The sequence below is a fragment of the Hyaena hyaena genome, unplaced genomic scaffold, assembly GCF_003009895.1.
Source record: "Hyaena hyaena isolate Hyena2069 unplaced genomic scaffold, ASM300989v1 scaffold_159, whole genome shotgun sequence".
Lineage (NCBI taxonomy): Eukaryota > Metazoa > Chordata > Mammalia > Carnivora > Hyaenidae > Hyaena > Hyaena hyaena.
Window position 1 is genome coordinate 1,685,667 of NW_024080791.1, and position 72,089 is coordinate 1,757,755.

Consider the following 72,089-nt stretch of genomic DNA (forward strand, 5'->3'; position numbering starts at 1 on the left):
ATGATTACCACCTATAGTGTTAGCTAACATCTCTAACACATCATATAATAACCATTTCCTTTTTGTGCTGAAAACATTCAAGATTTACTCAGCAGTTTTCAAGTATAATACAGAATTATAAGCTGTACTCACCACACTATATAATAGAGTTTATCCATCTTTAATTGGAGGTTTGACCAATACTTCTAGTTTTTTTTTTTTGTTTTTTTTTTTTTTATTTCTAGCAGAGAGAGAGAGACAGCTTGAGCAGGGGAGGGTCAGAGAGAGAGGGAGATACAGATTTCGAAACAGGCTCCAGGCTCTGAGCTGGCAGTCAGCACAGAGCCCGACGTGGGGCTCAAACCCACGAACCGCGAGATCATGACCTGAGCAAAAGTTGGACGCTTAACCGACTAAGCCACCCAGGTGCCCCATCCAATACTTCTAGTTTTTAAAGTGCTTTCCCATGTGTTTGATCTTCAAAAATCTCATTATATAAACATATTATTTATAAGATATAACATATGTATTAACAAATATATAACATAAATAATGTGTAATAACATATACACATAAAATACATAACAACTAGAGAGAGTGAGAAATGTGGTTCAAAATCATCTTTTTTTTAATTTTTATTTTTTGAGAGAGTATATGCAAAGGCAAGTGGGGGATGATAGAGGGAGAGGGAGGGGATCTTTTTATTTACTTTTATTTTAGAGAGAGAGGGAGAGAGAAAGAAAGAGAGAGAGAGAGAGAGAGAGAGAATCTCAAGCAGGTTCTATGCTCAGTGAGGAGCCTGATGTCAGGCTTGATCCCATGACCCTGGGATCATGACCTGAGCCAATATCAAGAGTGTGACGCCCAACTGACTGAGCCACCCAGGTGCCCTAAAAACCATCTTTGTTAGACAGAGAAAATGTAAAAAGTTTTAATCATCTACAGCCGGCCAGCAAACTATGGCCAAAACCACCTGTTTTTGAAAATAAAGTTTTATTAGGAGACAGCGCTACATATTTTACATATTTACAATTTACAATATTTACATATTTCCTATGGCTGCTTTTGAGATACATGGCAGAATTGAATAATGACAGAGACCATTAGGCTCACAAAGCCTAAAACATTTACTACCTGGCCTCTTAACAACAAATCTGACTGTGTTCTATAGAAATTTGTTCTTAAAAACCATATTTAAATAACTACTTTAAAACTGTTTTTCTTACGGATTATTTCAAATTAAATAGTATGTGGTACATTTTACATGAGAAATCTGCATAGCATGAGAGATGAAATCTAGAATTTCACAGCATTTAATGTTAATATCTTATTTTACAATATAGGAAGGAGCATTATCAAAATATTCATGCTGACAGTAAAATAATTAGGGAAGTTTTAATTTATTAATAATGATGTGACTACCGTGTATGCAGAGATGTACAAAAATGTCTCCTCTTAAAATGGAACTGAGACAGGTCTAATTTAGTATAGCATACAATTCCATTCCTGCCAACAATAGGATTAGCTTGTACTTAGCTAGCTCTTAAAAGAAGCAAATACTAAATAATTCTTACAGCCTTAAAATCTGTAGAAAGGCTTATTTAACCTTTTGAACATTATTTCCTATTAGGGAGTTTAGCTAACTTGAATTTAGCTCTTTCCTTTAAATGGTTTTTCAATGTTTTATTTATTTCTGAGAGAGAGAGAGACAGAGAGACAGAGAGAGAGACAGCGTGAGCAGGGGAAGGTCAGAGAGAGAGGGAGATACAGAATCTGAAACAGGCTCCAGGCTTTGAGCTGTCAGCACAGAGCCTGATGCGGGGCTCGAACCCACAAACCTGAGATCATTACCTGAGCCTAAGTCAGACGCTTAACCAACTGAGCCACCCAGGTGCCCCAGCTCTTTTCTTTAGAAACATCTTCAGACAAGATGTGCTATAATTCTATCATTTGTAATATAAAATTGTATCAATGATGGTAGATTCTCACCAACTGAACATACAAATGAATTAAATATAGATTTTTCTGGAAGGCATTCATAACTTCAAACTATTGCCTTCCCTTTGTTTTCTACTCTTAAGATACTTAACTTTAGAGAAACTAAAATCCAGAATCCCCTTAATTATTGCTAGAAATTTTAGGGAAATTTAATTTGGAGAATAAAATAAAGAACTGATGTGGATAAATGAAACACAAATATAAAGTTAGAGATTTGTTTTTAAATAAAGCTACATTTTAACTGTCAAGATGCTAGGCGTTTCACTTTTATTTTGATATATTTGAGCTATTGAAAAATGAGATCTTTTCCTCAAAGAACCCAAACTCAACATTCTTCTAAAAAGACATATGCGATGTTCAGTGTCTTTTGATGGCCATGTTATACTTCTTGTGGGCCTTAACCACAGTAACTTGTGGGTGGCATCCAGGCTCAAAACAGATTCCTGTACCTTCTGAGCATTACTTTTATTTATTTATTTATTTTTGTATTTCAGATGTTTACTCATTTTTCCTTGTATCTTACAGTTTTATTAAACCAAATTAAAATACTGATGATTTCCTAAATCAAGGCATGAATACAGTTTGAAAGAAAATCTTACTTGACTTTCTTTAGTTTGGTGCTATTTTTCCTTCAAAGATTAGTCAATAGGGACAAAGTTGAATAGAGCCAAGTTAAAAAATCCTTGTGTATTTATCCAATTTCTTCTCCTGCTTGAACCTCAGTGATTTCAATTGCTTTCTAGTGAGTTCCCTTTAAGAAGAAACACAATGTCTTAATAGATATAAAAGGTCAATTGCTAAGTATTCCATACGTGTTAGATTTTTTTTTCTTATCTTACTTTTTTAGCCTTTCCTTCTACTTCAGGCTACCTCAAATCTCAAAATCACTATTCTCACCATTTCCAGACTTTTTATGCCTCCAATAATAGTGCTTTTAAAGCTGATTGATGTTGGTTCTGTAGCACGAGGGAAAGAAAATATGACTAGGAATCTCTCACAGCTTCTCCAGGCAAAAAAGTTCTCCTTTGATTTGTTTCAGAGCTTATTTAGTTTTTGATATTTTTTTAAGTGGTATGTTAAAGCACTTGCCTGTACCACTAAAATGATAATTACCTTAAGCTGCAGTTCCACATTATAGCCCTCGTTAGTATGCAAGTTCCTGGGTATCAAAAGCAAAATCTTAGCGCTCAATTCCTATCTGGGTCAAGTAAATCTTGTGTAAAAGCACAACACAATTATTTATTGAATGAATAAAAATGTATGTGGACTGAGTGGCTCTTAAGTTAAATGTATTTAAATTTTTATGTAAGCTTTTAGTAATCAGGGTACTATGGTAAAAAACAAATTTTCAGTTAGTCGTCTAAAAATCCTACTTTTTTTTTGGCAAAGTTTAATTCACTAGAAATAACTTTATTTAACTTTATTTATTTATTTATTTAACTTTAATAACTTTAATTAACTTTATTAATTAAATATTTAATAAATATTTCTAAAATTTTATGTGTATACACATATATACATACACATATACACATAGGTTAATTGGTTTTTTAATTGAAATTTTCATGTTACAAACCTCTTTTGTAAAATAAAACATTTTGGTAGAAGATAAGTGGCATCCAAAATTGTTTTGATTAAGCCAAACTGATAGGTAAGGGATTTTTATATTGATAGCTGAGTCAAGCTTATCTGATGGGGAAACCAGGAATTCTAAAAATATATATATACGGACAGCAGTTACATTTAAGTACTTCGCATTTAAAAGCAGCAACAGTTTATTAACAGGTTGCTGGGAACCAAGTAATACTTACTCTTTTGGTATTTTGTCTGACCTTTTCCATTTACAAATGGATCAGTCCCCAATAGAAATAGTTTTAAAATGTACTTAAAATGAAAATTTCCAAGTTCACTAATATATTTTATTAGCTAGAATGATAGTACTCTTTAATGGTATTTGCCTGATACGGGTTTGTGTATTTCTTCACATATTCTGTAAATGAACACCCACCAAAACAAATATTTTAATGATATTTATACCAAACTGTTTCTATGTAAGAACATTGTATTACACTGCTTGCTTCCTCGAAGGAATACAAAAGATTAGAAGTTGTGAATGTTGAATACAAACTTTGGTTTCTTTTTTTGAAATGCCACCTCAAACTAGAGTTTTCCATCTGAAATTTACTGATAATACAAGGTACTCACAAACCAGAAACCTAGATAAACCAAAGGAAAAAAATTGCTCAAATCTATAATCAACCCTCAATACTAAGTTTTACCAAACATCAACCAATTTTTTTTCCTAAGAAAGTGTCTAAAAATAATGACCCAATACAACAATAGAACACCAAAATAGGCATGAATTCATTTTCATTGGTTTTGAATGCTGCTTATATTATGAAGCTTTGTAATTTCTATGAATGCTCTCTGAAGATCAAGTTTATTGTTTTTACACTTGAGCAAAGAGACTTGCTCCAGTCTGAACAAAGAGAAGACAGCAGAGCCAAGGCCAGGGTTTCTGTAGTTTCTATAAAGGGCCTCCAGAATTCCTCCAAGAAGCCACAGGAACCATGGCGGGGACAGAAGGGGGGGGGGGGCTGTGGAAAGTCTAGGTGGAGGGACACTTCATTCCCCTCACACACTGCACTGTCTTTAACAAGAGTTGTTCAGTTTGCATCTCATTGATATATTTGAAATTCTGGGTTAGAATGAGTTTGAAAAGAAAAAAATGAATTCTGTTCCTGAAAAATAAATTTGAAAACCACTGCATTACCCCATGCAGGCTGGGAAGAAAACAGGGGGAATATCATGAGGACTCAAATTTGAAATGATATCACTGTTAGTACCTACCATGAGAAACACCTAGAAATTGTTATTTCAAAATAAGGCAAAAGAGGTCCCGAATGTAGATTTTGTACAAGTAAAACCCTTTTTATTTTTTTCTTTTAATTTTTTGTTAATGTTTGTTTTTGAGAGAAAGGGAGACAGAATGTGAGCAGGCAAGGGGCAGAGAGAGAGAGAGACAGAGAGAGAGAGAGAGAGAGAGAGAGAGACTGAGAATCTGAAGTAGGCTCCAGGCTCTGAGCTGTCAGAGCAGAGCCTGATGTGGGGCTTGGACCATGTGAGATCATGACCTGAGGTGAAGTCAGACGCTTAACCAACTGAGCCGGCCAGGTGCCCTTGTTTATTCTTTTTTCTTATACTTTGGTTATTGACCCAGTGTTTCTAGAAATTTGAATCACACAGATGAAAAGTGAATAAACAAAGTTTGGTAGAGGAACTTGAAATGTTTCAGAATAGAAGGACAGGTGGAGCATACAGAAAAGCACAATACTAAACTAACAGAAAGCAGAACAATGGAATGCTAAATGAACATATTGAGAGTAAGAGAACCATTTGGGCAAAACAGTCAGGAAAAGCTTTCTGGAAACGAGGTGCTCAAGTAAGAGTAGAAGTAAAGGAAACTACATTTCTGGTAGAGTGACCAGAGCTGAAGGAGTGGGGTGGAAGCATGTTTATTGAAGAGGAAGATAGATCTAAATGGAGAGGAGTGTTTATATCAGTGATACATAAGCTTGAGTTGGTAAAACGAGGTTATACTGAGAAGCCCTTTCAAGACAATAGAGGAAGACATTGGATTTAAGGTATGCATGAGGGGCAATATGGTACTACCTTTGGTACTCAACAACAGAAGTGCTTTAGTGCTAGTAAGCTGGCAATGCGTTCTGAATTATTGAGGCACTTTTCTTTTATTATCCTAAATTACTGGTGGTAGAAAAAATTTAGGTGGTACTTCAAAAGATGCTAGATCGTTTTCATAGATTTAAAATTACATATGCAATAATGGATACACACATTTTAAACTCTTTTGCACTTGTGCTGGCTGGCAAAAAAAAAGCTTCAGAGGCATACACCATTACTTAATCTATCTCCTTCACATCAGATTTATATATTACATATCATTTTTAATTTTTATCATCCCCTTTTAAAGCATTTGAAAAATAAGACATTTTGTTTGATAATAAGTACTCTGAGTTTGAGAAACACTTGAAATAAAATAGTCTCTCCTAGGGTGGTGTAGAAATATATGGATACATTAGAAAAATAATGGACATTATTAGACAATTAAAATTGTAGGGTGGCTCAGTCGGTTGAGCGTCTGACTTTGGCTCAGGTCATGATATCATAGTTCATGGGTACAAGCCCCTCATTGGTCTCTGTGTTGACAGCTAACCCAGAGCTTGGAGCCTGTTTTGGATTTTGTGTCTCCCTCTCTCTCTGACCCTCCCCTATTCATGCTCTCTCTCTCTCTTTCTCTCTCTCAGAAATAAATAAAAAACTGGGGCACCTGGGTGGCTCAGTCGGTTAACCGTCCGACTTTGGCTCAGGTCATGATCTCATGGTTCGTGGGTTCGAGCCCTGCATCGGGATCCGTGTTGACTGCCAGCTCAGAGCCTGGAGCCTGTTTCGGATTCTGTGTTTCCCTCTCTCTCTGACCCTCCCCTGTTCACGCTGTCTCTATCTCTCAAAAAATAAATAAAACATTACAAAAAATTTTAAAAAAAGAAATAAAAAACTTTAAGAAAAGTAAAATAAAATAGAGAAAAAAACTTTAAGAAAATTTGAATTAAATGACCCTGGAGAAGTGTTTTTCTCAATTTATAGTTTTTATTTCTGTCTCTTCACTATGCAAGACATGAAGACAAAATTTTACCTAGTATAAAAAGTAAGCAATATAAAAAAGTAATCAATGGACTCAAAATATCCTTCCAAGTTCAAATCAATGAATGGTCTTTAGAAAGAGTGTATCATATGATTATTAGTTTTTGCCTAGAAAATATTAACCATTTGTTTTAAAAGTAATACATCCTGTATATACATAAAATAGGTCTCAAATGAAAATTATCTCACAAAAAAGAGTTTTAAACTCCTAAATATACTTTTTCAATCTCCAATGTCTTCAGACCACCCAACTAAAAATGTTACATGTTTCCTCCCCTCCTGTCTTTTTTCTTTTCCCAAGCTCATTGTGGAGGTTTGTGGCTATGGGTGCATGCACATGCCATGGTTCTCCTTTCTTTTTTTTTTTTAAAAGTTTCTGTTTTCTTTTTTTTTTTTTTTAATGTTTTATTTATTTCTAGGAGAGAGAGAGAGACAGCGTGAGCAGGAGAGGGTCAGAGAGAGAGGGAGTCACAGATTGAAACAGGCTCCAGGCTCTGAGCTGGCAGTCAGCACGGAGCCCGACGCGGGGCCTGAACCCACGAACCGCGAGATCATGACCTAAGCGAAAGTCGGACGCTTAACCGACTAAGCCACCCAGGCGCCCCATGCACATGCCATGGTTCTCCTTTCTAAAATCTGGTACAGGGGCGCCTGGGTAGCTCAGTGGGCTAAGTGTCTGCCTTCTGCTCAGGTTATGGTTTCAAGGTTCATGAGTTCAAGCCCCACATCAGCCCTCTGCTGTCAGTGTAGAGGATACCCTGTGCTTTGGATACCCTGTACCCCCCGGTCTCTCTCTCTCTCTCAAAAAAAGGAAAAAAAAAAACGTTTAAAATCTGTTACAGAGAAGATTACTTTTTAAGGAGCAAATTTTTTCCCTTTTGGGAGTTACCTGGTGTTGCTGGATAAATGCTGTGATATGCTTGTTTAGGGGTGTGCACGGAAATTTGTCAAAATGTGTGCTTGAGGGAGAATAGTGGTAATTGGGCAGTATTTTTTAATGAATGGCTTTTATAACTGTAGTATTTTTGTTTTTCTTAGAATGCAAGCTGGAAAAAGAGCTGAATTGCATTTAAATAAGACTGTTAGGAAAGGAAGGAGAGAAGAGTAGCGAGAAGGATAGTTTCAGATCAGAACATAATTCTGAAGAGTACTGGTATACCAGATAATCTCGATTATAAACTTCGGCTAAACTCACGCCATTTCTCAGCTCTGAAAACTGACTTCACCTGCTCTGGTTTTCTGTGGCTAGATCTGTGCTGACCAGGGACATGGGGGAAAAAGCAAAGGCTTCTTGATCTAGTAATCTCTGGATTACTCGCAAGCATAAGTGTGCATATACTTATAGACATGTGCACACATTTGCAGACCTGTGGACACATGCACACAAATATATATCATCATGTAAAAATGTTCCTGTTAGCTTAAGCCATTTTTCCATTGACCAGGGGAGGCCAGTTCATGTAAAGATTACTTGAATCACTGTGGTTATACTAATAGTAAAAAATAGAATTTTAAGAACATTCACAAACTGATTTGGCCCTCTGATAAAGCCGTCAAAAACAGATGGAAAATGCTAACTTTTGGTGCTTCCAGCACCACACAGCCTGTGAATATAATCATTTAGAAGATTTCCATCATTTATTTTGCTTTCTTTTGCCTAACATTACTTTGTTCTTTGAGGATATTAAGCATAAAAGCTACATATTTATACGGATGAAGAACTCATTCTAATTTCTATTCGTAACTCAAGAAACATCACATCAAAGTTATTGTATTACTGTTTTTCATAGTGGTGTTATTATAAATATAATTCTGCTAATTCTTAAAACAAAGCCTGGGGTGCCTGGGTAGCTCAGTCGTTGAGCGTCTGACTTCAGCTTAGGTCAAGATCTCACAGTTTGTGGGTTTGAGCCCTGCATCTCCCTCTCTCTCTCTCTCTCTGCCCCTCCCCCACTCATGCTTTTTCTCTCTCTCTCTCAAAGATAAACATTAAAAAAACAAACAGCTACTGTCTAAAGAAGCCCTTTGTGACATAATTAATTTTAACACTGAATAATTTCTGTTATATGGCTTTATTGTTAGGTGTTTTACCAAGTAAGAAAATATCTGCCTATCTTTATTTCATATCTACATGTGTTCTATAATAACTAATATTTTCTAAACTAGAATAGATCTTAGAGATCATTTAATCCAGCTAAGCTGCTGGATTAAACATCACATGTTACACATTTCATGAAAGTAATTTTTATTCAGTACTACATAAAGATGTAAAACTATGAATTCTGAAAACATAGACATATTTCATACTAAGGAATTTTCACAAAGAAACCTTTTGAAAATATCAATTAGAATTTGCAGGTTGATACTTAGGGATGAACAATACACGTACTGACTTGCTCAAAGACAAGGTTAACAAAACTGCATTAGTTAGGATGCCTTTGGCTGTAAATAACAGAAAATGCAATAAGAACTGGATTAACATTAAAGAAGATTTACTTGATACTAAAATGTTTTCAGTAAAGGTGGTCCCAGAGGTGGCTAATTCAGCAGCTCAATTACTTCATCAATGACTTTTCCATTTGTCATCCTGAGAATCTAGGGTTGCAGATTAAATATAGGACATCAAGGTTAATTTGAATTTTAGTTAAATGATACAAGTCTCTTGTGATATTACTCATTATTTGAAATTTCAAATTTAACTAGATCCCTGCATTACTGTTTCCTAAATCTGGGACGCTTACCAGCATCTTGGTTTTTCTTTCTAGGCTAGTTCCATTAATGGTCCTAAACTGGCTGCCTTATCTTTTAGTGTCATATGTAGATTCCAACATCTGGTGGCATAGTATGTTAGTAAGGGAGAAGGTGGAGGAGTGATGCTTTGGTAGGTAACTAACAATAGGTCTCCAAGGCAAATCTGAATTTTTGTTGATCAAAACATAATTTCCTCTAATATTAAGTAGTTAATTATATCATAGTATGTAATTCAGCCTGCCTTCTGATTCAGGGATATAATTTTTTTTCTGTTAATTTTTTTTTGTTTTTGAGTTTCTTTGTTGGAACTGGGAAAGCCCCTATCACCGCATGTAAAATAACAAATAATATTTATTGAGTATCCTGAACCAAAGGAAAAATATGGCTCATTTGCACATTTCCCCTTCCCATGTTATTCCTAGGGCACATATAGGAGCTTCTCCATGGTCACAGTTGCTGGTTCTTTCCTCCTCCTTTATGTTAGTTGTTCACATTATGCATGGCTAAATTACACCTCAATTTCCTACGTTTTCTTCCTCTTTCCACTCTCCCACCTTTGAAAACTTAGAATATCCATGAGGCCATATTTGTCCTTAAGTGATAATGGTTTTATGTGGGCTAGATAAACTAATCTGTGTTAATATTTACTTTACTAATGTGTAGGACCTCTGAGGTAATTTAAGTCCTTAATCATTTCAACAGTTCAACCTCTTTAAAAAAAAGCTCCTCAGGAATGCTGCCAGTTTAGGCAACCTAGTGACATGGCACTTTTGGCTTCCCTATCACACTCCCAGAGGCAGGTGGCTACAAGAAAGTTTGGCCTATATGACTCTGCCGCTTGGGATATTATGTCTGTCTGGTCTCACTTATGCCATCTTCCATTCCCACATCACACTCACATTGCAATCCACTGGTTTCTGCAGCCGTTTTCTCCATCCCATTTCCTGTCTCATCTTGAATGATTCATAAGTGACTTCAGTATTTATAGATGTGCTCCACCCAACACCCTAGACTCATCATTCCTTGACCTCTCCTTCTGCACAGGCCTTTAACTCCTTTGGACTTCAGTGATCTACTACCAATGTCATCCCCCAGTGCTACCTAGTCATCCCCAGCAACCATTTACCCCCTTTAATTGTGCTTTACAATTTTACTGTCTTAGAGTTCCTGCTCTTTTCAATGATTCCTCTTTCTTATTTCTATCTAATTATTTGGCTTCAAAGGAACCTAAATGTTAAGAAGAAAGCAAAGATTCAGTCTCAGAACTCCTATATGACCTTACTTCTTTCCCTTCTGCCCTATGTGTTCCATCTAATCCTGTATCCTATGGCTCCTCTCATCAAATAATCCCTCAACTTCCATCACCCACAACCTCTGAGCTCCTATTCTAGATGGGTCTAAAATTTAGTCTTTTGAAAATTAACACCTATGTACCTAAACCTGATAAGAAAAATCATGCCATTGCCATTAATCAGCATTGTAAAGTGGTTAAGAGCATGGACCCTGGAGCTAGACCATGGATATTCAGTTCAAGGCTCCTCTACTTACTAGCTGGGTACCCTTAGAAAAACAGCATAACCAGTCTAAGTCTATGCCTCATTTTCTTCATCTGAAAAAAAGGAAATAGTAATCAAGCATATCTCATAGACATATTATGATAAATAAATGAGCTGATATTTATAAGGTGCTTAGAGGGGTATTTAATGGTTAAATACATATTTTACTTCTCCCCTAGACTCTTGTTTCCATTTTTAATAATAGCTATTCCAAACCTTTGCTCTTTTAAATTTTCCAAGTAGCTCATGATCCATTACTTCAGCAGATGACCTGGCCTAATTCTCTGAGTACAAATAGGACATTAGGTGTGAACTCCTTTAAATTATCTTCCCCTGAAAATGTAACTATATTGGTACATTGTATTTCTTTCCCATATAAAAAAAGAAATGACCTTTTAAAATAAATTTCCTTCCTTTCTCAAGATCATACCCCTTCAAATATCTAACCTTTTTTTATACATATTTAACCTTTCTCTACTTGTTATTTTCTTTAATCAACACACATGATTTATTCCTCAAAAGAATAACCAGAAATCCTTCTTCAACTCTGTATTTCCTTTTAGCTATTTCATATTTTCAGCTTTTTCTTCATCAGATGTCTACATATACTCTTTCTATCTTTACATCTCTCATGACTATTCTTGAGAAATGACAGTAATTGTAAGAAGGTCTAATACTAAAATTAAGTAGAAATAAACTCAGGGGGGTCAAAACTTTTGAACTTGGCTTTTCCCCAACTAAGCCCAGACATAATTATGATTTGAAAAGGCCATGTGTTTATATGATGGTTTTCTTGCTCTTTTGTTCTATATTAACCAATTTATTGTTATAGTTTGACTACCCCTGCTATTTCCTGTTTCTATCTCCTGAAAAGAATGAGCCCCACACAGTCCCACTACAATCAGGTTTCACTCTCTGCCATTCCACCACAGTTATTGTCAAGGGCAGCAATAACATGTATACTGCAAGATCCAGAGGTCAATTCTCAGTTTTCATCTTAATCAACTTCTCAGAAAGTTGGTAGGCTTGATCATTTCCTCCTTTTTAAATCCTTTTTGTTTCAGTGGACTTCAGGATACCACTTCTCTTATTTCTTTTCCTACTTTGCTAGTCATGGTAGATGATCTTTCTTAGCTTCCTTTGCTGGATTCTTCTTCTTTATCTGCCTTGAAAATGTGGAGTACCCCAAGCACTATCCTTGGACATCTCTTCTAACAATTCTCCACCAATTCCCCCCTGGTGGCCCCAACTAGTTTTTTAGTTTAAGATGCTATTTATAGGCTGAGGACTCTTAAATTCATATTTCAGTCCAGATTTTTCCTCTATATTCATATATCTAAATGCCTACTTAACATACTCCCTTGGAAGTCTAACAGGCCTTTCAAACAATATATTCAGCAAACTTTCATTTGTCCCTAAACTCCTCCACTCTTAGAGTTCTCCATCTCAGTCAGGGAGAGTGTGTAAACTTAATAAAGGGGAATTCTCAAGAACACAACAATAAAGCTGGTAAAAGAATAAAACCCAGTGAAGGAGACTGAGAAGTAGGAGAATAGGAAAATATAAGATCAAGAAAGAAATGAGAGGAATAGTCAATCCTGCAAAAGCTGTAAGGATAACTATAAAATGAGAGCTGAAAAGGATCTAGCAGATTTGGCATTTTTGAAGTCACTGATGACTACTGCTTTGGTAGGTTTGGAATATTTGACTGGGAAATAGAAAGATGGCTGTCTAGTATTAGGGATTCAATACACACACACACACACACACACACACACACACACACACACACGCCCTACAATATTTAAGCCAAACTTTCATCCAGAGTTCCAGTTCTGTACTGTATTTCTATATGCTTGGGGCTACATCTCCATCAGTATGAATTGGAAGTACCTTATATCTAACATGTCCTATAATGAACTCATGTCCTTTCCTCTTGTTTTCCTTACTTCCGAACAAATTAGTACCAAATACCCAATTCTCCTAAATTTTCTATTATGTTGAATGACACCAATACCTACCCATGCAACTACAGTAGAAAACAAACCTTGAAGATCATTCTATTTCTTCCTTCCCACCCATTTCTAGTTTATCAAATCTGATTGCAGCCCCTATTTCCACCAGTCTAACTTGAATTTTTATTAACTTCCCTGTACCTAGGCCCCATATGAATAAGCCTCCTAATTGGCTTCCTTGCCTAACAACTTCTATGCCTGACTTTCTGCTATATAGTTACTAGTTATCTTTCAATAAAGCACTTTAGTTAAAAACTGAAAGTTGATTTCAACTTCTATTCTAAGATTGCAATAATATAGTCTTAAAATAGCACACCAAGGCCTTTGAAATTTGGCTCTCATCATTCCAACCTCACTTTATGATACTTTCTCACTTGCCTTAACATAATAAAATTGAAGTACACATTGTGAGGGGTCATGCAAATATTTCCCATACTTCTCCTATCTCTGGAATAAATAGCGAGAGTTTTCGAAGTTCATATAATTTTTTTCTCCCTCAATTGTAAATACAATTTCAAAAAGTTTGGAAAATAAAAGAAAAAAGCCTTAATACTGTCATGGTAATAGAACATCTTTGTTTCCTTCCTAGCATCCCTCTATGGATATACATATTTGTATAATAAATAAAATTTTGCCAAAATATTCTTATACATTTAGCTATACCTTGTCATGGTGCAGAACAGGGATATCAAAAGTTATAAGATGTTATTTCGAGAAAAAAATGGAAGAAAAGAAGAAAAAGGGTGGGGACAAATTAGAGCTATGAATAAGGTTTAGGATGCATACCATGATGACCTACTCATCCACCATGGGTGAGCCACACATTTGGCTCTCAGTTTTTTACTAACCAATGTTAAAAACAGAAACTTTGTTAGTTATCCAAGTTCCAGTGCCCATGAGATTAAAATAAAATGTCCCAGTAATTTCAACTCATCTTCGAACAAATATAAAAAGATTTCTTCTGAGGTTTTCCTAAAGAGAATGCAGGGTGATGTACTTAACAAATTCTAGGAAGACTCCTTTTTAGAAGGAGCACATCTCATTTCACATCATCGCATATATTGAGAATTAATATAGGCAGATGTTACTTTACAAATCAGAGTGATTTTTGTAAAAATCATCTTTTTAGAAATCATTTGATAATATCAAAGCACTCAGCTCTTTGCTGGTCTGCTTTAAATCATAGCTAAATATTACTATATTGAAATGCTCATATATAGTATATATTAGTCACAGTAATGGTTGGATTTTTTAATGTTTATTTATTTTTGAGAGAGAGAAAGTGTATACATTCAGGCACATAGGGGCAAGGTGGAATGAGGAACAGAGGATCTGAAGGAGGGTCCCTGCTGACAGCAGCCAGCCCAATGTGGGGCTTGAACTCACAAACTCACTGTGAGATCATGACCTGAGCAGAAGTCAGATGCTCAACACACTGAGCCACCCACGTGCCCCAATAATGGTTGAATTTTACCCTTCACAAAATCTTTCTGAATATTGTTTCTCTTCAAAATAGAATTTTTAATAGTTCTAAGGTGAAAAGTGAAATCTTAAAAACTTGAGGTCTCCTATTGGGCAATTAAGGCTTACTTGGAAGACCAGAGTTTAGGTTGAGAAGCAAAAATTCTTCTTGATCGTGTGTATGATTCCTCTTGAGAAAGTTCTCTGAGTACAAGAATGTGGCTGGACCAGGGATGCTATAATTTTGGGCTTTTGTATGTAACAGGGAATATGATGTTATCCCAGAAGGACTCAAAAATTTACTGATACTTTAAGAAGCCTAGATACTAAAGTCTTTGTTCTTATATTCTCTGAGTTTTTCAGAACATTTGATAAGATAAAAGCAGTTTTTCTACCTTTGCCGTTATCAATGTTTGTAGGGCTTTTGAGATATGGATTCTTGTCCCTAATTAATTCTGTCACTAACTAAATGGCTGACCATGAACAGTCTAATAAAATTTCCAAGCTCTTTTTCACTCCCTTTGTAAAATGAGGGAGTTGTTGTAGGTAACTGCCTCTGTAGGATTCCTTCCAGTTATGAGTCACACTGACCCTCTGCCCACTTCTGTAAGTGAAGAATTTCCTTAGTCTGAGGGGAATAAGTGATTTCTAACGTTTCTTTAACAGTGGACCTGGAGTACCAGACAGTCCCACATTTTAGGTGAGAGCGTAGGCTTTGCAGTGGAAATCCTGGTTCCATTCTACCACTTACTAGTACATAGCCTTGGGCAAGTTTAATCTCTTCAGCAGCTCAGTGTTCCTAACTATAAAGTGAGAATACTACAAATGCTTTTTTTTTTTTTAATTTTTTTTAATGTTTACTTTTGAAAGAGAGAGAGAGAGGGAGACACAGAATCTGAAACAGGCTCCAGGCTCCCAGCTGTCAGCCCAGAGCCCGACGCGGGGCTTGAGCCCACGAACTGTGAGATCATGACCCGAGCCAAAGTTGGACGCTTAACTGACTGAGCCACCCAGGTGCCCCTACAAATTCTTTTATAGTTGTTGTATTAAATGAGACACTGTAAATCCAGCCCTTAAGTAGAGTGTCTGGCACAAGGCAAGTACTCAATCAAATGTATCCGTTTTTCACATTGTTATTGTCTTGGGTCCACTGAAATAATAGCTCTTCTAACAGCATTTCTCCAAATTGAATATCCAGCACTATTATAATTACAGTATTTAAAGGTTTTAAGGTGCCAACTTGGCTGACTAGTAAAAAAATTGAAAAGATACAGGCGCAGGGGATTTTTAAAAAATTAACCAAAACAACCTGTGTGTTGACCTTTACCCTGTAGTTCTTTTTTTTAATAACAGTCTATTAATAAACATAACTTTAAGCTGTGTGAGTTAGTGCTAATGTAATCCAGGCCAAATATGCTACCTTTCTTGTCTGCTCCAAAGAAATTTTAATGGAAACTTGGTTCACCTTTCTGTTTGATTTGAAACAAGATTGTGGGCAAGTTCTTAGATTTGGGTTCCCATCAATAGATAAGTAGTCACTTTAACTTTTGATCATTTGTAGATTATATTTAAATGTAACTAAATGTGATAAAATCATTCTTAGATGATTGAGGTAAGCTTTGAAAGCTGTATAAGTACTTATCTTCTAATTTAAAAACAATTGCCTCACCATAAAAGAAAAGGAAAAAAATTCCCCAAATGTGGGAAAGCAGAGTTCTTGGCGATGCTCTTAAACTACAGCAGGAAATATGTGTTTGTTTATTATGACCCTGGTGCTTTCACAGGCCAGATGAACTTTCAAACACAGAGTTTTCATTCTGTTTAACCAACAATTGTCACCCGACTTGTGGAAACCGATAATTTTTGCAGGGAGTTCAAGAACATATGCATAATTCCATCGGGTAGAACCTGACTTGTCCCCACAGCTTGCAGACAGACCCTCTGTGAACAAATCTAACTGAAGGGCTGCCAATGGGGTGTATCAATTAACACAAAGTAATTCGCCGGATCACCCCGTGTTAAAGGTGGATTTTATGAACTATCAAATTTTATAGCAAAGGAATTTTGAATTATCATTATATCTTTAAGAATCTTTGTTGATTCCAGGTTTCTCCTCATTCATGAGATGTGAGCCTCACCTAATTTGTACCAAGTTGTGGAAGAATAGTTACTTATATTTCTGCTAGAAAGTTCTCTGCAGGATAAAGAGTGAGTAATATGTTATATAGAGAAAGAAGAATCTACACTGATTCATAAATCTTGAATACCTGAATGTTAAATATCTAAAATGTATCAAGCCATTGAATAGAGTTTTATTATATTAGTTAAATTTCCAAAGTTTCTTAGGAACTAGTTTATTATTTTCTGTCTCCATAGCTCTATTTCCTTTAATATTTCATTGTTTAATTAACTCCCCTGGAACTTCACTTATTTTAAAAGCAATTTTAAAGGATTGTACACTGAATTTATATATAACTTTCTAAAAATTGCCCATAATTATTATTAATTTGTCAAAGTTTACTTAATTAGAATAAAGAGATTATTCCGTAGATGCGTTGTATAGCTTCTGAATTAGAGAATGACAAAAAGGGGGACTTAAAACTGATGCCAAGACAGAGGGATCTGCTGGTTCTGCTCAATATCACAGTGGTGGTTCATATGAAGTGTCCTGGTTTTGATGTCCTACTTGCTCAATCTTGTACTTTTTGGTTTGTGATAGTAAGAGAAATTGGTAGAGTGGAATATAAGGAATAGACAAAAATGGTTTAGCAAAATCCTGTCTGAGTCTGGCAGAAACCCTGCTCTCTCTCCATTTTGTCCACCCTCAAACTTGCCAAGCCTTGTTCACTTTGGCTTTATTTTAAAAATGCATTTCTGGTGAGTGAGGAAAGGTTTTGTACTGTGTTTTCAATGACTCACCCAAAATAACTCCATTGAACTTGTAAATGGTCCTGTTCTGAATGCAGATTGTGTTTGTTCTGAGATGGGCATGAAGGAGCTGCAGAAAGGAGATTAGAGAAGGGAAATGTGGTGGGAGAGGCAGGGCAGTTTATATTTATTCAAGTTCAGGCACACATCAGAATTATTTTTAAAAAACACATTGTGTGTGTGTGTGTGTGTGTGTGTGTACGTGTGTGTGTGCGTGCGTGCACGCGCGTGTGTGTATGTTAAAGATGGTTGTCTATAAGTTGGTACCATAAAGCTTGTAAAGATACATCAGAATTAGATATGGTTCATCTAGTCACCAACCTCTTTCTTTCGATTCTCATAAAATGTGGAAGGAAGATTTACCTGTGAATATATAATTTCCAAATATATGCATTGCGAAACTTTTAAAAGCGCTAAATGGCTTCAAATAGAAAATAATCATATATGTAACACAAGCTAGAAATTAATCTTAAAATAGGAGGAAAATATCTATCAATACATTGATCACATAATAGGACAGTGTTAAAACTAGGAAATGCAATAATGACATCCTATTGTGTATTGCATAAAAATGTCTAATATCAAGTAGCACTGATTATTAAATATCAATAGATATACTTCTTCAAAAGGCTTTTATGATTCAAAATGTCAGAGACCTTTATAAACAATATTTCAGGGCAGGACTGAAAAGAAAAAAAAAGAACTGACCTAAACTTTCATGAATTCATGAAACAGACCAAATAAAGCTTATTCTGTTATATAATCTTACTTCAGTCAATTGTTAATGAAGAATAGATGGGCTATTCTTACCTGTTGCTCAGAAACACCAAAGAATTCAGCCACTGAAAAGAAAACAAGCTATCTACAAGGTTTTACCATGGTGAGGGTAAATTTAGCATTATGTGGCAAAAAGAAATGGCGATCTGAGGACAGTGAAATGGATGCTAAAATGACAAGTCTTCAACATGCACAAAATCAGAAAGTACGTATACTTACCAAGATTTTGTAAATAATCTTCAAGGCAAAGTTCCAGTGGCATTAACACCTGCTTCTCCTTCTGGTGTGTACTTGAGAAAATAAGGGAAATCAAAATAGCAGATTTTTATGCTATATTAATGCTTACTTTTGACGACAATGAACTGGTATAATAATCCTTCAATTTTTGCTAATGTGGAAAAACCCTAAGAATAATAGTTTCAAGTTATAGACTATATAAATGAATTTTACTACTTTAAAATATACACAACTAGGGGCGCCTGGGTGGCTTAGTTGGTTAAGCGTCCGACTTTCGCTTGGGTCATGATCTCGCGGTTCGTGGGTTCGAGCCCCGCGTCGGGCTCTGTGCTGACTGCCAGATCAGAGCCTGGAGCCTATTTCAGAGTCTGTGTCTCCCTCTTTCTCTGACCCTCCCCTGCTCACGCTGTCTCTCTCCAAGAAATAAAATAAATAAATAAATAAATAAAATATACACAACTAGAAATACTTTACTGATTAATAATGACTTAAATACAGAAAAAAAAACTTAAATCAGACTAACCATAGTTCATTTATATGATTTGTAAATAATACTTTGAAAATTTTCTAAGAATTCATTTGTTGAGTAATATTTTCCATTCATCTTCTTTTATCTTAGTGGAAATTACTCTACTAAGTATCCCTGGAAATATTAATAGCTATACTGAGTGAGCCCAAAAGATTTCACATTGAAATGAAATTTAGAAATACCAGGCTAAACAAAGTTAAACAGTTGTCTTTTTTTCCCCCCTAATATATCTTGAGAACTTCTCAAGTCTCTTACTGCGTCATTGTGACTGGGTTGGGTGGGAGCGGTGAGAATATAACATACAGTATTTTCCAAACTTATTTCATACAGAATTTGGTTCTCCAGGCACTCCTATTGAATATACAATGCTGCTTTGTTTATTTAATCTGCAAGTCTACTTAGCTTACACCTCCCAACTTCCTTTTGTCTTAATAAGGGGTGGAAATTAGGTAAACTGCGATGCTACCACTTTCTGATCATAGTCTGCATCATTAAGATTTTGATGCATAAAATACAATTTTGATGCATAAAATGCAATTTTGATTACATAACTATTATTGAACAGACAATGCAATAACTAGAACAAAATGCTTTAGCTTACCCAAAAATAAATCTTGCTTAGTAATCTTGAGGCATGTGTTAAGGTCTGGAAAAGCAAAAAATAACTAAAGTAATTAAACTGAGCATAATCAGTTTCATTTCTAGAGATAAGCTTTTCCATTTAAAAGTGTCTAACCAGAGTAGGTTTTCTGTCCTAGCCTGAATTTATGCCATTTTTAAAATTCATCTGCATACTCATGAAGATAGATGTCACTTAACAGTAAAAGAATAGTCCTTCTATTATAACATTGATTTTTGCCTTCTACAGTATAACAATTCCAGCAGCTATCCTAAATACCTACTTCCATGTGATTCCATGTGATGCTCACATCAGTTTGGGAAGGTAGTTATCATGATTGCTATTTCACAGATAAGGAATGTGATGGCCAAAGATATTATCCGTTTTTGCCTTAGGCCATAAAACTAGAAGGATACAGAAACAGATTTCAAACTTCATTCTGACACTCAAGACACTACTGTTTCCACTACAACTTGCTGGATGGAATTATCCATATCGAATATAAATTTATTTATTTCTCTACCTTGCAAGTATCAGTGAACCAGACATTGCTCCTTATGCAAAGGTTCTGTAATGTGAATCTGCCATTGGTCTGTGATACAGTACTTATTGGGAAAAAAATCCCTGAAGAAGTAAATAGACTCTCCTCATGTATGATACGGCATTCCTTACTGAATAAAGGAAACACCTTGGGCATTTTTCAATATCTAAAAGTTGAGAATACAATTAAAACTCTTCCCATTTCAAAGCAGCTTGCTCTTTCCAGGATTTCCTTCCCTACTACTTCAGTACTCTCAACATATCACATTAAAAATGATCATGTAGAAGAAAACATACATTTGTGTTAAGGGATTTAAAGCGATTTCTATATTCTATTCTAATGTTACCTGCTGGCACTTCTCCCCCCTTTCCTTATAGCTTGACTCTGGTGGTTGACTTTTATTTTTATTACTAAAATGTTTATTATGTATTTAGAGAGAGCAGGGGAGGGATACACAGAGAAAGAGAGAGAGAGAGAATCCTAAGCAGGCTCTGCACTGCCAGTGTGGAGCCCAACATGGGGCTCAACTCACCGAACTCACCATCTGTGAGATCATGACCTGAGTCAAAATCAAGAGACCAAAGCTTAACCGACTGAGCCACCCAGATGACCCTGGCTTTTAAATATAAAAAATTTGGCACTCCGCGCACCAAATTCTCAAAAATTCTTTGTCTAAATGTATTTAGACAACAAAACTAAATGAAAAATAATTGGCCTTAGAGAAATGACGTAAAGCCAATACTTCATCCATTTGTCTGTCCATGCGGAAGAATATAAAAAACAGAACATTTACCTCAAGAAAAGTCATTGGTTCTCTGTATAAAAGTGTAAGGGCTGCAAGAGGAGTACAGAATGATGTTCTTTAATCTTTCACTGTTTACAATCCAATCTGGCTGGGAAGTCAAACATACTCTCAAAGGCCAGTTATACTATTTACTGCACAGTTCAGTCTCAAAATAAGTGATCTAGACATTCAGTTGTGAATCAGCGAATCATGGGAGAGATGTGACCAGAAGTGGTGGGAAGGTATGGTTGAGGAAAAGTTCTGGCTCAGATGAATCTTGAAATTCCTGAAGGTATTGGACAGAAAAGAACAGCATGCGGAGATAATGGAGTTGAAGCCAGGAGCCCCAGATGAGTAGGGTGGAGTCTGTTAGGGCCCTGAATGAAACTATGAAGACAGTTTATTTTGTTCTGTGTGGCTTTTGCCCACCCCTTCCAGTGCTTCCTCTCCAGCTACTGCCTGCCTCTCTCTCTCTGTCTCTCTCTCTCTCCCTCTCTCTCCCCTTTCCTACAGGCAGCTAGGCTCTAGCCTATTCTGAAGGGCCATTAAACTGTTAGCTGCGTTTTGCTATAGGATTCTTGAAGGCTGAAAAGTCTTTAAGATTCAAGAAAGAATAATAATGAAATTTCAAGCTAGTGAGATTCTAGTATCACTGTTCTAGCCCCCCCCCCCCCTTATATTTTCACAGTACGCATACCTAGGCCCAGAATATAATGGTGGTTCTGGAAAGTTAGTCTGGATTTTGGATAGGATTTTGTAGGTATTGATAAACTGTCAGAAGTTTGTGTGTGATTTTCAACAGGACTTTATAGTTTTTATACTAATGAGATTAAAAAGGAGGTAGAATGCCCAAATACATTTTTAAAATAGTTCTGAACCTTGACATCAACCTCTTTCAACCATCCGAGTCCAACATCAATGTGGATTTCCATATTAAACATTCTTTCTCAATTCATTTTCATACCTAACACAACGACAGTAACTAACTTTCGTAAAGCACGAAAGTAGCACTTCACGAAGTTTGATCTTTTCCAGTTTTGACATTTTGACAAATACCAATTAGGCGCCTCTTTCTTTCATCTTCATCCTCAAGTCCTCGGACTTCGCGAACAGTAACAACTCGGCGAGCCCTAGCCGACACTTGCTTTGACGCGGTAAAGAGGGGCACTTGGTCTTTCCACACTTGTGTGTGTGTGAGTGTGTGTGAGCGAGAGAGAAAGAGAGAGAGAGAGGGAGAGAGAGACAGAAGTTGACAGGAAACAAAGATCGCTACCAAACAAACAAGCAAACAAATCTCGCCCGATCCGCGGGCCACCGCAGGGGAACCCGGCGCCCCACTCCGCGCGCGCCGCCCCGCGCTCCGCCCCGCGCGCCCCCGGCCGGAAGGGGGCGTGGGACGCCGCCGAGGGAGGGGCGCGCAGACACGCCGCGGCCGGCCGGGCCTCTGGCGCGTCGGGCGGAGGCGGGAGGCTGGAGGCGGAGGGCGGGGAGCGGGCCGGGGGGCCGGCTGGCGCTCGTTCTCTGCCGCGCTCTCTCTGGCCACTAGCGCTCCCGCGCCGCGCCGGGCCGGCTTCATGTGAAGCGCCGGCCCTCTGCCCCCTCCCTCCCCTTCCTTCCCTCCCTCCCTCCCGTCCCCTCCTCCTCCTCCTCCTCCTTCTCCTCCTCCTCCGCCCCCTCCCGCGCCCGCTCCTGCTTCCCGGGCCCCCCAGCCCGGCTGGGCGCTGACGGCAGGGGCGGGGGTCCCGCCGCCACCGTGTCTCCCGCAGGCTCCGACTAGGGCAGCGGAGCCCCCGGTGCGGCCATGGACCGGTCCCTGGTGGCGTCGGCGGAGGCGGAGGAGGAACTGGAGTGGCAAGTGGCGAGTCGCAGGAGGAAGGCCTGGGCCAAGTGCCGCGGCTCCTGGCAGGCGTCGGAAACGGAGGACCTGTCCACAGAAGCGACGACGCAGGACGAAGACGACGACGACGAGGAGGACCTCCCGGGAGCGAAGCTGCCGGCGGCCCCGGGGAGAGGTCTGTACGCTCGGTCGAGCCGCGGTGGGCTGGGGACTCGGGGAAGCGCGGGGCTCGTGGGCGGGGGGAAAGTCTCGTGCAATCTAGGCAACTGCTCTAAGTTCTGGAAGACCGGGACGTCCCGGGCCGGCGGGGGAGAAGGGACCTTTAACTGCGCGCCCTTGACGAGGCGTTTCCAGAGTCAGCAGAGACACCCCGGTGCCATCTCGCTTTCCTTCAGACGGACAAGACCTGTGGCTTAGGCTACATTTTACCCCCAGTAGATGTTTCTTACGTGGGAGCATCCAGGTTGACCTCGCCGTCGGAGTCCCCCAGGGGTCGGTAACCAGCTGTCCCCTCACTCTGCCCTGCAGGAAACGTGCCCAACGAGAAGATCGCGATATGGCTCAAGGACTGCCGGTGAGTCCCCGCTTTCGCCTCTCGCGTCCCAAAGAGAGATCCGCGGAGATGGCACTCCGGACTGCCGCAGTCCCTGTGGGTCCCATGGCGGTGTGAGCCACAAACCGGAAAGTGAGCCGGCGGATAGCTTCCTCCTTTAAAAGATTAGAAATGGAAGTACTGTGACCGCTGGTTAGTTGGTGACCGTGTTGACTTGACAGTTGTTAGGACTTCAACCCCTCTTGTATGATGTTGGCATCAGAGATCAGAGACCTAAAACAAATAACCGTGCCATGCCTTGTTATTATGCTTGCCTTGTTGTTATTCGAGAGGATTTTCACATTTCACACGGCATTTTATTTTGCTTTTGTTTTGACATCTGTATATCTGGCACGGAATAATTTCCCTTTCAGATGTGTTTAAGATGAATTTAATTTACTTAACAACACTAACTGGCCTTAATTTTATTTCTGTGCCTTAATTCTCTTTGGATAGCCATAAAACCAGCTAACTTTTTTCTTGTAGTTTACTCCTTGGGCATGCATTTGTCAGATGGCAATGGAATGCACTAAAGGGAAATAGAGCTTTCAAGGCATTCAAACGGCATAAATCTGTTTAATTGCATGCTCTCTTTGGCATCTGGTACCAATCTGGTGGACGAAGTACAAGGGGAGATAAATCATTTTGCAAGTAAATCTTACTATAGTAACAAAGCTTGTTATCTTAATTTTTTTCCAATTTATTTTCTACTTGTAGAATATCCTATGAAGAATGTTGCTTTTTAACTTTGGTTAAGGTGTTTGCTTCTGCACATTGCCATCTCATTTTGCCCTTTTCTCAATCTTTTGTTCAAGTACCAGAGGTAGGGAAGTGTTTTCAGAGGGAAGGAGAAGAAGAAGATTTTCATATATGCCAGTTTATTTTTCTTCCTTAATCACAGATAAAATATTAGCCGCTACTCTGTTGATGTTCTGATTTGATGAATTACCTGTATTTTTGAGTAATAATGATGAATTATTAAATACTCTTATTCAGGAGTGTCATTGACCCTTTGAGATATGGTGAAGTATATGGTCCTTCTTTCTAAAGATATACCAAAAAAGAAAAAAAAAAGCTTAATGGCAAGAGAAAAGTCACATTATTTTATAATGTATAGGAATTAAGATTATATAAAATATCACATCAAGTAGACAGTAAATAAGTACACTTATCCTTCAAGATAAATGCAGTAGGCAGATGTTATTCATCAGACATATCATCACTGAAAATTCCAAGTTTTGTTGCTAATTTTATGTAGGCAGATTCTATGGTCTGCTGCTCCTTCCCTTTTAGGTTTCCTGCATAGGTTTCCTTCTTGTTCCCTGCAGTTGCACCTATTCCGTACAAAAGGGACATTCATTTGTACCTGGGAAAGCTGGAACAAACAGTCTTAGAATGTTAGCTGTATTATTGCAGATTTGATTGCTAGGACATGATGCAACTCTAGGTTTTTTCTTCTAACAGTGTAAGTTCCTTTTCAGATGGGCATCTACCTACTTTGTACATTATTTACAGGTGATCTAAAGCTAGCTTTTTCCCCTGGATACATTCTTATTTTTATTTTTATTTGTTTCCTATTGCTGTCCATATCCTGAATAAAGCTACCATTTGTTGTTCCTTAAAGAGGATGGGTTTTTGTTTTTGATTTTTTGCTAAGTGGAAATAATTGCTTGAATTAATATCTAAGAAAGGATAGCTTTTGAAAGAATTTGGAAGAAATCACTTACAAGAGTGAGAAACTTGTTTCTGAAGGAGAATGGCAGTTATAGTCTCTTTATTTGCCATTTTCTGTTAGTGGCTAGACCAGTAGAGACATCTGCAGGAGTAATACAGTGTTTTGTCCTCAGAAAGTAGTCGTCAAGGCAGAAGAAGGACTTTATAAAGGCATAAATTCAAGTTATAGTAAAATATATGTAAAAACTTGGTTCAGTTTTTTGTTTTCATGGTGGTTGTATTTCTTTTACATTTCAAAAGCACTAATTTTCAGAGAACTACCATTGCCTGTGTATTTGCTTACAGAAAGTTTTAACATTAAATTGCAACTTCAATAATATTTTTTTGAGACTGAAATTTTTACAGTCGACTCCATGCCTGATGTGAATTTGTAACAGGTATAAATTGTTACTGATGAAAGGTTTATATCATAAAACAGAACTTTCAAAATAAAACATTCCTTAATATAATTCAGTTTTAGACAGAAATGGAAAACATTTTCTAAGTTATCTGTGTTTGAACAGAAAGAATGTGATAGAATTTTAGCAGTGGCTGGTTCTTAAGGTTGATTTTCAAGCCAAGGTTTTAGTTTACAGAGTTAAATGAAGATATATGTATTTTATAGTTTAAAAGCAGGAAAAAAGCCCTCAAGTTTCTCTTTTAGACCAAAAAAGATAGTAGGTGGAGTTATGAGAGGCACTGACTGATGCTCTAAAATGCTGGTGATAGATTTAACAGATGAGGTTTAAAAAAATTGTTAAGCCTTACTTCTTACTAGACCCTGACTTTTAACTTTTATCAAGGTAAAGATTTGTTTTCTTTTAATTCTGTTTCCTGTTTCTAGGGAAGGGGTTGAGGGGAGCGGACATTTTCTTAATGCCTGTTGACATTCTCTTTTTCTGTTTTTGTAAAGAAAATGCTAATTCATATCATTTGTAATTATAATTCTTGCTCTTAATTGCTGACTGATCAGATGTGTGATTAAATCATTCCTGGTGAACTGACTTGAGGATAGGCATTTGCTTAGTTAGGAGGATATTACTTATGTAATACTCTTGCATTCCTTTTGTGTTTGGGGAGGATAGTTAAATGTGATTAGATGCTTGCTTGGCTGTGACCTTTTAAGTGTAAAGTTGTGCAGTGACAACTCTTCAGACAGCTTCTCAAGACTAAGGTTTATATGTTTGTATGGTTTCAGTACCCCTTTGGGAGCCTCACTGGATGAGCAAAGCAGTAATACACTCAAGGGTAAGGGAAAGTTGCTCTTCTAAATCTGTTCTTTATGAAGGTCCTACTTTATTTATTTGTCCTTTGAGTGAAAGTATACATATGTAAAATATAAAAGTGATGTTCATTTTATAAAATATGCCATTCTGAGAGAAAAGCCAAAAGAAAGAAATCTTGTGATAAACCATAAAACAGTGAATAGTTTAAGAAAATTACTAAACCTTTATACAGTGTGAAACTTATATTTTTATTATCCAGTTAGATACTATGAAAATTAATTAAATACAGAAATAGAATATGTAAACTTAAGGAAAATATTGAGTGACCTGGGTCAGCTTTAGTGCAGCATTTCTTTGCTTACATTACATTAACTGAAATTGCCACGCCTGAAATTTTACCACCTGTGTGAGACAGAATTCTAAAGTTCAAAGTACAACAAGAATGTACAGGTAGTGGCAAGGCATATAAAAAACATTTATAGTATTGGAAAAATCTAGCTTGAGCTCCTGACTATTAAGGGTGGTAAAAGGAATGATTTCTCCGGGATCTGATTTTCCATGAAACTCTTGGGTACGATGTTAGCTAAACTAATATCTTCAAAGACATAGTAAGTATAGAGTAACCTCTACTGGGGCTTTTAAACTTTACCTGGCTGCAGATCATGGTTTCTTTGTGATAAAATAAAGCCTGTACTTGCTTTTTGAAGTTATATAATCAGAATTATTTATGAGTATATTCAGGTTTGAAACACCTTATTGTTTCTTATATTTTGTTTGGTCAATTTGTTTTAGATAAAACTACAATTTTATATGTGGGTCCAATAAAAAACACCAGAATGAATCTTTTTACGTTTCTTTCAGGTGTGCTTGTGAGAAATGGAGGCAGTTTTGAAGATGATTTATCATTGGGAGCTGAAGGTAAGTTTGTTTGGAAGAACTGTATTTTCATACAGGTTTAAAAAAAAAAAAAAGTTGAGTGCTTTCAGGTTTACAGCCCTCAAAGCCAAAGTTAAAGGGCTTGAATATGACTGAAACACATTTTACAGAACCTTTGATATATTAATAATCTAGTCAGAGCTTGTAGGATACCTGAAAGAATGGCTCTAAAAATCATTGTGGAATGTCCTTGTGTTCTTGGACTTAACTGCTTAAAGGAACTGTTTGGGGGCAAACAATGGTCATAGAACTGAGGGAAGAATTGTCCCGCACAAGGAAGGAAACTTAAATATTTATACACAAGAAGACTAAATTGAAGCTTATTTTTAGTGTGAGGTAGCCTTATGTCAGACTTACAGCTGTGGCTTGTCTTTCTCCTTGCATTCAAGTGTCTCCTGTCTTTCCCCTTTACTCTCTTCCCAGATTGTTAGAACACTGAAGGACAAAAACAAAAGTAGAATTATTAGTATTTAATTCGAAATCATTATGCTGATGTCTGTTTCAGACTGCATTAACATTTTAAAAGTGTATCGTGCCCCATGTTTGAATTTTCACAGATTGTATCATCTTGCCCAGTGGATTTATAGTAAAATTTTCCACAGTGTAGAATTAAATATTATTATTATTTTACAGGTATTTGAAAATTATTGGTAGCTGTACAGCTAGGTTATTAATGTGTGCTTTTTTATCAAAAAGAAATGAAGGATTTTACTAAATCTTTTTAAATTATAAGTTAATGAATGGTGAATTTATCCACTGAATGTAATAACCTTGATCTTTTGCTGTTTTAAATCAGTTTGTATGTAGATTACTTATGTAGAACCTTCTAACATTAAAAGTCTAGAATATGTGAATATATTAGTTTTTATTATTGCAGTTAATGTGCTTTCAAGGAATAAACTCTATAGAGCTTAAACTTACTGCTTCCTAATTAGTACAGTTGAGTATGTTGTCAATCCCTTACTGAAATGCATTTCACTGTTACAGTAAATAGCACTTTTGATATCTGCCTTAATTTCTCGATATGGAATTATTTTAAGACTTTTTTTTTTTTTTTTTTTTTTTAAATGTTTTATTTATTTCTAGGATAGAGAGAGAGAGAGCGTGAGCAGGGGAGGGTCAGAGAGAGAGGGAGTCACAGACAGAAACAGGCTCCAGGCTCTGAGCTGGCAGTCAGCACAGAGCCCGACGCGGGGCCCGAACCCACAAACCGCGAGATCATGACCTAAGCGAAAGTCGGACGCTTAACCGACTAAGCCACCCAGGCGCCCCGGGACTTTTTTTTTTTTAAAGCACGTTTAGGTTTACAGAAAAATTGAGGGGAAGGTATAGAGATTATCCCTGTACTTCCTGCCTCCATATATGCATAGCCTTCCTAATAATCAATGTCCCCTACCAGAGTGGTACTTTTGTTACAATTGATGAACCCATAAAGAGGCATCATAATTACCCAAAGTTCACAGTTTACATTAGGTTTCACTCTTGAATGCATGTATTCTGTGAGTTTGGACAAATGTATAATACCATGTATCTGTCACTATGATATCTTAATATCTTTACTACAGATACTGTATATCTTCTTATCTGTCTTCCTTTTATTTTAAACATTCAGTGAAAGAAGTAGTTAATTTTACATTGCTAACAAACAACACTGTCTAGAAGCTCCGGATTCTTTGTATCAATCTTTATATTACTTTTAATGATCCAGATTAAATGAACCAAGACATGAGTTTGGGATATTAGGCCGTTAGCTGTAACGTTTGGCTAAAATGCTTTCTTAGTGACTATATCACAGTAGTTACTGTCCTACTAACAATTGTGCTCTGCATTTATTTTTTTATACATATAGCCAACCACCTCCATGAAACGGATACTCAAATTGAAAACTGGTAGGTAGCTGTGGTGTTTATTCTCTTCCTTTTCAAAAATGAAGAACATTTATGAAAATGAGGTCTTAAATAATCTAATTTTGTTTATAGCAGTAATATCTTGGCCAAAGAAAGAAGACTACAGTTTCATCAGAAAGGGAGAAGTATGAATTCCACTGGATCGGGGAAAAGTAGTGGGACAGTCTCAAGGTAACTTATTCTGAAATTACACTACAGTTACATTGTGTTATAGGTGATGTACTCTTTACCACTTTTTCAATCTTGGATTTGGCTTGATAGTATGAAATCGAAAGAATCCAAAATGTGTCATTCGTTGCTCTTATTTTTTAAAAAAATAAGATTAATTAGAAAGCAACAGACGTGTTTATAATGCTGCTGGAATTGGAATTCTTGTTATAATGAGTATTTTGAGCCCTATAAACAACTTGAAATGGGAACTCCAGCGTAGAATAACTTCTGCTTCCAAAATTCTCCCAGTTGAGGGGAGGGAGTCTTAAATTATTCTATCATAAGAATCAGAATAAACCTTTCTAATGTAAAGCTTGATATTTAAACATAGATTTATCTTCAACATATTATATTAGAGGTCTTCAAAATATATATTAAAATAGGCAAGTACATGTGCCTGTAGAACCAGTTTAAATTGTTATCTAAATTATCGTATTGGAATCTGAACATTTTCTCTGAAACAAATTGAAGTTTTCTGTTCAGGTTTGATCTCTAACATTACTGTTTTCCTCAGTGAGTCTCAGAAGTCGGATTATCACTAGTATGAGGAAGAAGAGATAAGAAATGTTTAATTCCCTATAGAATGAAAGCAAGACTTACCTTTGAGTAACCCATTGTCTCCATATGTTGTTCCTCCTACTTCCTGAGTGAAAATGGTTAGAGAAAATAACCATTTGAAAGTAAGCTCCTCCCTCACTTTCCAGAGTTCAGCTTGTTACCTGTATTGCATCTTCAGTGACAGCCAAAGAGAGCAGAAAAGCTCAAGTTCTGCAGAATGTCCTGTGCTCCCAACTTCCTAGTATATTTTCCCTTTTCTTTTTTTTTTCTTAATCTGTTTATTCCTTATTCTCCCTCGCCTGTCCGCTAATTGTTTTAGCTGCTTTACTGGGACTCTCTTAAAATGACAAAAAATATAAGGTGAGGAATCATTTAGGGAGTCTTACTGAGTATCTTCTTGGGGTTGGCTCTTTTTTCCAATACTAACAGTTTGAAAGAATGGACTCTTTTTAAGAGTAATATGTCACATATGGTACACAGTGTATGATGAAATAAATAATGGTGTAAAGAGCAAAAGCTCTTTTTTATAATGTGATGTGGACTATAAACTTATTTTATATCTTGATGTTTCTTTTTTTTCCCTTGTAGTGTTTCAGAATTGTTGGAACTTTATGAAGAAGATCCTGAAGAAATTCTTTACAATCTTGGATTTGGACGAGATGAACCAGATATTGCTTCCAAAATCCCTTCCAGATTTTTTAATTCATCATCATTTGCAAGAGGGATAGATATTAAAGTATTTTTGAGTGCTCAAATGCAACGGATGGAAGTAGAAAATCCAAATTACGCTTTAACAAGTAAGGTTTTTAAATATTAGCACCCACAGTGAAATGGTCTTATTTTTTTAAAGCCGTGCTAATTTTTAGAAATAGCACTGGAAACTTAATTACTGAGGTTACTACAATAGCTGTTTTACTTATTTTGAATTTTTATTATTCTTTTTATAGAAGTTAACTTTTCCCTCTCTTCATTCTTGACCTGCGTGTTACCATAACTGATGTATGGAACTTTGTACTTATCTTAAACTTCCCTCCAGATTGCTGATAATTAAAAAGGAAAGAAGTAGGGGAGGGGCTTGTTACTGTTAAATGAAGTCAGTCAATTTTAGGCGTCTTCTATAAATCTAAAATAGCATAGCTAACTTGATAATTTTTATTTATATTGTATCTTGCCTATTTTTCTCTGTTGAACAGAAGTTCCAAAACAGGGATCCTCAGATAGTCCTTGGAAGAGCCTTAAGTGATCTATAAATCCAATCCTACTGTCCCACCTCCATTAGGTATAAAGTACAGACTTGTATACATCTTCTTAGGAGAGCATTTGGAAGAGTCTTAATGAAGTCGAAGACATAAAAATAGAATCACAGCTATGGAACAGTAGCTTTTCTTTTTTCTTCAGTGTTGTTGTCATACTTTGGGTTTTTTTCTGGTTTTAAATCATAGAACAGATTTTTAAATTCTTAAAACATAACTTCTGTTGAGAGTGAAAAATCTTCCTCTAGTAAATGTAGAGAACCTTTAAGTGTTAGATAAGGAAAAAAGTTTTGGTTTTATAATCTTTGTGATTTAAGAACAGTTGTTGGCATTCTAAAAAGTCGTAATAGTTTAATATATGTACATGTATACACATATATAAACATAAATATGTATAAAATCAACATCCTTTTCTTTTTGTAGGCCGTTTTCGTCAAATTGAAGTGCTTACTACTGTGGCCAATGCATTTTCTTCTTTATATTCCCAAGTCTCTGGGACTCCCCTGCAGAGAATTGGAAGTATGTCCTCAGTGACTTCTAACAAGGAGACAGACTCCCCTCCACCTCTAACCCGAAGTAACACTGCAAATCGTTTAATGAAAACACTATCAAAACTAAATTTATGTGTTGATAAAACAGAGAAAGGAGAAAGTAGTAGCCCTTCCCCAGCAACTGATAAAGGGAAGATTCCGAATATTTTGGTGATGGAAGAAAGTGGCAATAAAAATGATCAAAAGTGTCAAAAAATTATAAAAAAGAAAGACTCATCTTCTATGTTGGCTACGGTTAAAGAAGAAGTACCAGGTAGTTCAGCAATTGTTATGGAGAATGCTGACATTGATAGACTTTCTGATGTAGCAAATAGCAATTTTAACCAAAAAACTAAAAACGAACAAAGTAGAGAAACTCAAAATCATGAGAATAAACTGGGTGAGGAATCTGGTATTCTAGAATCTGACTTAGGTAACGACTTCAGCATGTCCAGCCACAGTGAGCTGGGAAATGGCAGCGAGCTGAAGGGTGTCCACATGTCCATACCTGAAAAAGAGCTATGTGCACCACTGACGATACCATCCATAAGAAATATAATGTCACAGCAGAAGGACTCCTTTGAAATGGAAGAGGTAGGTAAAATATTACTGAGACCTGTTTCAAATAATGAATTAGGAAAAAAGATGCCAAAAAATGTTTATAAGATGAAAGGTGGCTAATAGATTTATTCTAGGAAAAAAATCATTCTAATTTTGACTTTTCAAATTTTGGTTCTGTTTCACAAACTAAGAATTGGTCACAGGACTGTGCATTGCCAGGGTAATGCAACAGTTCATCAGCTCCTCTAGATACTTTGTCATTTACTGCTTGAACTTTTACCCCCCTCTCCCCCCCTCAGTTTAAGCTTTCGATGCCGGAGAAAGCCCTGAGAGAATATATTTAAATTAAAATCAATGTTGCATAGTAGTTAAAAACGCAGGCTCTGAAAGCAAACAGGTGTTTGAGTTCTTTTTTTGTTGTTAAATTGCTTTGTGTCTTTGGGCAAACCTTTCTCAAAGTATCTTAGCAGAAAGGATAAGTGAAGTGTGAATAAGGCTTTGTCATGGGATTGGAAAGAACTTGAAGATGTTCTGTACCTGAAGGAGAGAATAGCGAACCTCAGAGAATAAGGTTTAGAACACCAGGTCAAAGGAGCACCGGAGTGGCTCAGTTGACCCTGACTCCAGCTCAGGTCATGATCTCACAGTTCATGGGTTGGAGCTCTGCTTTGGGCTCTGTGCTGACAGCTCAGATACTGGAGCCTGCTTCAGATACTGTGTCTCCCTCTCTCTTTGAGCCACCCCTGATCACGTTGTCTCTATCTCTATCTCAAAAATAAATAAAACATTAAAAAAAAAAAAAAAAAAAAGAAACACCAGATCAGGGAACATGATTTCTGCAAGCCTAGAAGACCAGTGTTTGCTTACTTTTGATTTCTACCTAGAGGTATTACCGCATTTACATAAATTTCAAATTGGGCAAGATAAAGAGATTCATTTTGATGAGGTCAACTAAAACAGCTTTTGAATGGACGGAGCTAATGCTTCTGCATTGGTACTGTATGGCTTGAGACAGGAAACTGAAGTTTACCAAGCACCTACCCTGTGGCAGGGACTGTACTAGGCCCTTCAAGTACTTTACTTTTTAAGTCTATGAGGCAGGCATCCTGGTCTTAACTTTACACATGAGGAAACACATCTGTGTACTGCTGAAAAGTCGTGGCTGTAAGTTACATAATGAACGGTTTTCTTTTTAAAATTTATCGAATGGTCTTAGTAATATAGTAGCATCTCAGACATTTTAGAATCACATGCCATTATTTTAGGGAGTTGGAAAATGGGATAATTGATTTTGCCCATAAATGTCCTATTAGGTGAGTATGTATCTCTTATATTAGTGAATATCTTTCATTTATTACAAAATTTTGATTGCTGATAATAGGTATTTATTGTTTTTTGGAGTCTTTGAATGTATCTTTTACTACTTTAATTATAACTAAAAAGTGAAAAGAGAAGCAGCCCTTTGAAAAAGTCTACATTATTTGTAGATTTCTTTTTCCCTTGTTTCTTGTTTCTTTTAATTTTTTTATGTTTTTATTTTTGAGAGAGAGAGAGAGACAGCACACATGTGTCTAGCAGGGGAGGGGCAGAGAGAGAGGGAGACACAGAATCTGAAACAGGCTCCAGGCTCTGAGCTGTCAGCACAGAACCTGACGCTGGGCACAAACCCACAGACGGTGAGATCATGACCTGAGCTGAAGTCGGATGCTTAACCAACTTGGCCACCCAGCACCCCTTCCCCTGTTTCTTTATATATTTTTATATTTTTCCTGTTTAATCCCTAATACATTTCTCATTATAAGGAGTTCATGAATAATTGCTAAATTCAGACCTCTTTTTGTTCTATCTCATTATTCTCAAATAGTTTATTTTGATCTGAACTTGTCCTACCACTAGTAATTAAAGTGTAACTTCCTGCCTTCCATTAGCGCCCCTTTTCTATGACAGATATGACAGTCAGTTTCCTGGTTTTAACTTAATAGCAGAATATGAAAATTTAAACAAAATTTGTTAGATACTTGCAAATCTGATGTTGGCAACCCAGATGAGAAATCACTCTTATGTGTTGCTTTGGAATTTCTAGGATTTCTGAATTTTAAACTATGTATTTTTAAAAAATTATTGGTAATATACACAGAAGGCCTTTAAAAAAGTATAAAGTGCTAGATAGATGTACTTTGGTGCCAAGTTTTCATTTAATGATTTTACGAGGGGTTTTCTTTTTTTTGTTTTTGGTTTTTTGGTTTTTTTTTTTTTTTTTGCTCCCTCTGCTGGCAAAAGCAATTAATGAAGAAAGTAATATCTCAAGGAAATGAACTTTAAAAAAAAAAAATTTAAGTTTGTTTTTGAGAGGGAGACAGAGAGTAAGCAGGAGAGGGACACAGAGAGAGGGGTAGAGAAAGAATCTTAAGCAGGCTCCACACTGTTAGCATAGAACCCAATGTGGGGCTCGGACTCACAGACTGTGAGATTATGACCTGAGTCTAAACCAAGAGTCGGATACTTAACCAGCTAAACCACCCAGGCGCCCCTGAATTTTTATTTTTTTAATACAAAATTACAGGCATTGGTAGTTGAAGAATAATAGATTTTTGTTTTCAAGAAAAAGAATATATAGATATAGTCAACCATAGCTGCATTGTATTTATGGAGAGTTTTAAGGGTAATGAATCCTTGCTCTTCAGATATATTTAAAACATGGATAAAAACCTCCTGGAACTGTGTTTTTATCCCTTTGGGAACTTTAAAGAGAGCTTGTAGAACAATGGATAAAGAAAGGAAATAATGTGTTTCTTTAATTTCCTCTTCTCCCAAGTGTGACTTGAATTATACTGACAAATGAAGAGAACAATCTTACTGAAGCAAACTTTTAGATCCCATTCAAAGTAGATTGTTGCTGTTTTTCTTTTGGACTCCTTTCCCTTGAGGTTTAATTCCTCTTGGGAACTTTCTTCCTGTAAAAACAGCAAATAAATGTAAGCTAGAGGACACTCCCTTTCTCTCTGTCAGTAAACCAGTTCTCAAACAGATTAACTGAATGCCAGCTGCTTTGGGTAGCTAGGTGGAGGAGAAAATGCTGCAAACCTGGCTCTGTGTGTAAAGCTGCCTACTCCTGAGGCTAAGGTAAGATCAGACAGTCACCAGAAGCAGGGAGAGGAAATATTTAAATATAAAGGGAGTTACATAGATGATAAGACTGACTCAGGCCTTGGAGAGGGAGAGTGACTATTTCTTATGTTAAGAAAAAATAAAAGGCCAGAGACTACTTTCATTTAAAAGTCGTTTTGCCTTATGAGAAAATGTTTTGTAGACTACCAGATGTTTTGCAGACTATTTCACATGTCCCGTATGCCTAAAAGTTGTAAAACTGTATTCTTGAGTTTTCAGATTCTTTTTTTTTTTTTTTTAATTTTTTTAAATTTTTACTTATTTCTAGGAGAGAGAGAGAGAGACAGCGTGAGCAGGGGAGGGTCAGAGAGAGAGGGAGTCACAGACTCCGAAACAGGCTCCAGGCTCTGAGCTGGCAGTCAGCACAGAGCCCGACGCGGGGCTCGAACCCACGAACCGCGAGATCATGACCTAAGCGAAAGTCGGACGCTTAACCGACTAAGCCACCCAGGCGCCCCGAGTTTTCAGATTCTAAATGACTTCCCTAAATAATGCTTGGGTTCTCAAAGTGGTTTATTTTTAATAAATACATATGGTAACTGTCTAGGGCCATAGACTTATGGATGAATGATTCACAGTTAAACCAAATGATCCTACTCAGTAATCAAGTGTTCATCTTTTATGTCAAGGGAACCTTTCTCACACTTAAATGTTAGAGGAGGGAGAACTTTTAGCTGTATATTTCTGTAAATGGGTTGTTCTGTGTCTTCTCATGGAACAAATTTATATTCAAATAGAGGGATTACTGGAAGTATATATAATTTTTTAAGCTACTGAAGTTTAGTAAGTGTAATTCTGTCTCTGCACTGATTGTTAAGTACCATGTCTCCTAATTTGTAGTTATTAAGTTTCAGGATTCTTTCCTGTTTTATTTATTGGCCTGAGTTAAAATAATCTGAAATGCCTGAGTTAAAATAATCTGAAATCCATCAGATACTTGATTGATAGTTAAATTGTTCTTTTGGTCTTTCACATTTGACTGTGTTTTGAAGACAAGCATTGTGTTTGCAATAGAATATGAATTCTCACACATGATATAGGCACCAATGTCTGCTACTTTGTAGCCCAGTTAACCGCTAAGTTTTATTTGACATTTATCTAAAAGACTTATGGTAACCTTTTTTATAAGTATTTATGTGGCAGTAAAAAGTAAACCTTGCAAGTAAAACCTGGAAGTTTGTTTTAAATAAAAATTTGCAACAAACATAGAATAATAAACTAGCACAGAAAGAGATCTTTGAATTCCTTCTCCAATTTTCTGCCTTTACATATGAGGAAACATTTTTCCTCCTCTAACATTTCATATTACTTGATAGCAGTGATTCTCCCTCATCTTTCTCAGGGATGTAATGTTCCCTTTGATGTCAGTGCCTTAGCAGGGGAAGTCTGAGAGGGGATCAAGGTGTAAGGAATCCCTGGGTCATAAGAGAGAGCCATCTGTTGTAAATTGCTACCATTTTAGTTTTTCAAGGTGATTGATTATCCTAAGGCCTGTGAGGTAGGAGTTGTAGTCTTCACTTTTCAGTTATTAAAACGGACATAATTGTCATAGATAATTCTGATAACTATCTGAAGCCATTTAGCCAGTATGTGACATGAATAAGACTTGAATTCAGGTCTTTGTACAAACATGCTACTTTACACTGTACCACTTGGTAAAGGTCAGACTGGTTGATAAAGTGTCAGACATTGAACAAGAACTCAAGTCATCTGCTGCACAGCCTCATACTACTACTTCAGAAAAATAATTCTTTCATTTGAAATTTTTGAGATTTCATTAAAAATTAGAATTATAATTTCTAAAGCTCCAATTTTGATTTCTCATTTTTTTAACTGCTATAAATGTCTCTTTAAACCATAGAGGAAGGGTTATTTGAGTTAGAACATTCCACATATTGCTGCTCTGTAGAACACAGTATAATAATGTTGTGCCTGAAGAAGAGAATATAATTTGGTATATCACAATGCTGTGCCTTAACTGAGAATCCTAGAATAAAATTAAAGATGCTTTTGGATTTCTGTTATACTTCTTCGGTCTGTTTGATCTTTACTTTAACAGAAAACTTCTTTCTGTTTCAAGTAGGGTAGGCCTGAATAGAGACTAATAATAGAGCTTTTGTTGAATTTAAAAAGAAAATGCATTTTGTTTCCTTGCACACAAAACAGTGGTTTTCCTGTTGAACTTATGTCTGCTATTTTGAAGAATATATCATATACATAATTTCTGAGTAATAACAAAGAGGTTAGAAACCATTTTCTATAATGATTTATAGCTCATGGTTTTTTTATGACCAGTGCGTGTGATTTCTCAAAAGATTCATGAACTTTGGATTCATGAAACTGGTTAGAAACAAAAATATCACAAATCAGGGCAGTTTTTATATTGGGTAATAATATCTTTAACCTTTGAGCATTTTTTTCATGTTTGTCATTCCACTCTCATTCCTATGGAATATTTCTTATTCTTGAAGGGGTTCATACTTCAAAACTACCAGAGTTCTACCTAAAACCTGTTTGCTGATTGCTTTCTCATTCGTTCAAGGTTGAAAACCTTGTTTGGCTAGTTTGCCTACTTTTGTAGGATGTTATTTATTATTTTAAGTACTAATCATTGCAAAGTAGTGTTAGGAATTAGTGTCTTAGCCTCCCCAAATGTTTATTTTCAGTATAGAGTTAGTTACATTGGAATAGAGTATTTGCACGGGCACCTGGGTGGCTTATTTGGTTAAGTGTCTGACTTCCACTCGGGTCATGATCCCTGACAGTCTGTCCTTGAAGGAATCCCTGCAGGTTTGAGCTCCTCATCAGGCTCTGTGTTGACAGCTCAGAGCCTAGAGCCTGCCTCAGACTCTGTGTTTCCCTCTCTCTCTCTGCCCCTTTCTCGCTCATACTGTGTCTTTCTCTCTCTCTCTCTCATGAATAAACATTAACATTTTTTTAAATATAAAATAGAGTATTTGCAGAATGGGTAGGTGTGGTGAATAAGGAATCTGAAAATTCCTAAATTATATTTGTACAGGTGGAGGGAAAATAGTATAAAAAGAAAACTTTTGGGTTTGATACCTTCTCTGAATATAGTGTTCAGGGAGGATTTATGGACCATCTTTCAAAATTTTAGTTCTGTAATGAAACATACTTCTTTTTTTTTTTTTTTTTATAACTACTAGTTTATACCTTACAAGACCATTTATGTTAGGACAAAGCAGTCTTATACAAGAGGGGTTTTTCATACCTCAGAATTTGAGGGATCTTATAAAATTTTCTAGTGGGAGCATGATATGCAATTTTTTAAAAATGCAAAACTTCTAATTGCCTCAGCTGTATGTCAGTCATGGTCTGCTGCAAAGTCATTGGCATTTCTCCTGGGATTGGCTTTACACTTTGAAGTTTAACATTTAGAGAAAAACTTTTTCTAAGGGATCAATTATTTATTTATAGCAGATTTTTTAAATGAATTAGTTTATACATGTGGTCATTTTTCGTTGCTCGCTACAGACATTCAGTCCTATTGTTAAGTAGAAAATTGGCTATAAAATTGAGATATGAGACACTCTCACAATTTTGAGATGTTTTACCTTTTTTAAATACAAAGTTTTGGTACCCTTTTAGTTGTGTTGATTTGTTTAATAAGTAATTATCAAGAGGTATTCTTCTTTGCCATGGATGTTTCAAGTTTTAACTGCTTAAAACAATTCTTTAGGTTCAAAGTACTGAGGGAGAAGCTCCCCATGTTCCAGCTGCTTACCAACTAGGTCTCAACAAATCAAAAAGAGGTAAGTTGACTAATGTCCACTAGTTCCCAAGCACATTACCAAAGCGTCACTCATTAGTCTGGAAAGGGGGTTTACTTATCAGTACTTGAGTAACTGTAAGTGTGAAAGAAGGTTAAAATGCTCAACCTTAAGCATCCAGGTATGGATGCTTCATTATACTTCGGTTATAGAATTTTTTGTATCTACTTGAAGACTTTTGTGCCCGTAAAATAATATTCATCTGCTTATCCTGAAATCCAGTTCTGTGTACTCTAATTATTTTTCAACTCTGCATAAGGGCTAGATGGGATGTGATAGAGCAACAGATTCAGGCCTACTTTTAACATGGTTGTGGTTGAAATATACACTTGTATTATCTACCTCTGCTTTTCATTATTTAAACATGTCTCCTAAGTATATACATGAATATGCCTCTGGCAAAAAATACCAACCTTTCAGTAATGGTTAAAGCTACTTAAGTTCAATTTAAACTATGGGTCAAAAGTGATTGTCCGCAGATTACCATTCTTCTCTTGAATTATTAATTTTTGACCAAAGAGCCTTTGAATTCATTTCTTTCACTTTTAATTTGCAACAAGAAAAACTTGTCTGATATTTAAAATCACAAAGCTTTAGAGATTCAGAGAAAAGGAGAGAGAAGGAAAGAAGTTAAAGTGGCCACTAACAGTGGCTGTTTATTTTTAAAGCTTTACACATGCTGAACCACCCTGTTGTGTTTTTTTTTTTCCTTAAATAGTTTCTTGTCAAGTTGGTTTACATGTAACACCCAGTGCTCATCCCAACAAGTGCCCTCCTCCATTTTTAAACAAGGATCATATGTATGTTCCTGGAATAGGAAATTGCATGTTTGTTCTCTTCTGATCTCTGAAATGACTTCATAAGAGACAATTTGCATATAGGTTTTCTGTTATTGCATCGTGGCGCAAAGACACAAGCATTCCTCTCTCACTAGGTTACTACAGTTCTGGTCAGACACAAAAAGAGCTTTTCTGTTTAATTTTTGTCCCCTTTTTGAGTCCAGGAATATATGTATGTGTTTCTGAGCCATAAGGCAGGCTTCCCAGCCATCAAGAAAGTTTTCCTTCAGTTAGGTTGACAACGATACATTGGAAAAAGCAGCTTGCCTTGTGTCAGAAAAGATATTAAAACCAGTAGAAGTACCTCAGCATCTCTCAAGAGCAAGCTCCTTGTCATAGAAAAGACAGAATGTGGTTAGTATCCACATCTGAGCTTATTCCTCATACCAGTGAGAGGTCTCTTATTTCTGGTGGCATAAGTAAAAGTGTTAACATTTTTATGAATCGCATTTTTGTAAATTAACAGTAAAATGGTTTTGTGTGTGCATGAGAGGGAAAGGGAACAATACCGTGTTACAATCATTTTTGAACATAGCTTGTGTCAAATTTTGATAGTGATATGCAGGTATCTTTGATTAATTATAATTACAGAATTAGAATCAGTGGTAAAATTTTCATTTCACAAGTTTAGTACAAGTGCATATAGTACATGTATAAAAAAAAAAATACTTGCACCTTAGTGATAGGACTTTTGAAGTCAAAATGATCTTAATTCTCCTATCCAGTCCTGGGATTTAATACTTAAGCCTAGAGAAGTTTAGTGACTCAACTCTTGTCAAAATTAACATTCACTAAGCTCTGTTAAGAGCTTATTCCTTATTATAAAAGATGTAAGACTTTCTTTAGTCCTGCAGAGTATACAGGTGTTCTGTTCTATTTCTTTATGATATTGGACAATACAAATTCTAGGTTTTGTTTTATTCTCACAATGATTTGCTCTAATGTCCTGGTTTTTAATTAGAAATAATGGTATAGCTCTTCAGTTAGGACAGAGACCTGATTGTTTTCAATTCCACCTTTTTCTGTGGACAGTGGTATTTTTTGTGAAATACCTGACTAAAGAACATAGGTTGTGATTTACAGTTTACAGAATAGTTTCGCCTCCACCCTACTTAGTTCCTGAAGTAACCCTGTGAGATAGATAGAAGAATTATTATATTTAGTGGAGGAGAAAAGTTACTGCTTATTGTGATAAAGTAGGCACTTGAACCCAGGTTTCCTTGTTCTTTCCATGGCCCAGCCTCTGCTGTGAAGCCTGAGTAGTCTATAATCTAGCCTAGTCTTTGTGAACTCAGCACAGACTGTACTCCTCTGCAGATAAAACAGACCTGAGCTGAGCTGATCATGCTGGCTTCCCTGGGCTCCAGCAGTTGCCCTTTGTCCAACCAGATAGGCAGTTTCACTTCTAAATCCTGTAATGGACTGTTTAATTTTGTTGTTGCTTTAAGAGTAAAGCTATCATTGTTTCATTCAGCATAAGTGTTTTTTTTTTTTTTATTGTTCAATTGTTTTAGGTATTAGGATACAAAATAGAAGAAATGAGGTTTCTGTCTTCAGAAGACTCATAGTCCAAAAAAAAGACATGCACACATAATTATGGTGATAACTACTGTGACGTTAAGATGTTAATCATTCTCTCAAATGATATAATACATAATTAGTACCTATGGTAACAGCTCATTCCAGTTCAGTTTCACAATTGTTCTGGTTTACCTAGACTTATCAAAGGTATGGATCAATTTCTTATCTCATTATGCAGTTTTGTTCACTTCAAAACAATATTACAGAGTTATTTTAAATTATGAGAAAAAATTACTCCATCTGTGATACTCTTAGATTGAACCTGAGGCTACAAGTGGGATATTTTTCAAAGTTAGCCAAATTTTAATTGATTTTGGATTTTATTCAAATATATTGTCAAGTTCTTTCTATCACTGAAATTTTGAATGTGGATTTGGTAAACACACTTTGTTTAGCTTGATTTTTTTTTTTTTTTTAAACTTTTTTTTTTGAGAGAGAGCATGCATGCATGCTGATAAAGGGCAGAGAGAGAAAGAGAAAGAATCCCAAGCAGACTCCAAACTATCAGTTGAGCCCAGCATGGGGCTTGATCCCACAAACTGTGAGATCATGACCTGAACCAAAATCAAAAGTTGGACATTAACCAGTTGGACCACCCACATGCCCCTAGCTTGATGCTTCTGAAGTTCTGCAGAACTTAACCTTCTCATGAAGCTTCTCCCTTAGTAAATGTAATAGATGTAAAGTTTCTCCCGAACTTGCAGTGTGGATGGGCATGTGATCATCCTTGCTGTTCTTAGTTGGCCTTTTTCCTTTAAAAAATGCTTCCAGGTTGTTCTAACCAGGAATTAGAGTTTTTAGGTCAAAAACCAAACAGGGTTTTTATAAGATTAACAATATTATGTATCAGTTGAACCTATTTGAGTTTCATGTGATTGTTAGGAAATCATTGTTTCCTGACTTAGAAATGTTTGCATCATTTGAAACATCAGAAACATTTAAGTACTCTTGCTTGCAAATTATTTAATTTATTGGCATGCATATACTCTCATTTTATTATTTTATTATTAGAAAAATAATAGAACTTTTTGCACACTACAGTTAAACTTCTAATTTCACCTGCTGAATATATTTACATAATGGAAGTGGTTTACTTTGAGATTTCTGTTTTTATTAGTGTGATTCTTTTTTTTCAGCCAGTTCTCCAAAGATAAGAAATCGGATTTACCAAAATATATTAAAACTGGAACTTAATAATTAACAACTGAGCACTGAGATTTTCTGATAGATGTGTTTCAGTTTTTGGTTGAATTCAAGTAACCTTCTGTGCTTTGAAGCCACATTTTGCATAAGTGATGCATATTTTTCTAAGAAGGAATCAATATGTATCATACATCTGTTAGGAATTATATATCTATAAGATCTTTTCAATGAAATCCTATTTAGCAGTTTTGTCTAACTACATCTTTTTTGGTAGATCATCTATTACGTACTGCAAGTCAGCACTCTGATAGCAGTGGTTTTGCTGAAGATTCAACAGACTGCCTCTCCCTTAATCATCTTCAGGTAAAAATTTCTTTTGTAGTAGGCACTATGATTAACTTCTTCCTATTTAAGTCATTTTCCAGTATCTGTCTAATCTTTATTTTTCAAGTAACACTAAGAATAAAACTCTAGGATGCAAGTGTTCTCTAAGCGTTTGATTACATGCTTTAGTTTTCACTAATTCTGCAATTCTTTCTGACTAATCACTTATACAGTTTTTAAAATGTTTGTTTATTAGAGTATATGCATGCAAGCTGGGGAGAGGTGGAGAGAGAGGGAGAGAGAGGATCCCAAGCAGGCTACATGCTGTCAACACAGAACCTGATGTGGGCTCAATCTCACCAACTATGAGATCATGACCTGAGCCAAAGTCAAGAGTCAGACAAGACACTCCACCAACTGCACCACCCAGGTGTCCCCTCTCTGACAGAACATTTAAAAACAAAAATAGTTTTTCCTTCTTTATTTTTGACTTCCAGTCAGCAGAGGTTATTTTGATCATTATTCTGTCTGATACTTTTCCTGTATTTTCCCATTATTGTTTCAGTTTGTTTATTTAATAACTAACATTGATTGTGTTACATAGCTTGCTGGATATTCTATGGCTTCAGTGGCAGAGTGTGTTAGATAACCCCGGTAACGGGCAAATCTTCATGCTTCAGGAGTTTATACTCTGTGTGTAGCACACGGAGCCCTTGCATGTGAAGGTACAGAAGCATTTTGAAAGTGTTTAAAATATCTGTGAGCAAACTTTAAAGAACATTGGAGGTAAGAGAAAAATAGAACCTAAAAGAGCCTCCAGGAACGCAGTACCTGAGGGGCACACAGACAAGAGAAGTGTTTAAGGAGACTCAAAAAGAATAATCCGGTGGGCAGAACAACTAGGAGTTGGAGCAGAGCCTTTTTAAAAAGGAAATCTGTGGACATGAGCATGGAAAGATAAGAATTCAGCTTTTTGGAAAGTGAGTGGTTGAGTGAGTGGTTTTGAGGGAGGAAATGAGGCAGAAGCATGAGTGCAGAGTAAATCAATGATAAGGAAAAGAAGATAGGGATGTTGACTGTTTTTTTTTTTTTTTTCAAATATGAGTGATAGGTCTTTGTGTCTTTTCAAATGGGAATGACTCAGGAAAGTTGTTTGGCTGAGGGAAGGAGCTCTAAGAAAACTGTCAGATGCAGAAAAATCTGGGATAAAATTGTACAGAAATGCCCTGGTGTTGGAGAGGATGTGATCAGACTATAGGTTGGGGGATTTGCTTAGAAAAAAAAGCAATTTCCTTTTAGAACAGAGAGGAAGGAATGGTGGGGAGAGGTGAGGGAACATTTGTAGGTGTTGGGGAAGAAAGTTAAGAAATTTCCGTCCACCCATCACTGGGGCGCCTGGGTGGCTTAGTCGGTTAAGCGTCCAACTTTCGCTTAGGTCATGATCTCGCGGTTCATGGGTTCGAGCCCCGCGTCGGGCTCTGTGCTGACTGCCAGCTCAGAGCCTGGAGCCTGTTTCAGAGTCTGTGACTCCCTCTCTCTGACCCTCCTCTGCTCGCTCGCTCTCTCTCTCCTAGAAATAAATAAAAACATTAAAAAATTAAAAAAAAAAAAAGAAATTTCTGTCCATCTTCTCAGTAACTCAGTGTCATGTGTTGGAAGTAAAGGAAATGGGTGCTGAAAAGGGGACCTGAGGGAAATAGTAAAGGTCTGGAATAAGGTTTGTGGGAAAGTGGATGAGTTGCTGACAAGGAGCAATAAAAAAACCGTTTTGAGCAGCACCAGGGCCATCACCAAGGTGGGAGACCCTGAAAGTATAGAAACAGCAGCATATCAGTTTGGCATTTTGTTAGTGATCCCGCTTATCTAAATTCTCCATTTTTCCACCTGTTTTCCTTTCACAGGTTCATGAGTCCTTGCAGGCTATGGGGAGTAGCGCTGACAGTTGTGACAGTGAGACAACAGTCACATCATTTGGTGAAGACCTTGTCACACCAACAGCACAAGACCAGCCTTATTTTCACGAGTCAGAAGATGAGTCTCTGATCCCTCTTCAGAAGGGAAGAGAGAAGGCAGCAACAGTTGCTGATAGAAGAAGGTCAGATAGCCAGGATTTCCCCCAGGGCGAGACTGTTGAGCCTGCAGGGAACATAGAGTCCCCCTGTGGGGGAGGGGACCATGTTACTGCAATTACTGAAATGAAAGAGGATTTGTCTCCAGAACAGCCAGTGGATCTGCTGAGGGAACCAAGTGCCGAAAGTGATGTGGATAAAAGCAGCGAATGTGAATTTGCCCAGTATACCACACACCATATTCTCAAATCACTAGCTTCCATTGAGGCTAGAGGCAGTGAGAAGGGCTCAGAAAACACAACTGGGACCCCCTCTTCTGTGGACAGAGTTAATACAGCTTTGCAAAGAGCTCAAATGAAGGTTTGCAGTCTGTCTCATCAGAGAGTAGGGCGTAGCTTGATAAAGTCGAAAGATCTATTAAAACAGAGGTACTTCTTTGCAAAAGCTGGTTATCCTCTAAGAAGGTCTCAGTCCTTACCAACCACCTTACTGAGCCCAGTAAGAGTTGTATCCTCTGTCAATGTTCGGTTGTCTCCAGGAAAAGAGACGAGATGCAGTCCACCCTCCTTCACTTATAAGTACACACCTGAAGAGGAACAGAAATTAGAAAAAGAGGTGATTGAGCACGATGGTCAATCTTTAGTTAAATCCACTATTTTCATCTCTCCATCATCTGTGAAGAAAGAAGAAGCCTCTCAGAGTGAGGTGAACCAGTTGGAGGAATGCCATCATCAAAGGACTCCTTCCTGTTCTCTCTATGCTCCGGCACCTGTATCTCAGTCTACCTGTTCTCTTCACTCTGTCCACTCAGAGTGGCAGGAGAGGCCCCTGTGTGAGCACGTGAGGACTCTGAGCACTCACAGTGTTCCCAGCATATCAGGCGCCACCTGTAGTGCCTTCGCTGCCCCTTTTGGGTGTCCTAACTCACATCGACATGCTGCCTATCCTTACCGAGCGTGTTCTGTGAACCCTCCTTCTGCCATCGAAATGCAGTTGCGAAGAGTACTGCATGATATTAGAAACTCACTGCAGAATCTTTCACAGGTATGAGAAAAAAAATCTTTTTTCCTTTTACCCTTCTGAGCACCTCTTAATTTGCTGAGAAGCAAAGTCCCATCAGGCATGAGCCACCTCAGCTTCATTGTCTTACATGCCTAAACTCCTCTGAACCTGCCCTCCTCCTCTACTCTTCCCTCGTGTCTTAAGGGAAAAGCTGTAATTAATCCTGAACAAGGTTAATTTCTCTGCTCATGATCTCCCTCCCTTCTAGAGAAGAGATTTTGCTCCTTAGGTAACCTCCCTTCTTTAGCCTCTCCTCCATTGTCTTTTTTTTTTCAGTCAGGTTGTATCTATTATGAAAATATCTTCCCTCTCAAATGCTCCCTCCTTTTCTCTGCTGTTTGACCATGTTTACTGCCTCTTTCCTTTCTAAGCTTTCCTTCCCTCGACCTCTGTGTCACCATGTGTTCCTCTGGCTGTGCTCATAGCTGTCTGACTAAGCTTCCCCCTTCATCTACTGACTCCTGATGCTGTTCTCCTGGCACACAATTAGTCTGCTTCCACTGGGTTCAAAGACTAGAACTGCTCCAGAAAAGAAAAATATCAGGTAACGTGTGAATTTGAATAAAAATAGTCTGTCTTGTCACTTTGAAAATTATTATGTTCAGATATGTTGGTGGGCTACAAATAATTTCCCAGAAAAGCTTTGAAAATAAATTGTCTTTAGGTTGCCATTCTAAATCTCTCTCCACACTACTTGTGTTTAGACAGTTTGAGGAAATAAAGAAAATGACAGTGTAATGTCCTGATCACAGTGTTCAGCTAGGAGTCAGGAGGCTTACAGTGTATATAATAGGTCTCTTATGATGATATCATAGGAAGGAAGCCACTAGGAAAGGTAAAATCAAAGTTGCACCTTCTTAAGTGGTAAAGTATAGTTTCTTTTAAATATAGATTTTATCCTCCTGACGATGGTCACCTAATGATTTTCTCCCGGTCTAATCAGAATGTCGGTATTTCTTCTTCCTCCTTATAAAAATGTGTGAGTGAGATTTCCAGGGTTTCCAGGGCTCAACCCACCTATGCTCTGTGTACCTTTCTTTCTAGACCAGCTTGTTATTCTGCTCTACATGTGGTCTTCTCCTCTTGAGAGTCCCATCAGTAACTCCACTAAATAATATGCTTACCACCTGCCACCCCCGAGTAGACAGATGCTCTTCATGACCTGTCTCTGACTGTCCAGTTTCATTCTTTATGTGTGTGCTCCAGCTGTGTCAGACTGCATGCAGTTCTTTCAATAAGTGCGTGTTCGGCTACGGCCATGCCACCCTGAACACTCTCAATCTCATCTAAATAGGTGCACGTTCCTAAGTGTCTGTTTATAGAAGTGCCCGCTGTTTATTTTATTTTTTTTTTACTTGGAGTCCCCTGCCCTTGCCTTTCTCTGTCTGACCAAGGGCTCTTTCCTGTTAAGGCTCAGCTCAGGATTCATCAGTGCCGGGATTGGGTCACTCACCTAATCTAGATTTTTGTTTGTTTCCGTCATAGCACTCCCCTCCCCCACCCCAACATTGTTTTTCCTCACTTCTTTTTTTTTCTTACACTGAAAACACTGGAAGGCTGGGAATGCCTTTTGTGCTTCCTTTTATCTTTTTTCTTCACTGTCTAAAATAGTGATATATGGATATAGTAGATGCTCAAATGTCTGTGACCAAGTGTGATGATTGCCTGCTACTCTGTCCAGCCAACTCAGTAGTTTCCTATAATCTCCAAATCTGCTATTGCTTCTTCATTTTTTAGTTTTGTTTTCTTCTTTCTCAAGGCAAGAGGGAAGTCCTGTAAGGTGTACATTTGAAATATACCTGTTTCTTTGCCTCTTCTTTGTTCCAAATAGATGGACTTCTACCTGAAACAGACAGGGGTAATATAGGTAGCACTGGGGACTGATTTATTTGGTTCCTCCTTACAATAGGAAGTGGAGTTGTTAGTTGTGTTTTTTGTGGTTGTAGCCTCCAAGAGAACGGTATATAGACCCCAAATTCCACCTTTTCAAACACCTTAGATAATTTGAAAGTAGCTACTTTAACACTGATTTGTACTCATACCCTTACTTTTTGAAGTACCCTATGACGAGAGGACCTGATCTTGCTGCTGCTCCATATAGTACTCCGAAATCATCTGTTCTACCTCTGTATGAAGTAAGTTCTTACTTAGATTTTTGTGTTATGAAGTAATTTGTATGATTTCGAAGTATAATTGTGTCATATTGTATTTTAGAATACTTTTCAGGAGCTCCAGGTAATGCGGCGGAGCCTGAATTTATTTAGGACGCAAATGATGGATTTAGAGTTGGCAATGCTGCGTCAGCAAACCATGGTTTATCATCATATGACCGAGGAGGAAAGGTAAAAAGTTCATTTTGTCTTAGTGTAACTCAAAATGTTTTTAATTCCGAAAAAGCATAGTCAACCTTTTTTTTTTTCTTAAAGCAGGATGTTATGCCTACTGCTGTGTACCGTTTATGTTGTGAAACCCTGTAAGTGAAATCAGGCATAGTGTTTTACTAATTGAGCTGTTTTCCATGCATTGAGGAAGACGGTGGCTGTCATCTCTTGTTCACTGTTTGGGAGCGAGGGTAGAGGAAGAAAGCCCATTTGTCCTACTGGTCTCACCTATGGCAGTCACTGTTGTGCTCATTTTCAGAACTTGCAGGCTCCATACCTTCTAATAGTTTGTGAGAGAGTTGTGAATGTGAGTCTCCAAACTGCTCTTTTCAGCCTTGTGCCTATCGTTTTACCAAAACAGGTATGAAGTTGATCAGCTTCAGAGTTTGAGGAATTCAGTTCGAATGGAGCTTCAGGACTTGGAGCTGCAGCTGGAGGAGCGCCTGCTGGGCCTGGAGGAGCAGTTCTGTGCCGTGCGCATGCCCTCTCCCTTCCGGGCCTCGGCTCTTGTGGTAGGGTGCCGGCTCTTGCGGTAGGGTGCCTTGCGGGCTGCCAGCGGATTTCACCGAGCATTTACTTGTCAAGGCCGTGTAGTTCAGGGCAGATGCCTTAACTTGAAACCACTTATTTTAATGGCAGTGAGGCAAGTGGAAAGTTTAAGGATCCTTTCCCACAAGTCAGTTGAATGTACAAGTTGTGATTCTTCTGTTAAATATTTAGTATATTTAGAAATATATTGAAAATTGTTAATCATATTTTCTTAATAATAAAGAATAAGGAGCAATACAAAATTTTATAGGAGTTTTAAAGGAAAAATGATAGTGGGTTAATACATGACTAATTTAGATTTTAATCACTGCACGTAACCAACTGCCAAGAACATAAGTATATATTTCACTCAGCTTTTTTTGCCTTTGAATAAATAACTATTCCCTATAAATTTCAACTTCATTTTGGATTCTTTTCCAGTCTTTATGTTTTTTAAAGAATCAAATGAGGTCTTTTTAAAGGCAGAAAACATGTATACAGCCAAGAAAATAAAACACTATTTTGTATCGCTGTTCACATTTCTAATGTTTCTTTCCATGAAATTTAAACTTCAGCAGTGGATTATTTTTGCTGTTACTTTTGCAGTCATAAAATGAATTGTTTTGACATGTTGAAAGAGATTTTCTCTTTGTTATTTGAATGACATAGTTGATTTTGTTAACAATAAATGACTCCGTACGGTACATACATATATATGTGCACACATACGGAATAGAATAAGAATGTGTGTGTATTACACATATATATGTAGCCTAGAATAAGAATATCATTTATCACTGAGGGATATCGTTTTCCATAAAAAGTTTCAATCGATTATTCTGAGAAATGTGTGTTGGTGACAGTGGAGATTCAGAACATCTATGCACTTTAGTCATAATAACATATTTTATAGGATGTCATGTTGAAAGTGATCTTTGCAACATAAAAGAATGTTTTAGGGCACTAATTAGCCAATTCATTTTATTATGGAACACTTGCAATTTGAAGAAATAACTTATTCATACACACACACACATATATATATATTGTTCTTATTTTTTCAGGGAATGTGTGGCAGTAGAAGCGCTGATAACTTGTCATGCCCTTCTCCATTGAATGTAATGGAACCAGTAAGCCTCTCTCCTTTCAAATCACTGGGGAAGGGAATGATACAACATTTCATAAACACACAATTTCCCTAGTGTGGATGAAATGGTTTTTGTTTTTACATACGGAATTTGGTGTTAGCTAAATTGATTGGAAGTGAGTTTGGCACTTATGAAAGTCTATTGCTATCTTAGGCCACTATTAGAAAGCCAGTTAATTGGAATAGTGATTTATTGTTATGATGTAAAGGAGGTAACGCAGTATAAGAAGTATTTAATTTGTGCTGCAGGGGAAATGTACTTTCACAGTCTGATGCCAGATCCTTTAGGTAGTTGGATCTATAAAAGGACTACTTTATGAACAAAAGTCTGATTTTTATAATATTTAAGAATTTTTAAATTTTTATTCATTTTTGAGAAAGAGAGAGAGAGACAGAGTATGAGCAGGGGGAAGGCAGAGAAAGAGGAAGACACAGAATCTGAGCTGTCAGCTCAGAGCCTGACATGGAGCTCAAACCCACAAACCATGAGATCACAACCTAAGCCAAAGTCAGATGCTTAACCAACTGAGCCACTCAGGCACCCCAGGTTTTTATTATATTTTAATTAAATTGGCTAATTTGAGGGCAGAAGCATTATGAGTAGCTGTTTTGTTTTTCTTTACTATTCCTTAACAAGTAATTTGGATACCCATGTGGTAACAAGTAAAATTTCATCCCACTGTATAGTCCAGTTACATATTTTATGGCTTTATCTCATCATGAATTTACTTTTTCCTATATCTTTGCAAATGCCCCTGAGTTGTTACTAAATGAATGAATTAGAATCATGTCTTTACAAGCTAAGTGATTTTTGGCAATCATCTCATCTAGAATTTTAATCTTTTAACTACCAGTCTTAATTTCAAGAGAGAAGAATTGCAATTTTTCTGATTTCCAGGTCACGGAATTGATGCGGGAACAGTCCTATCTGAAGTCTGAATTAGGCATGGGACTTGGAGAAATGGCATTTGAAATTCCTCCTGGAGAAAGCTCAGAATCCGTTTTCTCCCAAGCAACATCAGAGTCCTCTTCTGTATGTTCTGGTCCCTCTCATGCTAATAGAAGAACTGGAGTACCTTGTGGTGACTCAGTGGGCAAACCCAAGAGCCATCTGATACCAAGCAAGAAAGTATTTCGAGCATCAGTGGCCCTGACGCCCACTGCTCCTTCTAGAATGGGCTCTGTGCAGGCACCTCCAGATGTGGAAAGTTCTGAGGAAGTTGGTGCAGCTGAAGAAGCCTCAGAGGCTGTAGGACCTAAATCTGAAGTGGAAAAAAGGAATGGAAACATCCCATTAATGCCAACTGCTGAGGAAATGCATAAAAATGTGGAGCAAGATGAGTTGCAGCAAGTCATACGAGAGGTGAGTAAAATCTATGCCTAATGTATCTGGAAATATGAGTTGAATAATAATGTTACTTGAACATTATAAGATACTGCTTTGATTCACTGTATTCAGTAATTTTTTGAACTTTTAAATGAACTTTCCCATTGATCTAGCTCATGTCTATTAAGATAGGTTTTTAGTGGCATTTCTATAAATTTTATACTCCAGTGTGAGATAATTGCAGTTCTCTATACTCTGATGAAAAGTGTTTGTAGGATTCAAAATATCTAAACATGTGACAAAATTCTTTAGATGTCTTATTTCTACGTTTGTAAAATAAGGGATTACAATTTAGATTTTTTTTCAAGATTAAAAGTCATCATTGTATAATGTCAATTGACATGAGAAAATAGTGTTACGATTTTAATAAGTATAAAAAATTTGATCTATTTGGCTTAGTGGGTGGAGATATGTGGAAGATACTTGAGTTGTTCAAAGAAAGAAATACGAATGAAAAGGTTTATCCTGGGTGATAGCGGTGTATGTAAACCTGAAGTATTTAACCATAGTTATAGGTTACTAAAAGGACTTTAAAAAATGAGAAAGATTATTAGTCAAAGGTCAAAAGTTAATTGAGAAAATTAGTAAAATAGCTGTTTGGGGCACTAGGAATTGGCAATAAGAAGGAATAGTATATATCATTTAAAAAATGAGACTACAGATCAAAAGTTTTGATGGCTTTTACTTTTTTCCCTTTCTTTCCCATATCACACTGTATGTGGGTACAAAATTCAGTAGCGTGCACAGGATAAAAATTCCACATGTCAAATATATTTTTTTACCACTGATATATTAAAAACCATGATAAGAAAGATGTTTCCATTAGTTATAAGGGAGAGATAGCCTATACATTAAAAAAATAATTTTATAAGAGTCTTAATGAGTATATGCTCTGTAAGAGCTAAAAGAAAAATACATGTAAGACATGAAATTCTTGGGGCACCTGGGTGGCTCAGTCAGTTGAGCTCAGTCATCTGACTCTTGATTTTGACTTGAATCGTGATCCTGGGGTCATGGGATTGAGCCCTATTTCAGGCTCTGTGTGGAGTGTGGAGCTTGCTTGGGATACTCTTTCTGCCCCTCTGTTCTGCTCCCATGCTTTCAGCCTCTCTCTCTCTCTCTCTGTCTCTCTCTCTGTCTGTCTTTCAAATAAATGAATGAATGACATGAAATTCTTAAGCTTAAAGAGTAGTAGAAAGGCAGACAAGACTAACTCAGGAAACAATCCAAAAATTACACAGAAAACATCTGATATGTATTTAAGAACTAAGAATTTAGAAATGGAAAAGGTCAAAAGGGGCCAGAGAAACTAGGGCCAGTGGCTCCCTATTTTTAATTTCCATATTTCCAATAAATTCAGCAATACGACCTTCATGTATTTTTGGAATTACATTCCAAATGTAACAAAGAACAAATTTCTAGTGGTTATAGGTCAAGAATGGTGGTAGCAGACCAGACTCTTCCCTCAAATAGGCCATTGATCCTCAGAGTCCAGAGATTAGTTCATGTGTATTAGGTGCCATCATTCATAGCTGCATAATAGTAGCTTGAGAAGTACATTGCAAATAAATACAGTCTGTTTTGCTCTAATATGGTATATATACATTCCTGAAAATTGTTGTGCTGTGCACACTGGTGCAGTATAAAAAAACCGCAGAACTTATTTGAAAAACAGAATTTGAAGAATAACCAAAACTTTGTAAGTGACATATTTTTAGAAAGATAGAAACTTAGCAAAAATAGTACAATATTATACATGTTAAATGGTTAATAAATATATAAGTACAATCAATATGGTACTTGACCTTGAAAAATACCTGAAATTTGCTTGTGGAACTGGGCTTTGGAAGGATTACAGCTTGTGAGGTATTGCAAAGTAACAGAGGAAGAGTAAGATGAAACCCAACAGAAAGTTTAAAGCAGATACGGGTAGGTGTGGCTTCTAACACAGTGACCTCAGATAGCTGGTAGATGTTTAATATGTGTGCACTTTGTATACTATGTTCCTGCGCTCAGCTGAATGCAGTTATCTGCATTTGTCCCGTGTTTCTTATGGATGAAACTACATATAAGCAGATGTGAAATTTATATTATACTATACTCAAGTCGTTCCCTAATATTTCAGTCATGTTGAGACAAATTTATATTTTAAAAATACGCATTATATCAGAAGAGACTACATGTTTATAATTTCTTTTCATAACATGAATTATCAGCTTTAAGGTCTTAAGGGTGCTTGGGTGAGTTAATCAGTTAAGTGTCGGATTCTTCATCTCAGCTCAGGTCCTGATCTCCGGGTGGTGAGGTCAAGCCCCACATTGGGGTCTGTGGTGGGCGTGAGGTCTACTTAAAAACAAAACAAAACAAAAAAAACATATAAAAGGTCTTAATTCTGTATATTCATTTGTTCTATAAATGTAATTTTTACAAGTTCATTATGTAAAACTTGTGAACATTTAGCAAGCTCTGTACATCCACCTTGCTCAGTTAAGTGCAAATGATTATAATCCATTCTTATTTATGTGTCATATCAAAGATCAACTGTTGAGTGAAATTAAGTAATTACTTTTCTCCACACTATATTTGTTGACTGAGAAAGTAAGTTTAAAGGCACTTTTTCTTTCTCTAGAAATGTGATATTTTTGTTCCTTTTAAAAAAGCTTGCTTTAGTTTATAAGTTTTCCTTGAAAACTCAACTTAATATTGCTCATTTGGCATAAATATTTCTTTTTGCATACTTGAGTCCTCATTTTTAAAGTTGTTAATAGGTGACCTGATATGTGCTGTTATTTCCTAGGAGTAAAGCATTCCTAGACCAGAACATCAATTCTTTGGATGATATAACACAGCATATCGAAAAGATGGTTGTTTCTTGTTCCAACAGAAGTACTTTATCATTAATAAGAACTTCCCATAAAATAAAAAGATCTTATAATTTTTAAGACATTTAAACTAACATGCAAGGCAAATGTCTGAGCAGTTTTTCAGAATTTGTTACAAAACCTGTTCATTAGAAACTCCTGAGTCTCAAATTTGGCATAGTCTACAGGAACTTGCCTTAATAACATTTACCCTTGCTATTTACAAATAAAGATTTATCAAGCAAACTACTATATAGATCAAATAAGGTGTTAAAAAGAACTTCGATGCACTTAAGAAAATAAGCTATTTTGAAGCACTTTGAAAACATGTTATTAAATAAGTTAATCCAATGCCATTTATACTTTAAAAAAATAATTTGTGTTGATACTGTCTTAGCTTAGTTATAATGGTGTTCTGTTAAACTTTATTTATGAAATATGTAAATTTTGGATTAATCTTAATTCCATTCATTTCAAATCCGTAATCTTTTTGCCTAAATACATATGGTACTGAATTCCAATTTTTGTCAGAGCTATTGTATCAGCCACCAAGAAGATTAAATTAGACTCTGCTTTTCCAGTAAATTCTGTGCCCCTGATGTCATTAACAAAGCCACTCTTCAGGACAGCAGGATTTAAGCTTGTGTTGAACAGTTAGTTGTACAGGTGAGGATTAGGCATGTCTGGCAGATACTTAACAGGGAAGTTTTCTTCCTGCACTCATGGGTGCATGACAACAAGGATGTCTGTCACGCTTTTGTTTTCATCATTTCACCATATGTGAAGTTTTTAAAAAGTGTGCTCTCATTATAGTGTGTTAATACAGAAGAATTCTTTTGAAAAAGAATTCTGAAAGTCCCTTCAGACAAATATGTAATACACTCATTCAGTAACAAAGCTTTTGTCAGATTAAACATAATCCATTTTTCACAGATTGTATATGTTGTAGGGTGGAAAACTACAGTGGCCTGAGACTATTAAAAAAAAAAAAGATAAAAAGATCATTTAATAGAATACACGAGCATGTGCCATAGAAGCAGATCAACAGAAGTAAATGTCAAAGAATAAACATAGATTGCTTTTCTCTTTAGAGAGTTTTTTGTTGTTGTTGTTGTTGTTTAATGAAGTTCCCAGGTTTGGTTCATGCCTGTATGGTTCTTACAGTCCATCTAACACACTTGAAATGTGTACTTTGGTAAATACATAGCTTGTCTGTATTCTTAGGATAACGTCTTTTAGTGATCACATGGTCTGATGGCTGCCATGAAGTAGTCACTCAGTAGATGCCTGTTAAGTGGATGTAGTACCCACACTTCAGACTGGCAGGCAGTCTGCTTATATTGCCAGTGAGCATTCTTTTCTTAATCTCACTCACATCTGTCCTCCGCTTGTGCTGCTTCTTTTGGAAATTCTCCTAAAGGCAGTTTTCCCGTCCCAGTGGAGTTTTCTCACTCCTAATCCGTAGGATATGAGGCTTTGGAGCTAACTTATTTGTCCATATGCTTATTCCTTCAGCAAATTATTAAATGCATTTTGTTGGTTTTGGTGCTGGTCTCTCTCTAATCCTTTGTTTTTCTACTTTCTGTTCTCTTTAGAGTCGGATGTTGTCTCACTCTCATGCCTTCGCTCTCTCGCTTCTTTCTCTCACTCTCTCATCAGTGCGCTCATTTATCAAGCACTTACTTTATTCCAGGATACATTGGTGAAACCCATTCTCTCCCTGAAGTACAACACTCCTAGCACGGACGCTCCCCATGTGGCCTCACCCTTCCTGTTCCAGTCTCCTTGTTCCTAGTAGGAGCCATCTGTGAGCTGCACTCCCTGCTCTCCTCTCATCCAAGCTGCTCTTGCTCCAGTTTTCCGTCCTCAGGATCATCAGAAATTGCCCTTACTTTTTCATGACCTATTATTTTAAAGTCTGCCATTCTCTGAGCACTTTTTATATTTTCCTCGTAATATTTTATGAAACAATATCCATTTTGTGCCCATCTAGATTATACACACGTCTTTTATGCTTTATTCTAGTAATCTTCCACCCCCTCAAAAACCGTTGGAACATATTTTGGTTTGAAAAGAATACTTTTTGGCTCTTGTTTTGTTTTTTTGGATGATAAAGAACAATGAGGGGCACCTGGGTGGCTCAGTTGGTTGAGTGTCCGACTCTTGATTTCTGCTCAGGTCATGATCTCAGAGTCATGAGATCGAGCCCTGTGTCAGGCTACATGCTGAGTGTGGAACCTGTTTAAGATTCTCTCTACTCTCTCTGCCCCTCTCCCCTGCTTGCACTCTCTCCCTCTCTCTCTCTTAAAAAAAACAAAAAACAAAAAACAACGAGGAAAGTTAAAATTACCATATTGCATGCAATGACAGGACTGGGAAGACTATGCTGCTTATCATCTTTTGTAAATACAGATTTGGAGAGGTTCTGATTCAACCCATTGTATTTGTGCATATAGTACATTGCAGCTAAGAGATTCTGGTTTTCATAATATTTGTATCCAACACATACTCATTTACAAACAAATCTCAAGTACTGCAAAAGTCAAACTTTCATGATGTTTTACAGTTTAGAAATATTGGTAGAAGGTAAAAGAATCTTCCATTTATTTAAATATATTCCCATACAGATGGTGGGTAACTAAGGAGCATTTGTTTCCATGAATACTTCTCTATAAATCTATGTATTATGTACCAGTTTTGCATGACAGATTAATACAGAGCCATTTTTGGAAAGACTTCAATTGAGATGTGTTCAGGATGTACTTAGGAACATTTTAGGAAATAGATCAGGCTGACAGGAAACTGTGGAAATGTAGAATTTTTAAAAGCTGGTTTGAAAGCGTCTCAAGTTCTAATTCGGGAAGACATTATCAGTTTATTTCAGGAAATCCACATTTAAGGCCTTCACAAAAAGCTATTTGGAGGTGATGCTGTATCATTAGAAAGAAAAAGGCATGTATAGGCATGTCTAGTGTTTGGGCATCTGGACAAGAAAATCTGGATGAAATTGTCATTGTTCCTAGGTCTCTTTGCCTTTTCCAACAATAAAAAACGGTATATCCTTATCTGAAGCAAAGTTTTTAGACAAGTGACAAACTTACCATACAACTAAAGAAAACTTTATTTTTTAGAGTTTATGGTTATTTAGAGGACATTTCTCATGTTTTCAAATGCATTGTACTAATATTTCCTTTTTTCTTTTCACTTCAAATGTGCGTGTTAGATCCTAATAATATATAACTTCTTAAGATACTTTACTTTCAGTTGGTATAAACAGGCAACATACCTGCATATTATTTCGCCACTAATGAATTTTCTTAACAATGAGAACACTTGAGTATATTGTTGATTACCAAACAAAAATAGACATTAATAAGAAACATAAAAGTGAATCTTAGAATGTTTAAACAGTTCTGGGTTACTTTGTGCCATGAAGTAAATGAAGTTTTTAATCTATAAAATAACATTTTTAATGTTTTCAACTTAAGAATTGTGATGTTTTATAATGGAGTTACCTGAATTATGCTAGACTGCACAGTGACCACCAACTCTGTCCTGGGCTTGAGGAGAGATGGCCATGACTCTTCACTGTCTCTCTGTATTTCATGAGGGTTTTACATGAAGGCTGTAGTTTTCTCTATGGCTTAGCTGGTTATAGGAATTAAATACTGTTTATGGTTTTCTGAAAACAAAAAAAGTAGATTATGGTCATACTGTTAAATTCTTATTTTTCTCTTTCCCTATTCTAGATTAAAGAGTCTATTGTTGGGGAAATCAGACGGGAAATTGTAAGTGGACTTCTGGCAGCAGTGTCTTCAAGTAAAGCATCTAATTCTAAGCAAGATAATCATTAAATGGAATTTATAGGTAAAATTTTCTGAAAGTTTTTGCTTAGCTAATTATAAATTACTACTTATTTTTAATGCTTTGTTTTCTTAGTACCCAGAACTATATCTCTGGTTAAATTATAATTTTTAGAATATATATAATGTGGTATCTTACAATGTAAAAAACTCCTACAACCCCTTGCATTAGAAATGCAAGCAAGTCAAATTTGATAATAATAACTTCTAGGAGATTATTGATAGTGTGTTATTTTACTGAAATTTCATTATGGTACTTAAATTAGTACTGGAATTGAAGAAATCAGAACTTTCAAGGGGCACCTGGGTGGCTCAGTCAGTTAAGTGTCTGACTTTGGCTCAGGACATAATCTCACAGTTCATAAGTTTAGGCCCCACATCAGGCTCTGTGCTGACAGCTCAGAGCCTGGAGCCTGCTTCCAATTCTGTGTCTCCCTCTCTCTCTCTGCCCCTCCCCAGCTTGCACTCTGTCTCTCGCTCTCAAAAATGAATAAACATTAAAAAAATTTTTTTTAAAAAAGGAAATCAGAACTTTCAAACCTGGGTATTATTTTGATAGCATTAATTATAGTGCTATTTCAGGCATACAATTTATGGACCAAGATTTTGAGAATTAATTACAGATTCTTAGTATCTTAAATTTTTGTCTAAAAGTTTGTGTGTATACTACTCATATACTATATACTGTATATGTGTCTACTACTCATCTATCTATATATATATATATAATACACACACACACACACACACACACACAGTGTGTATATGTATATTTACATATATCTACTTGGAGAATATTCTCATTTCCTTTTGAAGAACATTTTAATAATGATACTTGAAACATAGTTAATGTTCACTTCTCTTTCTTTTACAAGGTTGGCATGGATCCTGTTAGCTGTGTGATGTTCGAGTGATCAGTGACAGACACTGGTGGAGGTGTTACTTGTGCTTCAGAAGATATTTGCTGCTGAGCTGGGCTACTGTATACAGTGTACAATGTTTATTTCTTCTATGCATATCTTTTTTAAAAACGTCCGTAGAAACTTAGGCACTTTGCTGACTTTAATTTCTTTTCTAAACTACCCAAACTGTAGCCATTTGGAAAGCCTAATATTTATTTGTGTGTCAATATTTTCCAATTGATTCCCTCTGTAGAATTAATTTTAAAACTTGAAAACTTCCAGATTTAACCAACTTATAAATAACCTATTTCTTCAGACTAGCTTCTTAAAACACTGACCTCTATGAGGTATTTACTGTGCAATAACTGATTCATTTTTTGAGAGCTTGAAGCAACCAATGATTTTCCCTCCACTGCTATTAATTAGTGTCACTTCCAAGAAGAAAAAACTGTTCTGTTGTAAAAATTGCTCTTAATTCTTGAGGAGGTTACTAATAGCAGTAGGATAGAATTGTATGAGGTTACCTACAACTACTTAATGTTCTTACACTGTAAGCATTGTTACTTTTCCAAGACAAATGTAATTTTATTATAGCTTATGTAGTATTTTTCTTTTGGAAACATGCCTTATGTTAAACACTATATTTTTTGCATTGTCGAGGCTTCTTATAAGGAGTTATTTCTTCTGTCTTTTAGACTAATTAAGTAGAGTATTGCCAAAATAATGGAGCCTTTGACTTGAATGGATAGAAAAGAATAAGCTGGTTTTGTTTTTTCAAAATGGAAGTAATTTGGATTTGTTCTCAAAATAGATGATTTTAATTCAGTTTTAACAGTGAGAACTGTTTGTTTTTAGGGGGGAAAAAAGGAAAGTGGTTTCCTGTTTGGTTTTGTATGTATTAAATAAATGTGTAAAGTAACAACCAAATTTATTGGAATTATTCTTCTATCATTTATAATTTTCAATTCTTCTATTTCTTTGTGAAATTTTAATCAAAAGTGGTTGAGATGTTAACAATATTCTTTGAAAGAATATCTAGAAGGTTTATAAATGTTTGAATTATCACACAAAGGCTGATTTCTAAAAATAAAACAATAAAGTATTTATTTTGCCTAATGTCTTTTTAATAGTTTCTTTTCTTTTACTATAATTTGAAGAATTTGGATTAGAGTTGTTGAGTAACAAATAAGGTCCAGAAGAACTGTAGCGTATAGGTAATAGGTTAATGTTCTCATTTCCTGCAGAGACTTCTATGAAGCTTTGAAAAATACAGTTAAGAAGACCACCCTGGAGAAAGAGCTTGTACGGATACCTCTTGGTCTCATCTAGTTTTGTGGTCCTAATGATTACCATCTGAAGCCAAATAAAACTTTCCTTTAAAATCACGGTTCAACTCCGAAGAACAGGCATTAAAGTATTATTTTGTTCTTTGGCCAAATTAGTTAAATTTAGTTGATTCTAATAATAGTAATGATACATATAAACCACACACTTCATATTAATAGTAACCTAGGCATCAATGCTTTTAACTCTTCAGCTTTGTAGCCACTTACAGTTCCTTTCTGACAATACAAGATACTCAGAATCTGATAAAATTAGAGATATAACAGTTGCGGTAATAGATTGAACAAATGGGCAAGTCATTTATATAGTGTATAAATGAAATGAAATAAACTTTACTATTAGAGTTTCTTCTTTCTTCTCCATTTTAAACCTCGGTGTTTAAAAGCCACCATGCTAGCTGCTGCTATGCAGAAATGAATGAGAGAGGGTCTACAAAGTATATGGAAGAACAAGGCATCTTTTTTATATAGGTAAGTTTATAAGTACCAAGTGAAAAATACGAAGAATCATAGAAGAAATTTGAGAGAGTGTAGCCTGGGTGGTCCAAGAAGTCTTTACCAAGAATATAATGCTTTGTGCAAAGTTTAAAAAAAAATTTTTTTTAAATCTTTTTTATTTTATTTTATTTTTTAAAATTTTTACTGTTTTTTATTTATTTCTAGGAGAGAGAGAGACAGCGTGAGCAGGGGAGGGTCAGAGAGAAAGGGAGTAACAGAATCCCAAGCAGGCTCCAGGCTCAGTGTGGAGTCTGATAGGGTGGGCATGACCNGAACCGCGAGATCATGACCTAAGTGAAAGTCGGACGCTTAACCGACTAAGCCACCCAGGCGCCCCATTTTAATCTTTATTTTTGAGAGAGATAGAGACAGAGTGTGAGCAGGAGAGAAACAGAGAGAGAGGGAGATACTTTATCTCAGAGCTGTTAGCACAGAGCCCGGCATGGGACTCGAACTCAAGGAGTGCAAGATCATAACCAGAAGTTGGACGCTCAACCGACTGAGGCATCCAGGTCCCCCTGGTTTGTGTAAAGTCTTAAGAATGGGAAGTGGAAAGGATGGGGTTAAAATAATCAGTAAAGGTTATTCAGAATGTATAAATGGAGTTTGAATTACTCTGTGCACAATGAAGAAATATTTTTAAGAATCAAAGTGGTCTATAGCTTTCACATACTGTGTTAATAAAAGCCTGAACAAAGAAGGCATAGAAGAAAAAGAATCTTGAAATCGTGATTTGGAAGTTGGGACTCACCATGAATGATATACCATGGAAAAAACTGGGCAGCTTCTCAGACTTGAAGTACATATTGTTCCTCTAAGAACATTCAGTTGAATTTCAGAAACATTTAAAATATGCATTACATCAGTTAAAGACTATTTGCTCAGCTGGCCATCTTCAAGTTTAATTAAAAAAAAAAAACAACACTACATATTTTTAGAGCAGTTTTAGGTTTACAACACACTTGAACTTATTTAGAGGACAATGAAAATGTAGTAAAGTGCATGTAAAATAATGTAAAGAAAAAGTATGAGGGATGCCTGAAGAGGTGCTCCTCACCTGCTCAAATGGGCATGTGGTGCTAGTGGAAGAATAATACAAGTAATACAAAATACAAAAATAGAAAACCAATGTATGTGTTCTTTTTTCCTCTCCTGGGTAGGAAGAATTGATGGCTTCTAGGAAGTGGGAAGAAAAAACATTGTATCTTTTAATTAAAGCTGAGGATCTAAATTAAGTTATGTATGACTAATTTTTAGAATCTTTTATAAATATTGAAATCATTTAATTAGCACTTTGCATTCTAAATGTAGAAAGTTGGGATGTCATATCTAATATAATAGCTCCTCTCCTATATGTTTTTTCTTTGTTTATTACTGTTAAATTTGGCTCTTTACCTCATTCATTTTGTTCTCATTTTCACAACTGATGCTCTTTCACACGTTGAATAAATAATAGCTTGCATATAGAATGTCAGTGTGCTCAGCAATACATTAGAAATGTACTCAAACATTCATATCAAAGAAACAGTGTCCATATCCTCACAGGGTCTTTCTGGATTCCCCAAAGGAGACTAAATCTTGTGAACAATGATTAACTAGCTTACTGGCTCACTGTGTTCACTCACTTAAAAGTTTTCTGGATAGCCATCCTTTACAAGGGTCTGACCTTACGAAGATGGGTCTGTAAAGAATAAGAACACATTCTAAGGACAGGCAATAGAGTACATTGTTTAGACATTGTCACTTTTATGTCTATTTTTTAAAAGTCCAATTAGTTCTTTACATGGATAAAAAATAAGTATATTATAGGTAGCGTGAGTTGTAATGATATGAAAGCCAATACATTTTGAAGAGAAGACTTCAGAATGACTTAGAAGTGGGACTAAGAAAAGAATGTTGCTTTATTTTAGAAATAAAAAAAATTGTAGTGATATTTTTTTAATGTTTGTTTTTTGAGAGAGAGACAGAGACCAAGACTGAGACAGAGTGCAAGTAGGGGAGGGGCAGAGAGAGAGGGAGACACAGAATCTGAAGCAGGTTCCAGGCTCTGAGCTGTCAGCACAGACCCTGACATGGGACTCAAACTCAGGAACAGTGAGATCATGACTTGAGCTAAAATTGGACACTTAACCGACTGAGCCACCCAGGTGCCCTAAGTAGTGATACAATATTTTAAGGAAAATAATTGATTTATCTGCAAGCTAAGGAGGAAATAATTAAAAGACTTGAAAAGTTACTTTAAATATACTGCTTACATGAGGGCCATACAAGTATAGAGAAAGCATGCACTTTGTAAATGTTTGTATGTTCTTGTGGTTTAGAAAACCTACATTCTGTTGTTTTGATGCCCGTATTGATTTAGATTTACAAAAATGTCCCTTGAATCAACTTTGATGTCATAAATACGTTTTTATGAAATCAATAAAAATAGTATCAAATGACAAGTGTATTCAGTTTGGTTTCTCAAATGGTATGTATAACATCCACAAAAAGGAATGTTTTAAAGCAGTTAGAAATTAATGTTTTATGCTAAGTTATTTTCTATTCTTAATTCTAATGTGTACAAATCATATAATTTTCTTAAGAAAGCAATTTGTCAGTGTAACACACTTTATAAAGTAAGCGTCTTTATAATTTCCTTAACCTCCTTAGTGTTAAATGTCGTATCTTTAGCTTCATAAAATATAGGAAATGTAAATGCTATTTTTGTTCACAAATGTACATATTAATAAAAAACCTATTTGTTCCAGTGTAATTAAGCTTACAGCTAGTCGTAAGGAGTGTTTTGTTAAATAAAAGTGGTTAAACATATTGCTAAAGATGCTTTCTTAGCAAACAAGGTACTTGATTACTAGAAAGGGTAACAAAGTGTTTTAAGCAAGAGAGCTAGTATATATGAGATTCAAGAACATATCTGACTTGATGTACACATTTGTAGTAGTTAAGGCTCAGGCTGGCTTCGGAGTTCTGCTATGTAGAACTGGGATGGTGATAATCATGCCTCTTTTATAGAGTTGTTAGATGAATGTAAATGCACTTAGCACTTACAGCTCAGTAAGTTTGTAGTGATTGTGGTGGTCGTGATGGGTAGAAATAGTGTGATAGGTACGTCAGATTTGACAAATTGAAAGAGAGAACATGAATTTATAGATCCAGGCCGGAATTTTTCATCTTCATCATGTTCTTTCAAGAAATAGGACCAGAGATTGGCAAAACACCCCCAATTCTCCACTTTGTGAAGGGTGAACATTACTGTGTTCTAAACACAATACAAAGACATTTTGTTCTTTGGAACAAAAATTTTTGCTCATAGAATACAACTTAGAGCAATGCTTTGACAACTTAAATATGCATAGAAATCAAATCACCTCAGATTGTGTAGACATGAAGGTTCTGATTAAGTGGGTGTGGGTCCTATTTCTGGGATCCAAATTTTTGTATTTCTAGAAGCTTCCACGTGAGCTCAATGCTGCAAGTTTATGAATTGTATTTTTAGTAGTAAGGATTTAGATTCATGGGTTTTGTTACCTATATATGCCAGATGCTTTGAAGGGAAAAATTTGTTATGCAGGCAAAGGACTTTTTATCTCCAAGGAGATTTCACCTTAGAGGCTCCCTTGAGGAAACTTGTCATTACAGCCCCAAATTCAAAAATTGAGAAAAAAGGTAAACACAGCACATAAAGAGGAAGCTATGAGGGGAACTACCTAAGGCCTCCTTGAAATGTACAGTTGTCAAGACATTGTCAAGACAAGGCCTGTTGGCAACAATAACAGCTTAAGTGCTCTTGTGCTGTTAATGATAGGTAATAAGTCTTTATACTGTGTTGATGGGAAATTAAGAAAATGCAGACAATCTGAATGTTTCAAGAGTCAACCACTCAAGAACTGGGATGAGATCCAAGAAGGAGTGAACTAGCTCTGGAGATGCTTCAGAAAGAGGAGATCATCTCTAGAGTGTGGAGTTTGCTCTTGTCATTGGTGTTTGAAGAAGGTTACCACTCCTTTTGGGAAAGGATTAGTGTATAAAAACAATTACACCTGTGTCAAACACCCTGTAATATGTTATTCATGTTTTTGATTGTTTAGTAAATTAATCCACAGGTGATTCATAGATTTGTTTGGCACATTGCAAATAATTCCCTTTATTATTTCTTCAGTCCCAAGGTAAAAATTCCTGAAGGCATTGCAAAGCAATTATTTATATATGATATGATATGATAATGATATGATATGATATGATGTATTACCTAAGCCACCTCAGTCTACAGGGACATGTGGGATTGTATTAACAATGATAAACTTTTTAAAAAAATCTTTTTCCATCCCCTCCTCAGGACTGCTGAAGAATATCCTCTTCCAAGAAGAGTGTTTACTTGTACCTCATTCATTTATACTAGAAAGTCCTCAAGAACTATACCTTTATATACCTTCACAATAACCCTTTATCAATTCTAAGTGATCTCCTCTTCTGTTTATTGGAGGCTGTAGTGCCCCCCTCTCTTCTGCTGGGATCCTCAACCAGCCAAGATCATGATGACATCGCGCCCTACACCAGTAGAGAGCTTCTCTTGCTGTCTCACTGTTCACTCCACTGGCTACAGAGCAGCGCTGCTTATCACCTAGCCTTCTCATGCGAATCCCCTGTGAGTGTGTCTTTGATCACTTATGCTTTCACTACCATCTCCAAGGGCTGGGCTGTGAGTGAAAAGCACTTAAGACAGACACTTTGCCATCCTTCCCATTCTTGTTCTATTGCCGGCAAGCTCTCTTGCTGTCTGCCAAAACACCAAATTGACCGTGGCAGAATCTTTAGCATGAACACCCATTAATGTGCTCAGGCACAGGCTGGTTCTCTTTTACTCCTGGAAACAGACAAGCACTTAATGACAGATGCTGAACATTCTTATTTGTATTATATTTTAATTCTGAAATTTCATCACAAATTCATTGAACACTCATCTAGTGAACAACTGTCGAGTACAAGGTGCTAATAACAAAACTGGTTTTCATATGGCCTTATTTTACTGTTTGCTAATTCAGAAATTTTACTAGCATTTGAATCAAGTTTCTCAAGATTTACAAAGGAGAATTTTTACTTTGGTACAAATTTTTTTATTGTTCTTGCTGTTATCTTTCAAGTGCTGTAGAGGAAGCCAAAAGCAGAGCATAAATGATATCACAGATCAGTTAGGCGTAATCCTAATCATTTTTTGGAGTAGATGTTAATTTCCTAGAAAAGTATTTACTTGGTCCTTTCTGTCTGTGACGCCCATAATGGGAAAGGGAAATGAATGAAACAGCTCTTCACTTGTGAAATGTCCTACTTTTTTAGACTCTAGATACACATTTGGCAGAAATTTTTTGTAGAAAGGCACAACAGCAGTGAAGGAAACTTTATCAATTATGTGAGTTATAGAACACACTTGTAATTATCACTCATGATTTTGGGGACAGTTTTCCAAAATAGGTTTAATCACCCAAAAGCTTTGGATTTGGATTTGCTCCTCGATAAATTATCTTTTTAAAATAAATCCATGAATATCTGGCTTCATAAAAACCAACTCGGAACTCAATAAGGAATATCAGCAAAACTGATGATAGCCCACTTAAACTATCTCTTGGTTTATGAATTAGCTGAATTATAGCAAAGCTGGCAACAAAGCAAATTTCTTTGTAATCTCCAATTAATAAAAAAAAAGGGGGGGGGAGAGGAGGAGACAGATGGAGGAATCAGTAATAGACTGAATTTAAGCCATTTGGTGAGGAACTATTTCTATCATGGGAAAAATCCCAACCACAGGTACCTATATAGAACAATACAGACTTCTTTTATAGTATGTTCTCAATTTCAGTATTTCCCTTCCACTTTTTTCTTCTTTTTTCACTTTTTCTCTTCAAGACTTAGAAATTATTTCCTTATGGAGGGATTTCCTTTTTTTAATGTTTTCATTTATTTTTGAGAAAGCCAACAAGAGAACAATGGAGGGACAGAGAGAGGGAGACAGAGGATCCAAAGCAGGCTCTGCCCTGACAGTAGAGAGCTCAACATGGGGCTCGAACTCAGGAACTGCAAGTCAAATGCTCAACTAAGCCACCCAGGTGCCCCTTTACTGAGGGATTTCTTGAATTCCACTTTTCTGCTCTGAGAACATTGTTTTCTCTTCAAATCTGCACCTTACAGTATCTGATAGAACTGAATTAACATATCACATTTTGCCAACAAATGTCCCTTTCAATATCATTCTAGCCTAAACACTGAGTTTGGCACTGCAGGTTTTATAAAGCAAGTTAGGTTTTTAGGTAATCTGGCCTGCATGCGTGAGTCTATACTGCATTTGCTAAAAATGAAAGACATTTATGTTCATTTTCAAGAAAACATTGCTAGAAATATACATAACTGAAGGGAGTAGAAGAACATAAGTAAGCACTAAGAGGTCCAATCTAGAGGCAGACAGGCCTCAGTTCCAGGCTCAGCTCTGCCACTTTCTTACATGTTTTAGCCTTGCATTCCTGAAAATAACATCAGCACTTATTAGGGGAGATAATAAGGTCTAATAGCATATGGAAACTTAGCATACTGCCTAGCATATGGTAAGAGCTCAATAAGTATTAGCTATTAGCAAGAGGTAGTAATGGTAGCAAGAGAAGAGAAAGCAAAAACACAGCAGTGTCTTAAAAGATCAGGATTTATCATATTGATTATCTGAATCAACTGAATGAAAATACAGCTGAAGTTATTCCAACTTTATGTTAAATAAACCATTAACTATCAAAATCGTGTGATTTGTCCTGCCCAAGTTTTATTTAATTCAGGAAAAGCTCAATGTTAGATACATTTGTCAGAAGCTTATCTGTTCTGTTTTTCTTTTTAAGTTTATTTTGAGAGAGAGAGAGAGAGAGAGCGCACGCAGGGGAGAGTCAGAGAGAAAGGGAGAAAGATGATCCCATGTGGGCTCTGAGCATTCAGTGTGGAGCTAGATTTAGAGAACTATGATCTCACAAATTGTGAGATCATGACCTGAGCTCAAATGAAAAGTTGAATGCTTAACTGACTGAGTCACCCAGGCACCACTATTTTCTGTTATTTTTAATATACTTAATTGGCATCACAATAAATGATCAACTAGAATAATTGTCAATGATGAGGTGCTTTACCCTGCTTCATTTTTAAAAAGGATTTGGGGCTTCAGAAAATTGGAATCCTTAGTTTTGGCTATTTGTAGACCTTTATTGTTTTTTATATAAATGCCACTGACAACAACATTCTCTTAGCATAATTCTGTTTCTTTTCTGTCTCTCATTTTTTAAAAAGAATCAGTGAACAACTGAGTTGAGCTTTTAAAAACCCTCTAAGCATAGGAATTCTTAGCTGGACAAGAGCATTACAGAATGTGTAGTGTGTGTGTTTTTATGTATGTATATTTATGCACGTAAGCATGGGCATGTTGTTTTATTTAGTTTTATAATTGTGTATTTGGAGAAATGTTCCTTTGAAATACAAACTATAGAAAACACAACTTTTTAAAATCTTCTGAACTGGTGGGGTATGGGTTTTAAAAAGTTCTACTATTTGAAATATTATAATTCTAACTAATTTGTAATAGCTAAGATATTCTCAAGTTGATAGAATTCTGAAGGACACACAATTTAAGGTTGAATCAGTATTCAACTCATAGAAACTGCATTTTGACACTCTTTAAAGTCACTACAATGGAACAGTTGGCATCTTCTATCTAGAGAGAAGAATTCACAGCACTGGGTCACAAGGACTGCTAAGGGAGTAATAATTACTTAACCATGACTTGTATATCTTAGAGACTGAAAATCAGGAAGTGTGGACATCAGTATTTCATGACCTTGATCTCTCATTACAGCAAGAAAAAGAAGAGGCACTTTTGAGAAGTTATGGGTACTGCCAACTTCCTGGTTTCTTCTTTAAACAAGAAACATTTAGAGATCTCCAAAATATTCTGATATAATACTAGAAAAAACATGCTGTATGCAGCAGGTGTTTCTTCCCAGCCCACCTATATTTATGGTTGTTGGTACAAAACATCATCATCATTTCTCAGAGATGATGGGACTTCTAACTAACGACAATGCTGTTCTACAAAAATAACTATGAGAAGAACTTCACAATATTTATTATAAGGCTCTGGTTATGTAGTTGTTAAGATATGTATTTGGCTTCTTCTTGGGAAGAAATATATAAATGTTTTAGATACTTAAGCCCACATTTATAGATTCTACGTGCATAAAAATACATTTGTAGATTGTGCCATGTCACTTCTTTCCCTTCAGGAAAATATATATGGACAGGTGCCTGAGGGGTTCAGTCCATTGAGTATTCAACTTTGGCTCAGGTCATGATCTCTAGTTCATGAGTTTGAGTCCCGCATCGGGCTCTGTGCTGACAACTCAGAGTCTGGAGCTTACTTTAGATTCTGTGTCTCCCTCTCTCTCTGCCCCTCCCCTGCTCAAACTCTGTATCTCTTTCTCTCAAAAAAAATTTTAAAAATTATATGCAAAGATCATATCATTTGAAGCATTAACCATCTTACATTACTTTTCATGTTTTTTCCCTTGTTGAAATAACTAAGTAAAAGTCCCACCAACTGCCAGTTCTACTTACCAAATACTAATTGTCTTTGTTTGCCAGGTACCTTATTTCTTCACAAGTCCTTAGTGTCTAAACTCCTTCATATCTGATAATGACTACTAATACTTTAATTCAGACCCTCTTACTTCTTGCCTGAGTTATGTATGGCACTATTTGCCAACAAGGGCTTTCTGCCTACAGTAGTTCACCTGTGCTCCATATTCCTCCATATTATTAGAGTGATTGTGCTAACTGTAAATATGGTTCCATCACCTCTTAACCCTTATTGCTCAAAACCATCCAATCATGTCCCTGTCTTTTTGAGTTAAAGTCCAAATGCACCCCTTTTTGATCTCTAAGCCTATATCTAGAAAGCCTGATATATGCTGCTCCATCCTTCCCTGTATTTGCATGTTCTGTTATTTCTGCTTGGAAGTCCTTTCCCTCTTCTCCAATGTCACCCATTTTAAGCGTCTCTTCCTCCAAGAAACCCTCTGTGATCTACAAAATGGACATTACTACTTTGTCTACGCCTCCACTCTACCAAGTACGTACCTTTATGTTTTAGCATGTGTATGTTGGGTGTGTGTGTATCAGCATTATTAAAATATAATTCACATATGATACACTTCACCTATTTCATGTGTAAATTCCATGGTTTTTAATATATTCACAAAGCCGTGCAACCATCATCAGAGTTAATATTAGAACATTTATTACCACCAAAACACCCAGTACCCATTAACAGTCACTCCCCATTCTTCCTCAACCCACCTCCATCCTAGGCAAATGAAATTTACTTTCTGTCTCCATAGATTTGCCTATTCTAGACATCTCATATCAATACAATAATATGTAACCTTATGTGACTGGCTTTTTTACTTAACAATATTTTCAAGGTTCACCCGTGTTGTAACATGTATCAGTACTTCATTACGTTTTATTGTTGAATAATATTCCATTGTATGAATATGCCACATTTTGTTTATTCATTCATCATTTGATGGATATTAAGTTGTTTTCACTTTTTTGTCTATTATGAATAATGCTGCTAAGTACTTTCATGTGCAAGCTTTTTTAATATATTTTTTGTTTGTTTTTTAGAGAGAGAGAGGGAGCTGGAGAGAGAGGCAGGGGTGAGTGAGAGAGAGAGAAAGAGAGACAGAGAATCTTAAGCAAGCTCCATGCTCAGTGGGGAGCATAATGCAGGGCTTGATCCCATGACCCTGAAATCATGAACTGAGCTGAAACCTGACTGAACCATCTAGGTGCCCCTCATGTGCAAGTTTTTGTATGCACATGTATTTTTATTTATCTTGGGTAGAAGTGGATTTTCTGGGCCATATGGAAAACTGTATGTTTAACTTTTTGAGGAGCTGCTATGCCACTTTCCAAAGTAGCTGGCTAAACATAGTTACCAAAAATTCAATAGAGTTACTATATGAACTATTTTACATCCTTACTAGTAGGGTAAGGGGATCCAATTTCTCCACATTCTCCATAAGTCTTTCATTATTATTATTATTGTTATTATTATTATTCTAGCCATCCTAATGGATGGGTGGTAGTATCTCATTGTGGTCTTGGGGGGCATTTTTCTGAATGATATTGAGCATCTTTTCATGTGCTTATTAACCATTTGTAGATCTTCTTTGAAGAAATGTCTATTCACATCCTTTGGCCATTTTGAAAATTGAGTCATTTATCTTTCTATTATTGAGTTGTAAGGGTTCTTCATCTATTCTAGATAAGTCCTATATCAAATGTATGATTTATATATGATTTGCAAAATTTTCCCTCTATTCTATGTCCTGTCTTTCTACTTTCTTGATGATGTCCTTGAAGCACAGTTTTTAATTTGAATAAAATCATTGCCTAATCAAGGTCATGAAGATTTACTGTTATGTTGTCTTTCAGGAGTTTTATACTTTAAGCTCTTGCATTTAGATCTTTATGGATTTTGAGTTTTAATTTTTTTTATGTGTGAGGTAGAAATCCAACTTCATTAATTTTCATGGAGATACAGTACATACCTTTAATGTTTTTTTCCCATTTATCTTACTTTTATGTAATTAATTATTTAGTGTATGTGTTTCAAATGATAGTAAGACAGGGACATGACTTATTTACCTAAGTACACCTAAAGTGGGGATTGGCATGTAGTAGATGTTTAATAAATACTTGTTAAACGGAACTTAACTGGGTGGAAAACTTGACCATTTTTTATTATTAGCATAAAACAATAAGTTATTGTGATTAAAATATGCAGAATTATTTGATTTTTAAGATAGGTATATTTTACAAGGATATGTTTATTTTAGATGGACCTAAAAAGATTCCCAAACTGGTTTAGATCTATAATCCATCTTAACAGATATTGT

At 36.4% G+C, this 72,089-nt stretch overlaps 1 protein-coding gene and 1 long non-coding RNA gene across 4 annotated transcripts; one reads left to right on the plus strand and one right to left on the minus strand.

Moving 5' to 3' along the window:
- Nucleotides 1-2,511: 2,511 nt before the first annotated feature.
- On the minus strand, nucleotides 2,512-19,955 carry LOC120236696. The gene is made up of 5 exons (XR_005529742.1): nucleotides 19,856-19,955; nucleotides 19,555-19,599; nucleotides 18,407-18,477; nucleotides 17,402-17,480; nucleotides 2,512-2,728 (listed from the first exon to the last, which is right to left on the minus strand). It is a non-coding gene; the product is annotated as an uncharacterized LOC120236696 (long non-coding RNA).
- A 2,645-nt stretch (nucleotides 19,956-22,600) lies between these two features.
- Nucleotides 22,601-60,382, plus strand: ITPRID2 (ITPR interacting domain containing 2). 3 transcript variants are annotated; one of them, XM_039239638.1, is made up of 18 exons: nucleotides 22,601-22,909; nucleotides 23,263-23,308; nucleotides 26,238-26,287; nucleotides 27,127-27,183; nucleotides 29,051-29,090; nucleotides 29,181-29,279; nucleotides 30,465-30,673; nucleotides 31,553-32,253; nucleotides 39,089-39,161; nucleotides 43,017-43,105; nucleotides 44,968-46,179; nucleotides 48,255-48,332; nucleotides 48,412-48,539; nucleotides 48,940-49,090; nucleotides 50,171-50,236; nucleotides 51,152-51,616; nucleotides 58,251-58,368; nucleotides 59,240-60,382. In XM_039239638.1, the coding sequence occupies exons 1-17, from the start codon at nucleotides 22,699-22,701 to the stop codon at nucleotides 58,353-58,355; spliced, it is 3,780 nt and encodes a 1,259-aa protein (XP_039095569.1). In that variant the 5' UTR covers nucleotides 22,601-22,698; the 3' UTR covers nucleotides 58,356-58,368; nucleotides 59,240-60,382. The 3 variants fall into 3 exon arrangements, with proteins under 3 accessions (XP_039095569.1, XP_039095570.1, XP_039095572.1); XM_039239639.1 differs by having other exon boundaries at nucleotides 50,171-50,224; XM_039239641.1 differs by lacking the exon at nucleotides 50,171-50,236.
- The last annotated feature ends 11,707 nt before the right edge of the window (nucleotides 60,383-72,089 follow it).

Excerpts from the sequence above, each read along its gene's own strand:
- ITPRID2 (XM_039239638.1), top strand. The coding sequence starts at position 22,699 with ATGGACCGGTCCCTGGTGGCGTCGGCGGAGGCGGAGGAGGAACTGGAG. Across the intron at positions 48,540-48,939 it reads CATATGACCGAGGAGGAAAG|GTATGAAGTTGATCAGCTTC; the intron begins GTAAAAAGTTCA and ends TTACCAAAACAG. Across the intron at positions 50,237-51,151 it reads CATTGAATGTAATGGAACCA|GTCACGGAATTGATGCGGGA; the intron begins GTAAGCCTCTCT and ends TCTGATTTCCAG.